General features: G+C 37.9%; 7 protein-coding genes across 12 annotated transcripts; 5 read left to right on the top strand and 2 right to left on the bottom strand.

Moving 5' to 3' along the window:
- The first annotated feature begins 14,746 nt into the window (after positions 1-14,746).
- On the top strand, positions 14,747-18,088 carry cfd (complement factor D (adipsin)). Its single transcript, XM_020919741.2, has 5 exons — positions 14,747-14,851; positions 15,516-15,672; positions 16,283-16,424; positions 16,887-17,177; positions 17,589-18,088. The coding sequence occupies exons 1-5, from the start codon at positions 14,785-14,787 to the stop codon at positions 17,757-17,759; spliced, it is 828 nt and encodes a 275-aa protein (XP_020775400.1). The 5' UTR covers positions 14,747-14,784; the 3' UTR covers positions 17,760-18,088.
- Positions 18,089-20,135: 2,047 nt separating this feature from the next.
- map7a (microtubule-associated protein 7a) lies at positions 20,136-28,811 on the top strand. The gene is made up of 14 exons (XM_055155200.1): positions 20,136-20,241; positions 21,887-21,961; positions 22,468-22,631; positions 22,703-22,799; positions 22,925-23,044; positions 23,654-23,787; positions 23,944-24,080; positions 24,900-25,159; positions 25,610-25,802; positions 26,176-26,344; positions 27,220-27,324; positions 27,698-27,748; positions 28,139-28,352; positions 28,699-28,811. The coding sequence occupies exons 1-14, from the start codon at positions 20,136-20,138 to the stop codon at positions 28,707-28,709; spliced, it is 1,836 nt and encodes a 611-aa protein (XP_055011175.1). The 3' UTR covers positions 28,710-28,811.
- A 285-nt stretch (positions 28,812-29,096) lies between these two features.
- On the bottom strand, positions 29,097-32,439 carry LOC129410741 (uncharacterized). The gene is made up of 11 exons (XM_055159660.1): positions 32,201-32,439; positions 31,966-32,085; positions 31,456-31,575; positions 31,245-31,364; positions 31,016-31,135; positions 30,527-30,735; positions 30,387-30,432; positions 30,180-30,313; positions 29,984-30,115; positions 29,773-29,887; positions 29,097-29,699 (listed from the first exon to the last, which is right to left on the bottom strand). Exons 1-11 carry the CDS (start codon positions 32,364-32,366, stop codon positions 29,533-29,535), a joined length of 1,449 nt encoding a protein of 482 aa, XP_055015635.1. The 5' UTR covers positions 32,367-32,439; the 3' UTR covers positions 29,097-29,532.
- Positions 32,440-32,603: 164 nt separating this feature from the next.
- ahi1 (Abelson helper integration site 1) lies at positions 32,604-41,683 on the top strand. Of its 2 annotated transcripts, XM_055159666.1 has the most exons (26): positions 32,604-32,746; positions 33,018-33,093; positions 33,214-33,329; positions 33,505-34,052; positions 34,259-34,347; positions 34,505-34,694; positions 35,133-35,325; positions 35,408-35,506; positions 35,618-35,803; positions 35,884-36,036; positions 36,154-36,286; positions 36,377-36,500; positions 36,744-37,077; positions 37,166-37,284; positions 37,705-37,835; positions 37,917-38,057; positions 38,466-38,665; positions 38,757-38,802; positions 38,877-38,920; positions 39,224-39,341; positions 39,600-39,658; positions 39,720-39,785; positions 39,899-40,061; positions 40,271-40,356; positions 40,483-40,571; positions 40,941-41,683. In XM_055159666.1, exons 2-26 carry the CDS (start codon positions 33,084-33,086, stop codon positions 41,137-41,139), a joined length of 3,636 nt encoding a protein of 1,211 aa, XP_055015641.1. In that variant the 5' UTR covers positions 32,604-32,746; positions 33,018-33,083; the 3' UTR covers positions 41,140-41,683. The 2 variants fall into 2 exon arrangements, with proteins under 2 accessions (XP_055015641.1, XP_020775318.1); XM_020919659.2 differs by lacking the exon at positions 40,483-40,571 and having other exon boundaries at positions 40,941-41,017.
- An 86-nt stretch (positions 41,684-41,769) lies between these two features.
- Positions 41,770-47,553, bottom strand: slc18b1 (solute carrier family 18 member B1). Of its 3 annotated transcripts, none has more exons than XM_055159675.1 (14): positions 47,143-47,553; positions 46,874-47,033; positions 46,369-46,464; positions 46,216-46,289; positions 45,620-45,767; positions 44,960-45,116; positions 44,532-44,668; positions 44,358-44,459; positions 44,175-44,266; positions 43,851-43,946; positions 43,673-43,747; positions 42,834-42,927; positions 42,498-42,547; positions 41,770-42,385 (listed from the first exon to the last, which is right to left on the bottom strand). In XM_055159675.1, exons 2-14 carry the CDS (start codon positions 46,970-46,972, stop codon positions 42,331-42,333), a joined length of 1,275 nt encoding a protein of 424 aa, XP_055015650.1. In that variant the 5' UTR covers positions 46,973-47,033; positions 47,143-47,553; the 3' UTR covers positions 41,770-42,330. The 3 variants fall into 3 exon arrangements, with proteins under 3 accessions (XP_055015650.1, XP_055015649.1, XP_055015651.1); XM_055159674.1 differs by having other exon boundaries at positions 46,874-47,016; XM_055159676.1 differs by lacking the exon at positions 46,369-46,464 and having other exon boundaries at positions 46,874-47,016.
- A 6,412-nt stretch (positions 47,554-53,965) lies between these two features.
- On the top strand, positions 53,966-60,516 carry LOC129409373 (uncharacterized). Its single transcript, XM_055155192.1, has 4 exons — positions 53,966-54,289; positions 54,361-57,508; positions 57,629-57,754; positions 60,427-60,516. The coding sequence occupies exons 2-4, from the start codon at positions 54,644-54,646 to the stop codon at positions 60,514-60,516; spliced, it is 3,081 nt and encodes a 1,026-aa protein (XP_055011167.1). The 5' UTR covers positions 53,966-54,289; positions 54,361-54,643.
- A 1,685-nt stretch (positions 60,517-62,201) lies between these two features.
- On the top strand, positions 62,202-68,548 carry LOC110155340 (high-affinity choline transporter 1-like). Of its 3 annotated transcripts, none has more exons than XM_055157835.1 (9): positions 62,202-62,745; positions 63,493-63,687; positions 63,780-63,896; positions 64,092-64,247; positions 64,312-64,460; positions 64,708-64,851; positions 64,920-65,073; positions 67,094-67,311; positions 67,383-68,548. In XM_055157835.1, exons 2-9 carry the CDS (start codon positions 63,504-63,506, stop codon positions 67,929-67,931), a joined length of 1,671 nt encoding a protein of 556 aa, XP_055013810.1. In that variant the 5' UTR covers positions 62,202-62,745; positions 63,493-63,503; the 3' UTR covers positions 67,932-68,548. The 3 variants fall into 3 exon arrangements, with proteins under 3 accessions (XP_055013810.1, XP_055013805.1, XP_055013816.1); XM_055157830.1 differs by having other exon boundaries at positions 64,294-64,460; XM_055157841.1 differs by lacking the exon at positions 64,092-64,247.
- The last annotated feature ends 1,247 nt before the right edge of the window (positions 68,549-69,795 follow it).

The following is a 69,795-nucleotide window of genomic DNA, read 5'->3' as shown; positions in this document are numbered from 1 at the left end:
TAAATCTACTTTAATAATATACCCCCTGTGCTGTTTGGGTGGGACAGTCTGGGCTGGGAAAAATACACGGAACAGCAAACAAAAAATGTGAGTTTTTGCTCAACTTTCACTGAAGGTTTTTCTAGAAAAATGACACTGTAATGAGTGATACTTAAAATGATAGACAGCAAAAATGCAGGGGAAATCCACTTCTAATTTAAAGTGGTTTTATGAAAGATGTAAAAAGTTATGAGGTATTTTACACTAAGTAAGATAAAATTGCTTTGAACATAGTTTAAGAAGAAATGTTCATTGAAAGCAGAGGGGTATTTACTTACATTTGATTACTTAAACTGTTTAAGTGTGGTATGGGAATTATAGTTTTATGGGGAATTACATATATTTTACAATAGTAATGATTTCATAACTCGCATTCTCTCATAAAAATGTAACTATTGTTTATGTAAGACCATGTGTATTAAAAAATCAGTGTAGACTTAATTAAAGCCATAGTATGTAACTTTTTTGCCTAAAAATAGACCCAATTAAAATGTACAACTTTTTTTTTCATTATGATGATGATTATGATGTTTGTATTGCATTGAAAAACTGAGGGGAAAATGTCCTTACCCTGAGTGAGCTTTCATCTCCATAAACCTGATTCTTACTTGGCTTGGGCCTTCTCCTATTTGTTTCCATAGAAATGTTGGTCCTTTCATACTATTCTATGGTATGGCATACAGAGTATTTATCTCCATGGAGAATGTTCCAAAGTATGGTTTTAATTTTTTATTTGGATTTTTTATTTAGAGTTCTGGAATAATGCAGTTGACTTTCCACCTCCAGAAAGTGACATAGTAACACTTGAATGCTGCCAGAACAGGACAGGTATGGTCAGCTGTTTTGGGTGTGCAGTTATTTTTTGCAGTTTATTTTTTCTGAAATCATGTCAATGATCTGAGTCAGACATTTGAAAATGTTTTTCATTGTCTAGAAGTATCTTCTTTATCACGGTGTTAATCCCCTATCTCAGTATATGACAGCTTGTGTGGGAAACAGTCCAACCTGGGTTTAGTGTTACACAACAGTGAGATCACACTGACACAGGGAAAGGTGCCCAACTAGAACACCCACCATGACACCACTCCTTCAACCTGCTCACTGCTTTTGCTACAGGCTGCCAATTTAGGTTATAATTCATGGAAATAAAACATTAAAATACGGGTTAACGAGATATGGAAACAGTATGTCAATATGCAAATCACTGCACATTCTTTATGATAGATGCTTACCTATGAGAAAACTGAAAAATAATACTTCAGTTCAGCTCCATGGTGAACATTCCAATAAAGAAATCAAATATTTGACAGCTCTCTTCCAGCTCATCTTCTGTCTCATGTTTTGATTAATAAAAGTTTGATTAATAAAGTGTTATTATGTTAAATGAACGACAATACTTCATCAACAAATCCAGTCTGACTCACTGTACCTCAAAACCCAGATAAGGAACCAGACGCGGCTCTGAAACTTCATTAGGAAGTGTAAAATGAATTGACATTTGTCTGGCTTGTGAACTGGGGAAACCACGCCACCCAAACCCGTGAATGAAACTCCAACCACAGCCAATGCCAGCGGTGTTTAATAATAGGACATGCCTCGCCAACCCACAGAGGAGTGCAACTTATTATTGTCATTTCCAGTGTTGACAGACAGACTCCTCTCAGACCTGTTTACACACAGCAACACTCATTAGCATTTAACAGCCATATTAAAGGCATGTAATTATACGCACTGTTTATTAGATAGGACTTGTATACGCACTCGAAGTTGACACACAACACACAATTTGTAAAAGTAAAAGCACTCAACAATATAAACAATATAAATACTATGTGCAAATGTAGCAGTTGATGGTAAAACACTGCAATGCAATATTAGGCATACACTTGAGAAACAGAGTATGTCAAAAAAGAACTAAACTATTAGCAAATGAACAATTACTGGATTCATGTCCTTGTTAATCTTTTATATAAGAAGAGTATGTATCGACCTTGCACCATCCTATGTAATATACTCTATGTTGATGTAGAAATGTTCTTAGATTTTAAACAGAGGAGATTTGAACAATACTTTGAATATGTCTTATTATTATAAACAGAACTCTAAGGTTTGCCAGGTAAAAGTGCCTTAAACCAAGTAGTCAATGTCTGAACTTGTAACTCAGAACCATTCTTTACTGAATTTTCCAATCAAACACAACAGTGATGATTATTCGTAAATAAATAGATGTCTATGAGGTGTTAAAAAAAAACACAGATTAAAACATTGTTGATGTCAGCAAAATGAATGAACACAGTGAACTCTGCATTTTAATTTCTTGATGTCGATCCAACAGTCAGGAGGGATTTATTATTTTCTCAAAGGGAATTGGCTTAATTCATAATATTAGTGCAAATGACATAGGTGTCTGATCTCGCCAGGGCTCAGAAACTAAGCAAGTCAGGGTCTGGTTGGTGCTTGGATGGGCCAACTCTGGGACTACCAGGGGCCATAATGCAAGGTCTAGAGCACAGGTGTCAAACATGCGGCCCGGGGGCCAGATCCGGCCCTTCAAGACCGTTAATCTGGCCCTTAGCTGATTTTCTACTAAAATATTTTAATTATATATTCTATTAAAATCTTGTTAATTTTCTGTGGTGTTTATCACAGCAGCGTCTCCAGCGTCTCTGTACGTGGCCCCTCCCACCAGAGCAGCACAAATGAAGACTTGTCTCTTTCCAAAAGCTCTTAAAGGACGATCGTTTTGACTGTTGACCGTGACACCCTCATCAGAAAAATGTCCAACATGAGAAAAGTGCAGCCAAGTGCAGGATTTTACAACAAAAATTGACTTATTCCTATTTGCATACAAGTTAATGTTAAAACATTGTGTTGAAATTACACTTTTCTTAAAGTTTCAGGTTGTTCATAATATTATAATATTTTGTAAAAGAAAGAGTTCATCAGTTAAAAAAGATTTCTGTTATAGATTTGTGTTTCTCTGCACAAATATTTGAACTTATTGTTATTTTGGGGTTTATATGACATGAGTTTTCTGATGCGGCCCCTTTGGGATCAAAGTCGGTTGGATACGGCCCCTAAACCAAAATGAGTTTGACACCCCTGGTCTAGAGGAACTGATGTCATATCCATATAGGCAAGACATTTTATCCACTAGTATGAATGTGGTGTGTGTTGGTGGTGGTCGTAGGAGCCAGTGGTGCAGAGAAGATGTGGCTGCAATAGTATGTAATTGTATGAAAATCAGATATAAAACACTTTGTATGCTTTGAAATCCACTATATAAATCCATTGCATTATTAATATGGGCCCAGACAAGCAGAAGTATACAGCAAGGCCAAAAATTCAAGTTAATGCATCTGATATAAAAATGTATTCAACAGATAGCATATGTACTCTAGTTTATGAAACTGTTTACCTTTTTTCTGCACCATTTTTGGTTCTAAAGTTACATTTTAAACATACCATTTATGCAACATGGAACAAAAATTATTTCCCAAATCATGTAAATAAATGGATGTCTTTCATCATATCTTGTGTTATTCAATCTTTTAACTGTTGATGAAGGTACATGATTTTTAAAAAAAAAAAAATATATTTTAAATACATTTTTTTTTTAAAATCATTTTAGATAAAAATTAGCTTGGAAGGACTGGCATATTTTATAGAAATAGTTATCTTTCATTTTGAAGTAATATTAAAGTATTCGGAAGAAAAAAGCTGACAAATTATGCAAAATCATGCACCTTCTACTTGCTTGCACAATTTTCCCTCCGTTACCATGACCTTTCTTAATAAAAAAAAATCTCATTACTCAAAAAGTAAGAGGTTTTTCAACCTAATCTTGTACCATATGGTAGAAAACTATATGAAGCAAATATTCAAACCAGTTTGTTAAGGATATGTAAGTGAGAACCGGTAGTTATCACTGTTTGTATTTATTGCCCAAAAAGTGCTGCATATTTCATTCCCTCCGTTACCGACATGAGTTTTTACATTTTTTGTCAACAACTTGAAAGAATATCACAGATTTAACTTTACCCTATTGGAGTTCTAACTCTTTCCTACATTCTAATACCTTACTTATTTCAATAGTCCCTCTAGTTTCTCAATAAGAGGTATTTGAATGTAAAAAATCTGCCCCTGTTTCCCTCTGTTACCGCTTGACAGGACCCATATTATAATGTTCATTAGTTTCTCTAAGTTACTAGACGTAGCTGGCCTGTCCTTGTCAACAGCAGCTGATTGACAGTTAGTCCTGTAGTCCACCTGAGAGGGAAGTGATGCAACTTTGAGTCCAAAACAATTTTAAAGAGGGGTTCAGGGCCTCTGTGGTTATTGTTCAAAGAGGACGTCCCATTCGCTGACAGACTCCTAAAGTGTCTGAGTTGTGTGCAGTCTCTCAGGCCCTGCCAGCGCACTGAAGTGTGTGCCGTTGTTTTTGGGCGAATAGAGACAAGCTTGGCCTACGTCAGCTGTCTGTGTGTGGCTGCCTAATGAGTCAAGACATAAATTTCACTGTAATGACACTTTAATGTGAACGCTAACTCCGTCCAAAATATGTTAAAGGCGGCTATTGTTTCATTCATAAACATGTCTAGAGGAATTTTACATGTTTTGACAAAGTAACAAAACACTATATCTCTACACTGATTGCAAGTTATTATTAGACTAAAATGAACTGTATACTTTACAAACTAATAATAATAAGTAAGAGGAATTTTAAGGTGTACTGACAGATTTAGTTTATAATTTTATGAAGTTTAAAAATGTTTGCCTTAGAAAAGAATTTACATGGTTTGTTCTGTTGCTGTGTTGAGACAAGACAGAATGATCCTCCCTCTCAGGCCCAATAGTATCCCATGGAATTTACATAAATCATAAAATCCATTTAAAGACTGCCATATCCAATTTCATCTTTCTTTATCTTACTTTGTTTATTACAATGCTAAAATGTTATATGTTATATCAAAAGAAACACAATTACGTATGCACTTAAATATAAATATGTGAAATAAATGTGATTCATTAAAAGATTTTTCTGTTTAAGTGTATTTTCTAATGGTTGAAAAGTTGGGACATTACACATAATGGGACATAATTTAAATAACATAATTTTCACATTTAAAATCTAATGTATTATTGACTCCTACACAGACCTGAAGTCGCCTGCCCCTGTTCTTCCTCCTCCTGAGGACATCATTCAAAAAGCCTCAGAGAAACCAACAGAGGAACGCAGTGCACACAAATCCACATTCAACTCACAAAGACTGTCCTCCCTGACTGCTCCTGTCAAGGAGGAGATCCCAGGACTCAAGGAGATCCCAGGACACGAGCAGATCCCAGGACTTGAGGTCCTCAATACTCAAGATCCTCCCAGAACTCAAGGCCCAGCACCAGAGGGGCTCATGTTCCAATAAAGCCCCCTACACCTCCACATTGAATAGTTTGTGCACCATTTTGGTGTGACACATCATCATGTTTTATACAAAATAAGTTCTTGTGGTGTTTCTTCTCCTGCCTTTTTATCTGGACTATAAATGATGCATAATTACAGTTTACCTTTTCAGTCTACCTTAGCTTCCCATCAGGAGCAACTAGACATCATGAATGTTAATTTAGGTGTTTAATCAAAACTTGTTATTAACTGTAGTTTGAATAATCTCTTATGTATTTTGTGATGTGGATTCATAGCAGTTTATCCAGATTACTCAGTTCCCCAATTATTAAATCAGGGTTTTAAGGTTTTACTGAACAAAATTAATGCATCAATAATTATTTTAACACGAATACTTTAATCAAACAGTCCTTCATATGGACAATAGTTCATTTATTTAAAAAACAAAAAAAAATATATATATATATATATATATATATATATATATATATATATATATATATATATATATATATATATATATATATATATATACAGCAAATACCACCAAATAATACACAAACCACGATTTACACCATGACTCCTGTCTATAACATTTTAGTTTGAGGCTTGATCTGTGTCTGTGTTCAGCCGCTTTTCATTAATTAGACAAATGGTTCTCAGTCTGGGAGTTGAGGCCCTCATGAAGTCTGCAAAATGATTTCAGGGGGTTTCCAAATGATATGGGGAATTTTAAATGAATGCAGTAGTCTCAAAGCTTGACACCCAAATGCAGTGGTGACTGTAGATTGTCATTTTAAAAATTTTAGTGGACTAGAGGAGGTCCCTCGACTAGAAGGACTCCAATACTGTACTCATTCATTGTTTATCATAAATAGCTTGTGCAACATTTTGGTGCAATGGTTTTGTTTTTTGTTTTTGTTTTTGTTTTGTTTTTTCTTCCCACAGCTTTTTCTTTTAAATGTTGGTTTTCTAAATCATTGGTGCATGTTTGAGTCTCACTGACACTATTCAAACTGTTTTGAGCACACCCCATGCTCACAGCACACAGCCCCTCCCTGCTCAGCCCTCCCCTGGCAGAACAGCGAGCGTCATAAACAAAACATGAACTAATTAAACATTTGAATACTCTGTTAATACCTCAAATTTGAGATAGAGCACATAAAAATGATCATGGAAACAGATTTTGCACCATTTATTCACCTTTCTTAAAAGTCAAACGAAAGGATGAGACTGTCAGATTGTTAACCATCACAAATAAGCTCTCTGTAATTTGTCCACGACAAACAGATTTTCTTTTATGGATTTTATAAATTAAAACTTTGAGAGGGTGCAGAGAGACTTTTTTTTTATAGATTTTACATGGGGTCAATCATCTACAACATATATTGATTTGAATTGGAGAAAGGGAGAGGCCAGTGAGATTATTAGTACAAAGGAATTAATTTAGTGGTTACTCAAGATACTTGCCCATATTCATCTAGAATGTACAAACTCTATTAATTGTTTCTTTCCTTTTATTCTCAAATCTCTCTCTCACTTTCTTTTTTATTTATGTATTTATGTATGTATGTATTTATTTATTTTATTAGCAATTATTGTGTTTGTTGCACTTAGTAATGACAATTCAGGGGATATTTCAGAAAACAGCTCAGACAAACAATGAGCAAAATTCCTGAATAAAGTATTTATAAGGCATTAATAAGCACTTGTTATTTGTTATTATTACTGTTAATAAGACAACAAAACAAGTGTGAGCATTAATAAGCTGCTTATTATATTACTATTAACAAACCAAGTGATTCCTGGGTTGTATTCAAGCCCTTAATAAACACGCTTCATTTAATTAGAAAAGAAGACAGGTTCTAAAAACATTCACAAAGGCTTTAACACTATCAAGTTTATGACACCTCATGTAGCACCACCTCAAAAATCTATTTAAATGGGGCCAATGGGAGCCCAGTCATATATTTTTTTTTTTTAAAGATTAAGGAACCTTAACATTACAACCATGACCACCTCTGTAGAGAAACTCGGCATAAGAAATATTATAAAATATTTTAATGATCTCTTCATGTACAGTGCAGTCTGATGCTGTTTCACAACTGTACTTTAAATGGTCTATAAAAATGTGGTTCAATTTACCTGAATAATGAACAGTTTCAAAATGGTGTTTAGCTCGCCTCTCCACAGATATGTTAAAGAAGTGGTAAAATTGCTGACCCCTGAATCCTCATTCGTCTCCAGTCATGGATATGATATATCAGCTGTGTTTATTTGCACCAGAAGAAATGCGACTGCTGCTCTGATGTTTCCATCATCATCATCATCATCATCATCATCATCATCATCCTCATCCTCATCAGATATGACCACTGGTGAATCTCTACTCCAGCCAGAGATTTTAGAAAGATTAATTTTCAGAGGAGAATTTGCTGTTTGTGTGTAAAAGATGGGTACAAATGAAGGGAAATGTCTCCATTTAAAAATACCTGTGTACTTGTAAACCTGGCCTAAGAGGGCAAGCCTTAGATGATGTACAGTTAGATGCCTTTAAGACATAAAACCATTATCCGTTTATTAATGCACAAAGTTCAAAGTAAAACATTTACAGTGGTAATTAATCCAATTTGAGTTATTCAGTACAATACGTATAATATAATTCAAAAATTCCTTTGTGAGCTACTGTAAAGCTACATCTACAGTACACATTTACTCTACATCATATTTGTAGCCTTCTTCAGTAGAACATTAGATTTGTTGTTTGTTTTTTGTGTCATTTCACTCTGCTCTGATTGCTTAACCCACTGCAGTGGCACACAATACTAGCTCAGATCACAATAGCACTGTTGTCTCCTGAGTGCTTTCCATATTCATATAAATCCATTAGCAGTTTGGGTTGAGCTGTTTAGTGCTGAGCCCTCTGGGAAACAGGTGCATTTTACAACTTTACCCAACTGGAGACTGCGTAACATGTCAGATATTTCAATCATTGTTTTATATCAGCTTTTGTGTCCACTCCCCAGCAAGTACAATTTTGTTACTTCAGACCACCCATTGATGCTTTATAAGACCAGAGATGCGATTCTATCACTTGATGGGGGTGCTAGTCTGAATTTCAACACATTTTATTTAGTTTTAGCAGGTGAGAGGAGCTTGATTCTTCCTGCAATGAGACTGACAGTTACTGACAGTCGTGCTCCTCTCTAGCCATAATAGGCCCAAGGCAAAACAACAACACAGACAAAAATGCATAAAAAAGAAGATTCTACCTTGACGACTGTAACTGTGTTGAAACAAATTAGCACAAGCAGCTTTCTGGGATAAAAAATGAAAGGGGTGGCTTGTCTTGTGATTGACAGTTGAGGTACTTTAAATGTAGCAGACTGTTTTTACTGATGTGGCGGTGAAGGTTGTATCGTTAAAGCGGATTTTAAAAATGCATATTCACAGCATTTTAGTCTTAGTCACTTATAGACAATACTGGTGTAGGCTATTTCACTGTTCAGGTCAAAGGTCAAAGTCATTTTTCCCTATTTTTAAATAGGTTAATGCAACATGGGATAAAGAGTGGGGAAGGACATTCAAGAAAAAACCTGAGAATGATGCTGTTTTCCCAATTATTTTGTTTTAATATGCTATTCTCTTCATCTCCCAACTGCTTGATTTTCTGTCAGATGCCCTCCCTGTTAACCCGACTTTCATTAAACATTCATTTCTTTGAGCTTAAGGTGCATTGTGCAACTTTTCTGGTGGAGGGTCTGTCACCTGCTTGTCTCCATGGAGATGTTATTGCCTGGAATATTCCATAGTATGGTACATCTTAGTCCCAGTTTTAAATTTTGTCCCTCTGTGAATTTGAGTTTGACACCCCTGGTCAAGCATTTATTCATTATAGGTGTTTATATTGCTCAAAAGTACATTTCTCTGAATAGGGTTGCCTTTTCCCAGATTTGACCTGTAATGTAGTCTGTAGTTTTTTACATTCCAGTCAAAGCAATAACATCTCTATGAAGACAAGCAAATGACAGACCCTCAGCCAGAAAACTTGCCCCCTGCAGCGGTAGAATTGTCACCCCTTAAAAAAAAAAAACATCTTCTAATTTCTAAATCTCCTGTGCTTGACAAAAACATATAGTCAGATTGAGTCTGGCCCAAAGAGGATCAAAGGTCACAGTTGAGTAGCTCCTAAAGCCCTTGAGTGTCTGTCCCGCTGAGTGACTCCCAATCTGGTGTGAAGATGTGAGGACGGGTCAGTGCCTCGTCTGACCCTCCCTCTGCTCCTGCCTGTCCCACATCTGCATGTGCACTTCAAACACACCTCATTAAAGGAGCACACTCACCATCAGAACACACAGGGCTAAGACATGACAGGGGGAGGACACAGGAGAGGAGGACATGGTTGACAACATAGAAAAGATCACTAAAGAACTACATTTACCCTATACTCCAACTGTACAATAACTAACTTAGAAAATCTTATATTATGTCATTTCAATCACCATTTCATCTTTGCTCTGTTCCTTCTTACCCACCTCTTGTACAATTTTTACTTCTATATACATTTGTATAATTATGTCTTATTAGAATTTATTATTATCATTTATATTTTGGATTTTATTATATTTATTGTGATGTGTGAGCTACTGTGTCCAAATAACTTCCCTTGTGCATCAATAAAGTCTAAGTCTACTTTGAGAGAATATTCCATCTCATCACCAAATGAAACAGTTAAATAAGAGTTAGGCTTAAAAGCATTTCCTGTTGTATCCAAAGAGTTTGGAGGGACACCTTTTTCCTGAGGGCTGTTACTCTCCTCAAATTGCCCTGCCGTTTTGTGCATTACATAATCTCTGTTTTTTGGCATCACAATTTCCACTCAACTTGTTAGAGAAAACAGCTAGCAACAAATACTTACATGTTCAATATTGTAAAAACCTAAAATGCTTTTCTGAATTTGAGTGTTGTTCTGAAACTCCAAAACATCTAGTGGACCCATAGCTTTTCCCATAATTACTCAAAAGCCTGTGTTTTCCAGTCAATCGTCTATTTAATCTTTGATATTTACACAGGGTTTTAGAAGATTTAGCTTTAAGACATTTTAAGGTTCGTAAAAGAGAGGAACACTAGTGTTATTTAACTATTACAGTGGGAATATGGACAGTGGTTTTTGTTCTTGTGGTTCTCATCTGACAATGCCTGGATGAGCAAACATGAAGATGTCTGTGCAGATATAGTGACAAAAGGCAGCTTATGGTCGGAGTCAGGTGGATCAAGGAGCATTGTGGGAAACCTGGAATCTCCCTCTCATTCCCCCCAAGACCACCGTCATCTAAAAGTCCATATTAGCATTAGCGGCTTGAGTCTAGCCTGGGAAATGCGATGTCTGACGCAATGTGAAATATGCAGTCCCATAGACAATAATGTGGAGCTGCACTGCTGCTGAGAACTGTACAGGTAGGGTTTCGCACACTCACAGGCGGATTCAAACTTGTCGTTTTTTTCAGTGAAATTTGGCAGGTCTCACACACTCACGGTTATTCAAATATCTGAGAGACTCTGGCAAACAACGGTGGATTAGACAGGATTCACCAGAGCAGGATGGGAGAGTAGGAGACAGTCACATGTGGGCACCTATAAGAACGGATAGAGTTTGGAAGTAGATTCATAATTCTGGACGTATGGTTGTGTCTTAAACTATTTAACTGAGAAAATAATTATATAAAAATAATAGTGTTTATCCTTTAATTCATCTTCCACCTCACCTCCTGAACTCAAAGGTAATTTCTAATTAACTCACCTAAACCACATTGACATTTTGACAGTTGGAGATGAGACAAATTCTGCATTGTCTTGGGGCCATCAAATATACACTTAGAGCCAAGTTGAGAGGAAATTGAGCTACTTACCAACCACACAAAAAAGCAATATTAACTATAAGACATCGTTCTCATCTTCACACGCATAACACAAAATGAGGTTGAAGTCTGTAATTACCCTTTTGAGAATGCCACTTAATCATGACTTTTTCCCATGTTGCGTTTTCATAATGTCTGTAAGTGTTCACATCTCTGTGTGAGACTGTGGGCGCAGTAATCCAGTGGATCAGGCAGATTACAGTTAAAGAGCACATGTGGATGTGGAGGTCCCAGAGAGGAGCAGCTCTCACAGACCTGTGCTCAGAGGAAACACCAAACATCACACCAGGACTATGGGAGGGGCCCACAGACCACCACTCTGAACATGAACACGATCATCATTATTAGATTGTTTTGTTTTTGGTCATTTGGCGCTGGAAATATGATTATGTCTAGTTTGCCTTACTTACTACTACTTACTACATGAATGGGTCCCAGGGGAGAGGAGAGCACATATATTTTTCTGAGTGCATGTCTGGTTAAACTTGACTTTAAACTCATGCAGTGTTTTGGAGATTCATTTGTTTTACTGATTAAACCCCTTTGACTCTGCGACAATCAGATTTTTTATTTCTTTGTTGTGAGCTGGTTTATGTTTCTTTTAAAGACAAATCACCACTACAATATGTGTAATCAAAGTAAACTTATACTGTGTTACAAGAATACATGAGAACAGTTCAAAAAAGGAGATCAAAGTTTTGTTTTTGTTTTTTTTTATTCTTATGCTTTAAATTAAAAGAAGAGAAACAAAAGAATGCAAAGATATGAGGAAATGAACTGTAACATTAACAGGTTCTGACATGTGGATTTAGTTTACTTTAGTTTAGACAAGGCTTAATCCAGTACTTGTTCACTTGTTAAGAATAGATTATCCATATATTTTAGAGTCTTCAACAAACACTGATAATAAACAGTCTTCCTTGTGTGCACTTGGATTAAATCTTTTGATAACCAGATCACAAAAAACGCATCCATATTTTCTTCTTTTGATGAAATCACTAAATCAAAGATGAATTAAAAGTTAAAGGCATTGAGTGATTGATGGACAGAGCGGCAGCCAGACACACAGAAACTGAGTCATAGTCTGGGAATGAACGGACGATCGAGGGACGAGAGACAGCAGTTCAGACAGGGGAGAGAGAGTGAGGTGGGTGGAGAGAGAGTGGCAGAGGAGCAGTAATTGAGATTCATAATGTGGAAAATGACTGTGATAACTGGTTGGGTGCCAGACCACACACACGCGGAGCACACACCTGGGTGGGCCCGGGACAGGTGAGGTGGAGTCTTGGTCACCGCGGCAACAGCAACTCTAGGATACGGTTCATGCCAAGGTTTACAAGCTCTAAACACCACCTCTGATCACAATGGCGGCTTTGTTGCGCATCACTGTAATAAAGTGGTGTGATTGACATGTGCTATTGGTATGCAAATATGAGATAGACTTGACAGGATTATGACGACAATGGCAGTTTACATTTACTTTAAAAGGATAATAACATTGCTAATACCATTAGGTGATAGAAATTTTAAAGTAAAAAAACAGTAAATTAAAGGGTCTATACTGACCTATTTTCTGATCTATGTTATAATGTTGTTTCTTAATAATAATGAAACATATTTCATTAACACACAAATCCTGCATAGTTAGGCTGTGTTCTTCTCTCAAACGGAAAACACTCCACTCCACTTCCACCTTGTGATGTCATGTTGTAATACAGGAAGTACTCCACCATGTTTTTAAACTCCATACACCTTCACTATTCACCTGCACAAGTTTAATTTGGATAATTTCAGACCTGGAACTGCAGATCTCCACCGAACTAAAGGTAAAAGGAGCTGTTAATGTGAAACAACCTGCTTCATGACATCACAAGGTGGAACATTTTGAACTTTGGGAATGTAGACTAATAATAAAGGATTACACAAACATGTGCAAATGAAATAAAACAGAACTCTGGGTATTTTTAGACATAACAACATTCTAACATGGCTTAAAGCTCAAAAGAATCAATTTTGTGTATTATAGGACCTTTAAGCTTGATTTTTATGCAACTTTCACTTCATATAAGTCCTGCAGAGGGGAGCCATTATCACAGTGTAAATTACATAAGGCCTTAAGTACCCCTGAACAGAGAGCTTTTAGGTATAGGAAATTATTAAAAACAATATTTAATTTTGCGTATTGTAAGGGATATTCTTCTGGTAAGCTCTCAGAAGTTTTGAAAAAGTGTCATTATAAACATTCTGATAATACGGATCATTACTTAAGTACTGCAATTTCTTATACAATCAATCAATCTTATACAAAGTTTAATAATAAAATAAGAATAATGAGAAATTGATCTTTAATTAATTCAACTTTAATGTCAAATTTGGTTATAGAAATGGCTTGAAAATCTGAATTTTCTTGCGTTGCCATTGTAGAGGACCATTAGCCTGATTCATCAGCCGGTTTCACTTCATGGAGACCATCTGACCTCACAGCATTAGGATTCGTTCGCTCGACAGTAGGTGGGTTCTTTTTTTATTTAATCAATTGCTGCTATTTGGTTGTGATGTATGTAATGCATCAAATCCCATAGGAAGAAGGGCAATAACTTTCCTCTTGATAAAATTCATCAAACATTCTCTTTATTTTGGCTTTAAATCCTCAATCTCGGGAATCGTTGCCAACACAGAATGTCTGGCTCTTCATTGATTGGCTGGTGCCCGGACTCGCACTTCTTGGGTTCTTGCAAATCGTCTAGTGTATTCCAATTCCTGACCTAGTCGCTGGAGAGAAATTAAATTGAGTGGAGGCACTAGGTGGTGCCAGCGTGGCTAGAGGGCCATAGGGGGTCCCTGGGATATTTTCATATCCCGTAAATATTTTCCATAAAGGGTAAGGGGAATATCAGGACAACCACACTACTGGAAACTACAATTAACACAGTGAATGTGTATTTATGCATTTATTTCATAACAAAGCCTGTTTTATAATAAGCCATTTTCATACTTGGTGATGTAAAGCAATTTATTTCATGTTTTCACTTCTGCATGTATGTATGTATGCAACGAACACTTACATAAGAATACATTTTTTCATGTTGACGTGTCAGCATGTTTTCTGCTGATGTCTCAGATTAAAACACATGTTTTCCTGTCTTCCTGGGCTTTGGAGATTTGAACATTCGGAGGTTTGAATATTTGTTTTGTTATGTCATAAATGGATATTCAACACAAACAAAGCACTGTCAACAATACAGATAAACACTGAGGAGGCCATAAAAGTGAATGAATTTGACATGGTGAAAAACATGCTTTCTCACAGGCAGAAGTGTGTTTTCCTGTTGTTGCATAAAGAAGAAGAAGAAGGATGCTCCATAACTTCCTCTTTTGAGTGAATGTCCTTAAAAAACACACTTACTACAGTTTTTGGGTTAGTTGGACATGATGGGGTCCAAGGGAGAGATGCTTGCGGTGGCTGCAGTTTGTATCTTTGCTCTCATTTCGCAGAGTAAGTAGAAAATGTTTTATTATAAATAACATGTTGAGAGTATCAAATAATTCCTTCTTATCTCTTCTTCTTGTGATTTATATGTCTTAGTTGTGGACTGTAATGGGAGAAAATGCCTTGTTTTCATGCCTTTTTAAAATTGTTGTACAATAAATCAAATGTAACTAAATCTACAGAAATCTTTTTCACACTTAAAAGTAAACTACAGGTTAGATCAAATAAAAAGTAAAAAGTAAACACAGAATTATAAAAATCTGAAAATGATCACTAATTATTTTATATAAATGGCATCAAAAATGTAAAAAGTTGGTTAGCAGAAAGAAAAATTTGATCTAACGATAACTGGGCAACAAATCATTTGGTAGAGTTTGTTCACTGGTGGTACGAATCTCACTCTTGACATACATAATGGGTTGGGTGGTTAGATCCACTGACCCACAGGCTGGCAGCACAGATGAATACTGTTGTTATGTCCTTGGGCAAGATTCTTAACCTTCTTCGCATCTGCGTACACTGGCGTATGAATGTGTGTGTGAATGGGTGAGTGGTTCCTTAATGTAAAGCGCTTTGACTGCCTTGAAAATGGAAAAGTGTTATATAAAAATCTTTATGTATATATGTTTTTATAGTATTATTCTATTCCCTCCATTACCGTGTTGTGCAGGTGAGGGTATTTTAGGCGGTAATGAAGCGGCTGCTCACTCTCGGCCGTACATGGCGTCGATCCAGCGCTTTGACGGAGAGGCGAGGACTCATGAGTGCGGGGGCTTCCTGGTGGGGAACCAGTGGGTCATGACCGCTGTGCACTGCTTCCCACACGGGTGAGACACATGTAAACAAGTCCAACAGTTGCACAGTATGCCATTAAACAATATATCTTATATTAATTCAATTACACACAAAACTACAGCAAAAACATGCATTACTTCTCTGAGTGGGTCTATTTCTCCACAGAGCTGACCTGTAACTTGGCCTGGTGGTGTAGCCTGCATGTTTCTATAGTTAGTTATAGACATAGTTAATTTAAATGGCACACTGTGCAACATTTCAGGAAATAAACAACATGGACTCAAGCAGGTGGTGAACCCTCTATCAGAAACATTACGCAGTGCACCTTTAATAAAGCACGAAAAGGCAACAAATATTTTACTAAGAATAATTCAGGCTTAATAACTGCTTAATTAACATCCTCACTGCTAATTAAGTGGTTACTAAATTTTTGGTCATGCTTTATTAAGTAAGATGGGGTTATTTTAAAGTTTCAGTTCAATAAAAATGTAACCAAGAATTGTTTACCATATATAGGTGAAGTGAAGAACTCATTTGCAAGAATAATTTGCCACATAACATTTGCTAATAGTTGTTTTAAATGTGATAAATGTGCCAGGGCATATTTTGTATTTTTAGTCTATTTTCGTGTTGTTGTTTCAGTACGGATAACAGAAAGGTGGTGCTGGGAATGCATTCGGTGACTGAGACTGAGGACACACAACAAGTGTTTGAGATTATGGAGCTCCACTCAAACCCAAACTACAGAGCAGAGAATTTTGACAATGACATCGCTCTGATCAAGGTAAGGGCATTTGAGTCTTCTATCTTTGTTTCTGATTTTAAAGGGGTGTTTTGTTCTGGTAATGTAATGAAACAAGAATTGCTGCAGCTTTGAAAAGTTCTAATATAACAGAGCACAGTTTAGATATATTAGTGTATAGTTTTGAACTCAAATGCTTCTTCACCATGTATAGTTTATATCATTATATTATTTCTTTATTTGGTTCATTAAATTGTTCTTAGATATGAAAATATTTACTGAAGTGGAAAAAAGAAGTTGGTTGAATCCTGCACATCAGAATAAACTACTATAAAATAACAAAACAGAACAAGAAAATGAAAATAGGGGGTTAAAAAGTATTTGTTTACCCAGGGCCCAATGCAAAAAAAGAGCCCCCCCCCCCAATTTTCCATTACACCCCTGCTGAAACCAAAATGAACCAAACCTAAACTAGAAAACATAACTTATAATATTTATTTTCAGTTGGATCGTCCGGTCAACATCACCAATGCGGTCCAAGTGGTGAAATTCCTGCGCAGTGGAGGCACTAACCCGACCACAAATGAGCAGGTGGATACGGCGGGGTGGGGAGCCTCTGATAACCTGGGTTCCAGACCAGACAAGCTGAAGGAGGTCACAGTGGAGGTGGTCAACCCAATGCTCTGTCGGCGTAGTGACTACTTTGGGACCAGATACACCAGCAACATGATCTGTGCCCACCATGTGTATGACAAACCAGGGAGCAGGCGCCAGGGGAAGATGGACACCTGCGATGTGAGTGTGCCACTGGTTTAGTCCTGGTTAAATCTTGGTTGAGTTCTGGTTTAATCCTTGTTTAGTTATATCAAATTTAGTCCTTGTTCAGCTGTAAATTGGTTCTGGTTCAGTCTTGGTTTGGTGCTGGTTAAGTCCTATATGTATAGCCTAGGTTTAGTCATAATTTAAGTAGTTCTTCTTTAGACCTGGCTTGGTACTGGTTTAATCCTGATTTAGTACTGGTTCAGTCCTAGTTTAGTCCTGGTGATGACACCCAGTACGCAACTACTGCTTCCTATACTAGCAGTACTTTACACGTACAGGTTTATACTGTAATGGCAACTACAGTAATTTTTAAAAACTGAAATCACCATATATTCTAACTCACTAATAAAAGTAACTGTTTATGTCCTGATTTTTTTCTGTTAGGGTGACTCTGGGGGTCCTCTGCTCTTCAAAGGTGTTGTGGTGGGAATCGTGTCCAATGGAGGGATAAAGTGTGGTCAAATGAGGAAACCAGGCATCTACACCATAGTGTCCCATTACACTGAGTGGCTGGATGGCATTATGGGCCCACAGCCAACCGCCCCGCCACAATAAGAGTCTCTCTGCTGCGATTAAACACACCTGTCCTGTCATAATAATAATAAAGCACACAAAATAATGTTTTACTTTGAATTCAATGTGTCTCACTGTGTCAATATTGAAATCAACAGATCATAGTGGAACTGTAATGCAACCTAGGGTTTTGGAATGTAAGACAGAAGTAATGAATTTTTTTTTTTTTTTAAAGTTACTGTATTGCAAAGTTATTTTTTCTGTTAAATACATTAGAGACTCTGTTCCCCTCTAGTGGATACCTTCTAAACCAGGGGTGTCAAAGTCAAATTCACAGAGGGACAAAATAAAAAACTTTGACTAAGTCTAAATATGTATTGAAATTGATCTCTTCTTTCAAGATATGTAATGTTACATTTTTACTTAAAATTAAAATAAATGTTTAATAATAGTTTTGCTTAAACACTGAATCCAGAACAAGCATAATATAAAATAATAACAACATTTAATAACTACATTTTAAATAAATAATGTCTCTCTGTAGCCGGAGGGCCAGCTCTAATACATATTTGATATGATCTCATGGGCCAAATATAATTGTATTGTTGGCCAAATTTGGCCCCTGGGCCTGAGTTTGACATGTCTGTTCTAAACTATTTTAAAATTAAATGTCTTTATCCTTGTGTAACTACATTATAAATAGGGTTAATAATATAATATAAATTAACTACGTACAAGCAAGTTTACCAAGGCCTGAATAGCAGCATAAGGTAGAACCACACTCATTCTCTGTCGTATGTAACTATATAGAATCATCGCAATGCCGCTGCTAAATAAGAGAATACGTTCCAGTCCAAACTAAGGTTACAGAGATCACACAGCGCCCTCTAGTGTTTTCTGTGGAATAGTACACGGTGCTTCCCAAAATGACACGCGTCTCTTCAGTCAGGTAAGAGCGGTTTGCCGTTTTAGAGATTTCTGTCAAAATTCGTATTGTGATCTGTTAGCTCTTTTACTTTCAGGTAGTAGGGGGCAACAGTAGCCTACGTGTCGACATTGGGGAAAATAGCAATTAAGTGATTTAACTTCTTGGGTTCTTTTTAAAGACAATTTAGTACAGTGTATGTACCTTGTTGACATGTTTGTTGGCTGCTAGCTGCAAGATATCTTCTGCTAACAGCCGAAATATGTCAACAAAGTAAATACACTGTACTATGTTGTCTTTAAAAAAGAACCCAAGAAATTAAAGTACATAAGAAGACAAAATGAACATATTGGCTTAGCAATTATTAAGTGAAATTGGCCCTATTTTCTTGTATATTGCATCAGGAAATGTGTTTACGTGTTGAGTACATGGATCTGTTAAAATAAGTTGAGTAGTATTAAAGTTTACATTTTAGAAGAATCAAAATAAAATTGTATTACCCTCCGAGTTGTTTCACTGGTGAAAAGAAAGATAACAAATGTCTCCATCTTGTGGCCAGTGTTGGTACATGTAGGATGAGAATTAAAGGTGATACCCGCAAATTGAGCAGCAGCCTCACCAAACTAAGATAATGTAAAGACTAGAGATGTAACAATAACCGAAATATCGTGATATCGTATCGTCAGAGTTCTCACAATAATATTGTGGACCATCACAATATATCGAATTACAAGTCTCTTTGCTTAAATTAAGAGTTATGGTGTAGCAATAGCTGAAAAAAGACAGATGGAACTACATAGACCATGATCCTTTGCTCTATTTCAGTGTAGACTACAAGAAGAAATAACAGTTCTAAGTACTTTTAAGTCTTAGTTCTTTGGATTAAGTCTCTAAACAAGGCTATTATTTATTATTGTTATTGTTGTATGATTGGATATTGTTACATCCAGGATCATGAGCCTCCCCACAGTATTGCGACCTTTCCCACAATATCGCAGTAAATGTCATACCATGATTCATACCTTGATGATATCATATCGTGAGACTTGGATATCGTCACACCCCTAGTAAAGACACAATACAATATAGCCACTATACAGTTTTGACTGTTTTGGTTTGTTCGTCTATTGGCTCATTCCTGGTTTAAACAAGCAGTGTTGAAGTGTGTATAAGTCTCCCCATAACAAGAACAACAAATTGATATCAACAATCCAGATAGGCTAGCTTTTTATGTTTTTGTTGTTTGTTTTTCTTATTGTTTTTGTGATTTCTCTTGCTTTGGTTCTGTAATCAGATGGACAGGCTGCTGATGCAAAAAGCAGATCTCCATTTCGAAACCCCCAAGGCTTCTCAAAATAGCATTTCAAACCAGGAGTAGGAGAGAGAGGGGATGAGGAAAGAAGGAGGAGAGAGAGAGAAAAGAGGAGAGGGGAGGGGGAGTTTGGACTGCGAGCATCGGTACGTCTGCCTCATAGCATCATAGCAGCCTTAGCATGGCTGTGCAGAAGAAGCAGAGTGCTGTTCCTCCATCGCAGGGACCACTCTCCACACGCACCATCGAGAGCCAGAGGAAGGCCATTCCCCCCCAGAGAGCCAGAGGTGAGTGGATTTTAATGTTCTGTTAGCCTGATACAAAAATTTGCATTGTTGGAGCTAGAGCATACACAGTGAATCATCTGACTGTGCTGGTGACGTAGGACTTAAATACAGTGTGTACTATAAAGCTGATCACAATAAGATGTGTTCATTTTGTATATGTTTTCAAGGCTACGGTATGACAGTTAGTCTATTACACAACAATAGGTTTCACTGAATTATACCTGGGGATGTGTCAAATGTGGATGTGTATGATGGTCCATATGAATCAGATATAACAAACCTATACTAGGATTAGATTTAGAGTAATAGTGTGTGTTTAAACAAGATTAACTCTAGAACATGATCGTTACAGAACCAGGAACAAGCACTAAAAATAGAAGAGAATTACATCCTTAAACCATGTCTAACCTGAACATAACCACAACATTTTGATCGAGGTAAAGACTTATCACTGACTTCATTTTAGTTGTAAGAGCTAAATCATATTTGCTTTAAACCAGATGTTACGCTTACATTGTTACGTAGGCAATTTGCAAAATGCCCATTGACCTAGAATATGATAGTATTTTAATTGAGTAGCAGTCCATGTATTTTGATGGCATGATTGCACTGTAGGCCTATACCCATATTATATTACTATAAACAAATGTATGAATACATATATTGGCAATTAAGATGTGAAAATTACACATTACGCTTCTATTGCATTTCCCGAACTGTGTTTAACTTGAAAGCAAAAAGCAGGCTTATCTGTAAATGTAGAAGATGCCATTATTTTTGTTTGAATGACTGCAAATTATGAGCATTTGCTAATAATTATGAATTGGATTATATGAATTTGAATCATAATTTTAATTTAAAAGGACCTGAGAAAGCTGCAGATGCTACTGAGGATATAAATAAACAATATCTGCTAATAAAAGTGAATGTTATGGTTTGGACTACTTGAAAAAGAATGGCACTGTAGCCTGGGATTTTATTGCATATGAGCTAACTATATTTGAAAGCCTTAAGGAGTGAGTCCATGTGATTTATAATTACTTATGATGCTAAAGTAGTGCTAGATCATTGGTCAGGTGTTAGCTTGTTCTTTCTGCCTTTTACATGCTGACTCTGTATAATAGCTCTTTCATTTGCAGATTAGCCTAAAGCTATCCCAAAGCTAAAGCTAACCACTGTTTGGATGAAAGATATCAACTGTTTTTGCTTATTCAGTGCATATGTAATATTTGAGCGTACTGTCTATGTGGCCTATATGTTGTTTTCTTTGTAGAAAATGGGGTTTATGTCAGATCAAGTCCACAGAAGGCGCCCTGTCCTGTCCATAAGACTGAGCAACTCACAGTCACTTCACGGTCTATTACAGGTTTGGTAACATAACTGCATTTATAAATGATTACCAAAGAGGTTGTGGGTTAGATTCTTTTGCCAACCAACTCACATTATTGTCATGGATATAACCTCATTTCTATTAGAAGATTTTCCTCAAGCTTTTGAAAAATATGCATGTGAATGTGTCCTATCTTATTATTTTATTTCCTTCACTGAAAAAAGCAGTTTTGATTTTAATTATAGTTGCAAACATATACTATTTTGGTAAAAGTATGTTTTTAAGAATTTCACCTGAAAAATGTTCTATTTCTAGGTCAAAATGGACTAAATGTTGACGAAAGGCTCAAAGCCGCACGGGAAAGACGTGAGGAGCAACAGAAGTTTATAGGTAAATAATGATTAGCGCTTTATTACCAGAAAAAAATTGTTACTACTGTCAAAATATATATTTTTTTAAGAAACACTAGATTACATTATTGATGAGATATGGTCCAGATTTATCTTCATAAGTAGGTTAGTATGTTAATATAAATTCTTCTTACCCTGGTAGAGTACTGGTACTAAAACTTGTTGGCAATATTCTTAGTCAAAAGCCATTTTAGTACTTGGACTTCGACTAATTAAAAGAGAATGCAGTTTTTGTCTTATTTGTTGAAAACCAGGCTCAGGTGTAAAGGGAGAATACTAGTATTTTTTGTGTACTCTTATGCAAATCATTGTAGCATATTATTAAGAGGCATATGGCTGGCTGTGTCTCAAAGGGATACAGGCAAGATATGTTTTCAGTTTAAAATAAATAATACAATATAATATAGGTAACAAGCCCTGTATTACTCAGAGTTGTGGATTTTATTGTACTGAAACTGATGACTACATGTCTTGATTTGTCCCTAGCCTCTCGGGAGCAGAACCGATTGGAGCGAGAGCAGAGAGCCAGACAGTTTTATGAACTACAGCTGCAGGAGCGCAAGAATCGTCTCCTAGAACAGCGCCACCGAGAGGAGAGGAGACGTGCTGCTGTGGAGGAGAAGCGCAAACAGAGGCTACAGGAGGAGAGAGTAAGTGATAATTGCCTCATGACTGGAATGACCAATTTGAAAACCACTGAAGTCTGTTTTCCAAATTTAAGGAGCGATATGAATCTGCAGTTCGCAAAACACTGGAGAAGAGCCAAAGAGCCCAACAAAACAGCCAAAACAGAGGAAGAAAGCCTACCAAATCCAATGGTAAAGTCTTACATGCTCTTCCTATCTCTTATCTCTGAATTTTCCTCATCTTTCCTAATCAGTTACTGTGTGTATCTTCAACTTTTGGACTTGCACTGAAAACTTTACACTAATCAATGCACTAGTTCCACGTCGAAAGCCACTGACGGCTTGGGAGAAAAATCTGGTCACACGTCTGCTCACCCCCACCTGCTCCTATTTGAACCGCAGCAAGAGCGCAGGGTGCCAGGGATCAGGGGAGCAAGGTACTAAGTTAATGAGTTATACTGGTTTTCAAAGAAGTTCTGGTTTAGTCCAGAACAAGTTATGATTTAATACATGGCTATAAATATTTGGACTGATTTACTTGCTTAACTCAATCACATATTAATATTAAGAATATAACAAAATGTACAAGATAAATTTGACCATATCTTAAGTAATGGAATAATGGAATAATGTAATGCTATGTGAATACTGGAGCCTTGCCTTTTCCTTAGATATGATTAATTATGTCTAGATTTATACAATTTTTATTCATCCAGTCCCTTGTTCAGCTATGTCCGAATAAGTCCTGAAATCATGCTCACATTTAGGTTTATTTAATTCACCCTGGTCCATCCCTGTATTGCCTATACCTTGTTACGTGGTTTCATTCCAAAAAGAATTTCATAGAATAAAATAGCATGTCAATGTCAGGGGAATAACAGTACAACTTTAAAGAAATGAAATTTGCTGCATGGATAACTACACTAAACCAAACACGGACAACAAAACTAAACTAACAATTCTTCTCCTCATTTCCATCTTCTTTCACTGACCTCTATTTGCACATTACACATTTTCCTCATAACCATTTAAAACATTGTGTTCAGTTGTCCATGTTTGTCGTCGTGCAGTTTCATATCACTCCATCTCCACCACCTCCACCCCTCACAAACCCCAGCCCAGACCCTCTGCCTCCCCCAGACCCAAGAACCTGCAAACTAGAAGCACCACTGTGGCACAGGTAGGTCCTAAATATCCATATTGTACTATACTATATGTTTTGAAAATGTTTAAAAATCACATATTTAGTAATAGGTAATACCTGTAAATGTATGGCTCTCACTGAAAGAAAAGTCTAATTGAGAAATTGTGTTGACTCCCTTTGCTTTTGTTGTAGATTAAAGCTGCCAACGTGGACAGTGTTAATAAGAAGAGCAGGAGCCATTCATTTAATGCCAAATTTCCTGGGGCCAAACCCAGTCCAAAAACAACCACACAGAAAGAAAGTAGGACAGCGTCTCCTTCACCAGAGTGGTATGTTCAATGTTGTCTCCCTTGTTAATCACAACTATGGCTGTGCAATTAATCAAGATGGAGGTTCAATAATTTCTAATCATAAAGTATATGCTCGGGTCAATCCTCTGTCACTAAAATCATGTGGTTTGAAGCAGAGGTCAGACTTTGGAGAAAGATTTTTATGGCCCTAATTAAAAGTATCTTTAGTTTATGTTTTAATATTGATTTTTTTTCTTTCTTAAGACACAGGGTAGTCATAGTATTTGGTCATATTGCCTATTCTTTCTCCCTGTCTTGAATGCATTGTATTCCTATATTACATAAAATAAAATGGACTGTAGTGAGCTTTTAGCCATGTTACAGTGTTTTTGTGTCATTCATACATCTTTTAGTATCCCTTAATTATTAGTCTGTCACCATCTCCAAAGCTCAAAATGCTCTGTTCCACCTTGTAGTGGTAGTTTTTAAGTTAACAGCTACCTTTTGCCTTTAGTTCAGTAGAGACTGGCAATTCCAGGACTGAACTGATCCAAATGATTCTAGTGAGGGTGTATGAAGTTTTAAAAACACATTAGCGCACTTGCTGTATGACCACATGATGTAGGGTTATATGTATATGTAGGGTTTGTCAAATGTGTGAATGAAACAAAATACAACTCCAGTCTGTTTTTGATGAGGAAATAAAATATGTGTAATATTGGCCCTTTTAAAATTCTACATGAACACTGTGACTGATATCTCCCATGCATATCTCCCATTTGTAGAGAACCATTCATATACAGTAGATTAGTAGTATTATGACAACTGGGTCATTGTCATCTCTTTATGGGTTGACAGCTCTCCCAGGAAATCAATCCGACGACACTCAGCTCCACAGCCGCCTGAGCTCCCGTCTGTCCCGGAGGAGGAGGTGGATACAGGCCTGGACCCCCCCTGCCCTGGTAACACACGGCCAGTCAGGACCATCAGAGCTGTCAGGACGTCCGGTGAAGGTCGCACTGGGAAAATATGTGAAGACTACACACACGAAGCTCCTCTCTCCAGCCTGTCCGCCATATTAGAGACCCAAGAGACCAGCAGAACAGACGGAGATGGAAGTAAGGGAAACGGACTAAAGATGGGTACATTTACATAGCCAGTAAAACTCAGATAACTAGAATAATCAGATAACCCGATATTGACATCTCATGTTTGGTGTCAGTTAATCAGTTGACTTAACTGTTGTATTTGGAAGCATAATACATTTTAAAATATGCTACATTAAATTGCCTTTTTTGCAGAAATGTTTTTTTTTTTAAACCTGCACAGGTGTGAACATTCAAAAAGAAATCAGCTTACTCACATCAGATTTAACTGTTTACATGATATTTCAATAATCCAATAATTTCAGAAATCAGATAATGATTACATTTTTGGTATGCATGGATTAAATAGTTTCAAAATATTAAGATCTTGATGACTTGATGTCCTTCAACAAAATACCTGTTGTTGAAAGGCTCTGCACAAATATATGGCAGCAGATATTTTACTGTACATCTCTTTTACAGGTCCCTCCCAGTTCGGACACTGGACACAGCCCCTGTGTCCAGTTCGACAGCTCCCCGAGATCGGGTCCAAGCACTCAGCCGGGACCTCAGACCCAGAGGAGGCGGCTCGAGTCCTGTCTGAGAAGAGGAGAGAGGCCCGACTGCAAAGAGAACAACAGGAACAGGAGAAACTGCAAAGGGAGGAGGAGGAACGGTCAGATAATATGTCCCACTATGTGCATGGGTGCTCCAGTTTTATACAAATGAAACTGCTTGATACTTCATACCAATTTACCAATACCAACTGATAACACAATGAGGATTTTAAAAATTATTTCATATAGTAAAAACTGATTCTTATTGGAAAATAGTAGTAGAGTACCATAGCTTTTTTATCACATGGTTTTAGACTAATTCTAAATGATCAATGACCATTGTAAAACTATTCTGGAAAGGTCCAACTTTGTCCTATTTATATTTATTGATACCTGCTCCAAAAATACAGTTAAAATCATGAGTTATAATTAGCAGAAGTGAAACAAGCATTTTGGGTGAAATAGTAAAATGTTTTGTTTTTTTTTGTGCAGGAGAAATCGTGAGGAGCTGGAGCGCAGGAGAGCAGAGGAGCGAGCGCGTCAGCAGGCAGAAGCCCAGCGTCTGATTGAGGAGAAGAGGAGGAGAGAGGAAGAGGAGCAGAGGAGAGCAGAGGAGGAGAGGGCTCAGGCGCAGAGAGAGGCACAGCTGCTACTGAAACAGGTCATACAGACACATATGGCACTACTGGACAACATAGTGTCTACATTATAGTTTGTGTCATACATAAAACAGGGGTCATATAAACACCGCATCAGGACAGTGCTTTTCATTTCTCTTTTTATCACTACATTTCTTATCAGAGTGTCACAGTGTGCAGTGATCACATATTGATTTGGAAATTTGGGAATTTAGAAATTTTACACTCAGTGCCTTTCCTGATACCTTTCTTTGGGATAGGGAAGTAATTCCAACACTAACTACATAGAATCAGTTTTGTGATTGTGACAAATCTCATACTAAATGAATACTGTTGTTGTGTTTAAAATGTTTTACAATCATAAAGTGCAGTGTGTAACCTTTTTGTTGGAAGATCCAGTATCTGCTTAACGACAGAGAGATGTTATTGCTTTGACTGATGTATTCCACAGAACAGGATTAAATTCATGAATCTCCATGGAGAAAGACCAGTGATGTCACCAGGCCAAGTTATAGGTCAGAGCAACCTTGCTCAGAGCAAAAATACATGTTTTTCACTGCTCCAAAAATAAAATAAAAGTGAAACATTCCAGAAACAGAAATAACATCTTAATGGGACTAGCTCCCACCTGAAAGTTACATAGTGCCTCTTTAAAGTATTATGAGCACACAATAGATGATCTCTGTTTCTTTTGTAGATGTTTTGCAGTGGACTAATAGGGTCCCCACCTTTATAAATAACATATTTACAATCTCTTATAATTCATTTTTGAATGAACTTCTCATCACAAGCCAAAATATCCTATGCTATTTCTATGAGACCAAAAACACAGAGCTAATGACTGGAGGGAAGTCGAATGTTGTTGTTGTTAATCCTTTATGTTTGGTGTGTCTCACAGCGAGAAGAGGAACAGGCCAGAGAGAGAGCCAACGCTGAGAAACTGAAACAGGAGAGGGAACTGCTGGCACAGAAAGAGGAGGTGGAGCGGCAGGCAAGGAAGAAGGTAAGATGTCTAACACTGCTCAAGCAAAATATTATGATCACCTGCCCATTATACAGCACTCACAGGTGTAAATTTTGCTAGAATAATTTGTCAAATTTATTCTTCATTTTTATAACAACTTTTGTTTTTGACCATATATTAACTACATTATACATGTACCATATCACAGAACACCACAGACCAAAACCCCATAAGAGTTGCAACTGTGGAAGTGTTTTAATTGATTTGCAGGATTAAAGTTCACTTGGTTTCCTTCTCACTAAAGGAGGTAAACTGTTTTTGTGACAGATTTTTACAACTTATTGTCCAGAAGTGAAAATCGTGGTGTTTTTGACAATGGCATGTTGCCTAAATTCTGTGTTTTGGTTCATAGAGACTGGAGGAGATCATGAGGAGAACCAGGAGGACTGATTCTCCAGATACGGTAAAACTTAATGTTTTCAATTTTAGAAAGGACAGTTAATTGCCGCAGGGGTCTTATGATCAACCGAAAACACTGGCTACATTTTCTCAAATGTTAAAAGTTTCTGTTTGTCTTTGACTAAATGGAGAACTAATGTTATTATGCCTAATTAGTTTTTTCATTACAGTTCCAGGTTTTTCATTTTTCCTATCATTTGATCAAAATACAGAGGAACAAAGTGAGTCATATTTCTTTAGCTGTTACTACATGAAAACCTGAATGGCCAAAGTCAGAGGACTTTCATCATTTATCCATTATCCATATGAATGACATTCTGTTGACAAACGAATGGGACATAAAGTGTTAAAGGCAAGATTGTATTTGTTTATACTGTAACAATTTCTTTTCCAGAAGCCAGTAGCAGTGAGGATCTCCACTCAGCCAAAGGAGAACACTCAGCCTGTGAGCAGCAGCACCATCGAGGAGGCTGTGAAAGTCGTGACCAAACCCTCTACTCTGGGTCTCCACGGCGACGATGAGGGGCTTCCGGTTGTAGCCTTTAAGGAACGGAGATCTCTGCGAACTCTCACTGGATTGGACGAGATACAGAGCCAGCAGAGAGCAGGTCAGGAGCAGATGTCTGCATTCTATGCAATATTAATACATTGGGTTTCAGAATAGACCACACCAAACCACCTAGCTAGCAGTGGTTTATCGTACTAGTAGATGTTCAAAATCTGTTGATGTACAAGGAGGACTCAACAAGAAAGAATTTTTGAAATCCAGTTTCCTGAAAAGTTCTAGATAAATTAAATGTATTGATTATAAAAATTATTATTTCTCACCATTTTCATGATTACCAATGTGGAGTTCAATTTCCATTTAAATGTTATGTCTTTTTAAATCTGGCTCAGTACATCAAAAACATGATCTATTTCAGCTTGTATTTACTCTTTCTGTTTTTCTTTCAGAAGTCATCTGAGCAGCTGCAGGGCTAAGTGCTGCTGTCTATCTGAATCCCTGCAGTGGAGCTATGGATGCTGCCTCCAGGCCTCTTCAGGAGCATGTCATGTCCCTGCTATGCCTTTAACTCAGAACACAGCATCTGACTCCTTCTCTATCCTTCCCATCTCACCAGGTTTTGGCTTAACAAAACCATAAGAGTAGATTGCAGTGGGTATTTGCAAAAGCTCTGTAATGGTGTTTCCTTTATAATCACTGAAATGAATAGCTACTGTAACAATCACAAAATGTCAGCCATATGTGTTTTGCTGATTCCTTATATTGTATTTCTTGCTGATTAAGCACTTTTCCTTCCCAGTGTTGTGGAATAAGAAAAGCTTTTGCTGCTATCTGCACTAGACATTTTAGAATTGCTTCATATTTAAATTGTATCTTTTTACATAACTTAAGCAAGTGCTATTTCAAAGCTGCTATGGAGTAGTTCCCAAAGGCTTAGTTTCAGTTGTGCTAGAGGTAACATAGACCAGTCAAGTTCAAAGCATTTATTGCACTGTAGGTTTGATATGAAGTCATTTAACAAAGCAAAAAGCAGGGTTTGACAATTTATTTAATGAATAAGTCATTGTGTAACCAAATGTGCTTAGCTTATTTTTATTTACTTGCTATAACAAAAGTATAGTTCCATTATAACTATATGGTTTAGCAAGTCTGTTAAATGTAAATTAAATATTAAATAAAAGCATTACATTATAAGTTATGCCTGTTGCTTAAAATGTCTCAAATGTGTCTGTCTGATCTTTTTTTTGAAATTTATGATTCATTATGTAGTGTACAAACCTTCATTAATAAAATTTAGTCAATAGGGGAAGCTTTCCTGTCTGTTTAAATTTACTTAAAATAGCAGCACATTTGCAGGATAACACAGGATTTCTTGTTGGCTCAGATAAATTCACCAGCCTTGCAATATGCTCCGATGCAACTTGTGCGACCACATGAGATCTTAAAGTACCTAATAGTAAGATAAATAAGATCAGGTCAAATTGTGTTATTGGAGCTATTTTAAACCATATCTGTTTACTTACCAATGTTAAGAAGCTGCTGTAAACACGAAGTCACTTGGAGCAAAGCCTCATCTGACATACTTTGGTTTTCAAGTGCTGTCAAGAGTCCTGATACGCACATAGTGTTTGTGATAGCCTACATAAATACAATATGTTACTTACATTACATAATTTCCCGGTCAATATTTAAGTGACTATGATATATACAGCTACCAGTTCTGGTCTGTTCTACCTGTGGGCCAATGTCAGAGTTGGACAAATGAGAGATGATACTGGAGCAGCATATCACTAGTGTGGGACAGGGGTTTTGACAATAAAAAAGTTGGCCAATGACATCCAGGACTCCTTCACCCACTAAGACATCCTATGAGAAAATATGTGCCATTACCTTCTGTTTTCTGGACTAATCCAGAAGTTTTTATACGTACTTTATTTGGTGCATGTGAAGACATCGTGCACAGCAGTGTTAAGGCTGGTTCAATGTAAATTAGACTGGAAGTTCTCAACAATGTTTTCAATGGCAAAACACAGTCTAGTTCCATCAACTGGGCCTGGATCTGCACTGGAAAATAAATGTTGATTTACATATCATATTTTTTTCTGTTAACATAACAAGTACATGTTATCATATTTACCATTGTGGGCAAGAAGTTGGAGACACTGACATGCTTTTGCTGCATTCTGAAAAGAGAACAATAAAAACATTTTTTTCTTACAGTGGAAATAAGATTGGAAGAATTAAAAAATATATATAAAATAATATCTCTATTCATACCTTTGTCACTGTAGAAGACATTAGATTTACTAGAGATCGAATTAAAAAGCAGCCACATGCATTTAACAGTGTTAGCTGGAGCTTCTGTACAGAGGCAATATTATACAGAGCTGTACAGCTGAGAAACTGAAGCTTTGAGTTTGAGGACTGCAGCAGAAGGACCAGGACTGGGAGAGCCCCACACTGACACAAGAGTTTAGTTGAAGATTCTGAAATAATAAAGCACAAGTGTAGTTAGAAGTGATCACTGGTCATTCATTGTTTTAGATGACATTTTTTGGTGCATTAACACTTCACACAATCACCACATCAAAACTGGGATTAAACTGGCTAAACCCTGAAGTAACTAAACTGGGCCCAAACCAGAACGAACATATTCTTAGTATGAATTTAGTCAGTAATTATAATTTAGTAATTCAGACATGGCATTGTTGTAGCTTTAAATGTAAATATAAAATGTCAGTGTTGCATCTAGAGCAGTGAACTTACCTGACTGTGTTAGTTGTAACAGGGCCCAAGCTGCATCCTGCTGAACTTGTGGATCATATGATTTTGCTAAAGCCAACAGTGGGATGATGCCATCATGCATTATAGTATCTGCCTTTGACTCTGCAGCACATAACATAACTGAACAATTGTCACGTCATTCATTGTTATTCATTGTCATTCATTTTCATTCATTCCCTGTTTTGCAAACCCATGCATTTTCATTACACACCTGAGGAGGAGAGGATAATTATGCATGCACAGGATGTACACTGGGCTACAGCATCACCAGATTTGAACATCTCTATCAATGGCTCCAAAATCTTCATATCAACCACTGTGTCAATATAAACTGTAAACACAATAGAAGTAAAGCCCATTTTATCTATTAAGAGAAAAAAAAATTGTATAATAGAAACAAAAAGCACACAAAACATTCTTACTGGTGTCTTTTAGTAAAAAGTTGATTAGGGAAATGGCTGTGGTCTTCTGCACTTTCAGGTCAGGCGAGTATAGTAAAGTGAGGACAGGTCCCAAGTAAGGATCAGGTAAAGGGGATATCACTGAAATTCAGTTACAGTTATGAATAAAACGTGTTAAACATAAATGACTTCATCTTTTCTAACAAATTTGTAGGAATAACAAATAGATACTACTACTACTACTACACAACCTAGGCTCCTACCAGTTCAGTACATTTATCTTTTGTCTGTTTGAACAAGAGCACAAACACCGTTGGCAATTTGCATAGAACTGGTCACACCTGAAAGTATAGGATTTATCAAACCAGAAGACTGTTGTCATTCACTAAAGTTCTGTGTCACCCTTTTATTCAGTTTGCTAATTTTCATTGTCCAGTTGAAAAGAGTGAAAAGATGTTTGAAATCCTTTATAGGGAATACAAGATCTAGCGTAGATATATTATTTGTAATGACAATCCATTTTTTACTCACAGTGTTTACTAAGATTTAAAAAATACTCTGCTGCAGTCTGTTGCATCTTGGGGTTTTCTGAGGCTGCAAGTCTTCTTAGTGTTTCAAGGTTTTGGTCATTACATAGTTCATTTTTATTTTCTAAAAAAATAAAAACAAAATAAATAAATAAAATTTGCATAAGATCATTTTAAAATGTAAGATTACAAAATTGATCTGTGTTCCTCATTAGAAATAAAATTAGGGCATAACAAACCATTCAACTGTAGCACCGTAGGATCCTCGGGATTTTCAAAACAAGTAGAACACTGTAAAATGTTTCTGCAGAACACAAATAATCTTTGTCCAGCGCTTACAAAAACACTTTTGACATTAGCAGCACATTCACAGAACAAGCAGCAATCACATAATCCTGAAGTCATATCTGCGTCTTCTCTCAGACGGGAGAGCACTTCTGACCTGTCCTTTCATTGAAAACAGACACCTGGAGTGGAGTAAAGGGTGAGGCGTGTGGTGAGCAGAGATGGTATTGAGTACACGTTGGTCATGTTAAGGATATTATACGGACTCGGCTGTGATTGGTGGAAAGGTTTTGTTTTTCCGTAATACGTCAGAAACATGGCATTCAGACTCCGCCTCTTTCGTGGTTCCCATGGTTACTGAGGCAGCGTTGCTGAAGTTGTAGCGGGTCCCGGGTCCCAATCACTGCACGCGATAACAACAAGCAACACGCAGTCGTCTGTGTTTCAACAAAACAGATTTGTTTACAACAAGTTGCGTCTTTATAAACACCCAAGAAATGGTAAGATACCTTTTGTCTTGTCTGCCAGGGCTAGTGCCTTTGTTGCTAGGGGGTTGTTAGCTTAGCATGCTAACTGCTAACCTTAGCGTGCAACATTTGTGCAACCTTGACAGCTCTGCTCCATTCAATCTGAAAATACAGTTTTGGAGTTGAAATGAACGCGGTAGTTCTGGGGTAATTACGTGTTTTAAAATGTTCATGGTGTGTTGTTTGTACACCCACGAGAAATCCTTTGCAAGCAGTAAACAATAAGCAGATTTTCTAATTTTAGAAGTAACGCTACTCCCTCTGGCTTGCAACTACGTTACTGAGATCAGAAAAGTCATGGTACTTAAGGATGCCAACGGGTAAGACTCATTTAACTAATAACCTAATTACTAATCATGCTAAAAGCTTTACATGTGAGTTGTTTATTTTTATTTGTGTGTAAAACATAACTTTTTTTTTTTTTTTCGCTCATCATGTAGGTGAGAATGACGAACGGGCAAACACCCGAGAACGATTCAATGAAGTCTTCAAGAAATACACAGAGGGAGACAAACTGAAAAAGAAGAAAAAAGACAAAGTACAAGATGACATTGCCGTATGTTTTAACTTTTTATGTGTACATAGAATAATGAAGCAAGTGTTTGATTTGTAAAATATTGTTTTATGCATATCTGCTGTTATGCTTCAAATATACAGTCTATGTCATAGTTATAGTTGACATATGTAGTTGACTATATTATAATGTTGTACGTTTTGCTGTGGTATTTCAGCTTCAAACTCTAAAGAAAAACCTCAACCTTGAAAAGCAAACAGACCAAGATAACACTATCCTCCAAAACACATACGACCCTGAACAGGGCAGCCCTCGCTTCACAAAAAACAAACGCAGAGAGAAGGAATCATCAGAGAAGGTCAATAACAGCTTAAACGAAGAGGAGACTCAGGGTTTGAAAGTCAAGAAGAAAAGCAAAAAAGAAAAGAGAAGACTGCCTCCTCTTCCTTCAGCAGATGACAACATCAAAGAGGTTTCCAAATTTGAGATAATTTCAGAAACTGATAATGTGTCTGCACTTAAAGAGCCAAAGCGAAAAAGTAAAAAGGGGAGAGCCAAAGGCGACAATCAGGACATAGAAGGAAGACACTTGGAGGATGCAGAGGACAAACTTTTGCTTGATTACCAGCAGCAGATTGCACAGGAGGAGGCACAGACAAAAGCAGGAGAGGAAACTACCGTCTCTCAGAATGCAACACTCAATAATGATGTTGGAAAGAAGAAAAAGAAGAAATTAAAATCTGCCCCACCAGACTTTGATGTGGGGTAAGTCTATTAGTGTGTTTTCTAACTCATTATTCTTTGATTATATTATGAAAATGTCAATTAATCTCTAGTCCTAATGTTATTTATTCATGAAATTTTATAGCACAGTATATTTGCTGTATATACGTGTCATCCTAATCAACTGGGATTAATTTCTCACGTCCATAAACCTAAAAAAAAGTTTGATAATAGTATTCTTTCATCAGGGGCCAAGAGGAGCATGCAGACCCAAACTCTGATACTGAAAATGAAGTAGAGTCTAAAGGAAAAAAGAAAAAGAAGAAGAAGAAACATGGTACTATGGATTTAAAGCTGTACTATGTAACTTTTCTGGAGAAGGATTTTGCCACCTGCTTGTCTCCATGATGTGGCTTTGTCGAAAATGCGTTTTTGTATTGGCTGTCATGTGCAGAGTCAATAACATTTCATTTTGTTGTATTTCTTCCATGTAGTTGCAGAGGAAGTGAATGAAATTGAAGCCACAGAAGAACGACAGAGACCAGCATTTGATGACAGTCTTGTTCTGGGGGTCTACGTTCACCGCACAGACCGCCTTAAAACAGACCTGCTCGTCTCACACCCCATGGTCAAGGTCCATGTAGTGGATGAAATCACAGGCCAGTACGTGAAGAAGGAGGACTGGTAAGATGAATCAGTATGACCTATTATATTTCTTCATGTGACGTTAAAGCTGCACTATGAAACCTTTTGGTTGGAGGTCTGCCATCTATTTCTGTGGAGATATTATTAAATGTTCTGAAATGTTCTACTGTATAGCATTAAAGTTATTTACCTCTTGCATCTCTCACTTTTTTTGCTTAAAATACAGTGAAAAACTCTTATTGTGAGTGGGGTCGCCTCTCCACAGATGTGCTTGCTCCTTCTTGTCCCCATGAAAATTATAAATTTTAATGCCATACAGTGGAACACTCCAGGTAGAGCAGTTTCATTTGTGGAGGCTCCACCTAAAAGATACCTAATACACTATATACCTTCTCATGGGTTACAGTACCTAATAATACCTTTAATAGTGTTGAGTATTGAGTGAGAGTATTGTTGGACTTTTCTATTGTTTTATAGTCATCGCCAAGTGTCCTCCTTTTATGAAAGTGAGAGTGTAGATCATATCCTGCCCATCATGACTCAACCATTCGACTTTAAGAAAAACAAAACTGTCATCCCCGAGTGGCAGGAACAAATCATCTTCAATGAACGCTTTGGTTGGTTTGTGGAAAACCAGGAGGAGACCCCCAGAGTCTTACTTTTCTTTGAAGTGAGTAGCATTACATTAACAACAATATTTTAGTATGAAGAATTTAGTAAAAAGACTTTAATTGTTTTTTTTGCTTTTTTAGATCTTGGAAATTATGAGCATGGAAGAAGCAGCAAGAGCCAATGTCGACGGCCACAAACATGAGCTGGGATTTAAAAAGATAGCATGGGCATTCCTTAAGGTATCTGGATGTGAAGTTTATACGTTATATACATCACATAACAAGGAATGTAGACCAAATCAGTTTATATTTTGTATCAATTGTGTTCTTATATTTGTATGTTTTTTATAGCTTGTAGGAACAAATGGTGTCTTGAACATTGACAGTAAGCTCCGCCTCCAACTTTTCTGCCCTCCAGTCCGAGCCAGAAGGCAACCAAAAACTATTGAGGTGGTTGAGTGGTGGAAAAAGTACCCTAGACACAAATATCCATCCACACTTTATATTACAGTGAAAGGGATTAAACTTCCAGAGCATGTAAATTGGTTTATTTATTTTTCTTGGAGAGATCTTTAAAATCTACAGTTTTCCACATTTCCACTATTTTTGTATTCTAGGTGGACCCAACTATGCGTTCAATGATGGCATTACAAGAGGAGAGGGGCAGCACTACTTACAGTGAGCTCCAGAATGAAGTGACAAGGAAAAGCATTTCTCAGGCTCTGGACGACAAACCGCCAATCTTCAAGTGGAGTCGGCTCCCCGGCCAGGTGTGTAACGAGATCAAGAGGGATTTATTTTACATTTTATTGTTTTACAGGCCGTTGGATTGGTAAATCTAAATAATTCTGGTCATGTTTTACTATGTAGTGTTTTGGTCTTAATAGGTTTGTAGGATTCCTAATAAGTCCATGTTAGCATTTCGTGGTGGTCAGATGGGCTGCTTCACTGTGCTCTTCTCTAATGCGGGGACCATAATGGCAGCTGCGTGTGCTGACAGAGATGCTTTCCCTGTTGTGGGTCAGTGACTGTTTTAATAATATAATAAATGTAAATGTACAGTATTGTAGAAATGTTTTGGTCACTTTTTGGTCTTTTTTTTTTTTCCAGTGTATGAGATCCCTTCTGGTAGAGTTTTGGCTGCCTTCAATGGACACCTTAAAATAGTCTATGATCTCTGCTGGTCCAGAGATGACAAAAGACTTTTGTCTGCTTCTTCTGATGGAACTGTCAGGTCAGAATATGTCCATTTTATTTTATTATATTTGTTGTATCCTGGCCAAACAGCAGTATTTATCAGATTGAATTAATAGAATTGCAGAGGGACTAATTTCTAAATAAGTATTAATTGTGTTAATTATTATATTCAGGCAAGATTGTTTGTTCTTTAATATCTTGTTCTTGAACCTGGTTAATTTCATCCACTTGGGGGAGTAAGTGTTCTTTCTAATTGCAAAGTTTTGTTCATTTTTGACAGAGAGTGGGACATTGAAAGACTGTCAGTAAATGCCCGGAAGGTGCTCCCTCACCCCTCATTTGTGTACAGTGCTCAGTATCACCCATCCGCCCAGAGCCTAGTGGTCACTGGAGGGTATGACAGTCTCATCCGTGTCTGGAGACTGGACGTACAAGATGTGAATGGGCAACTACTGCACGAGTTTGAAGGACAATCAAGCTTCATCAACAACATTTGTTTTGACTCAGAGGGAGGGAGAATGTTTTCTGCAGATAATGCTGGTACAATAATTGTTTGGCAAAGTTTGGTGAAAGACAGTTATCGTCAGCCCTGTCAGCACTGGTGCATAGAAAGGGTAAGGAACACATTCAGATTGACTATATACAGTGTATTGGTTTTTGAACAATTATTATTTGTTTGTTTACCCTTTTTGTTGTTTACAGAAAATTGAAGAGGCAGATCTCCGAGGTGTTCCTATCAACAAGCTGCAGCTCCATCCAAATGGGCGCTGTCTGCTGATCCATGCCAAAGACAGTGTCCTGAGAATGATTGATTTGAGAATGTAATTACAATAATCTTCTCTCTAAAATACATATTAACTGTGTTCTTAACTCAAAATTATATCATAATATACACTGTGTCACAAAAACAATTATACAGAGCTATCATAAAATAATAGGGGCTGATTCCCTGTATTAACATAGAAAAATAATACATTATAAATAAATATGTGTGTGTAAAGTGTGACATGTAGGAAAATATACAAAATTTTATCCAAGTGCGCAAAGACTTTTATGATCAGTTATTGAATTTGAATGTTGTGTCAAAAACAGTCAATTTCAAAGTGTTGCATTAAGAATCCACATAGTACCTTTTATGATCCTTAAGAACTTAACACCCCTAGGGGTCAGTAATGTCAATGTGTTTTTATCAGATGTAGAAAATGTGAAAAAAAATGAAACACTTGATTTTGCCTTCTCAGTTTGGCTGTAAAGAAATACACAGGTGCCACAAACTACAAAGAGAGGATCTATAGCACTTTCACACCATGTGGTAACTTCATTTTCTCTGGAAGTGAAGATGGCATGGCGTATGTCTGGAACACGGACACTGGTGCGCACAGAAGTTTTTGTATCTTTTCTTGGATGGACCTGTCTTGTTACTTATTTATTTAGTCTGCTTTTCTTATTACAGGAGACCAGGTGGCAGTGTACTCAGAGCTCTGTTACCCCTCTCCACTCCATGGGGTGTCCTTCCATCCTCATGAAAACATGGTGGCCTTCTGCACCTTCGGACAGAGCCAGCCCATCCATGTGTATATTTACGACCGCAAAGGTTCATCCCATTTCATGTATTAGTCAGTTGTCAATCAGTCTTATTCACCATATTATAATGCATTTAACTGCCATTTATTTAATTTGCAATTCATTTGCAAATTCATTTGCAATTTTAATTTATTTGCCATTTCAGAAATTTATACTACTGCAGCAACCAGTCATTGGCTTTACAAATCTAGATCTATTTGTATTTTCTGTCTGCAATAAAAACATCATTACTTTTGTTATATAGAGACCGTTTGAAAAAAAAAAACACTCACAAATGTAAGCATGGCATGTTCCAGGCTTACTGTCTCCTGCTTTACTGAAAAAAAAACAACCTCACCACTTGCCAACCATATTCCAGACTGACAAAAATGTTCACACTACTTACTTTACATTATGGTCTATGCTTGTTTTATCTCAGTTTCTCAGCTAGAGGTGCACAATATAAAGGGACTGAGCCGAGCGACTTCCGTAGATCCAAGGACTGTGAGGAACACCCCGGACTCTGTACTGCACCCGGACACGCCCATCTCGTCCTCCGCAGCTCTGGACCAGTTTGCCCAATCCACCAGACTGGCCCTGCGAATGCAAACTGTTAAAGAGCAACTGGACTCAGTGCTAGTCAGTTTCCATCACTTTATACAGTTTCACATATTTGACAATAACTTCATACATTTTTTTTTTTTTATCTAACCCCTATAACATCTTTTAGGAAACACATCAGAGGTCCTCAAATTCTGGATTACTTTTTGAACAAGGTAAAATTATTCAGCCTGGTACAAGAACAAACTCGTCTCAATCTATATAGTCAAATTTGTACTGTTTCTTACAGACAGAAAAGGCCTTGGATGGGGCTTGACGACTGACACTGGCATGGTGAGTGCTTTTGTTTATCTAGTCATGCGTTTCATCACTCAAAGTGGTGACAAAGAAGGTTGCAACAGTCCTATTTTTTATGTATACTTCACTTTATTTTTTTCTATTATTGGTTACTGGGTAGCACACCAACAAAAAAACCTAAATACTACTGATTTGCTTTAAAATACTGTATACATATATCTTAAATGCGTTTTTGCAATAACTATAATGAAAGACTATTTGACTTATCTTGTACGACTTATAACTTTTTTTCAGATTCAAGTCTATACAATTAAAAGTACACATTCTTTCTTTGCCTAGATGGGATTAAAGAGCCCGTTGCCTCCTCCCTCTCTCATGTCTCCTCACTCTAAGCTGCAGCTCTCAGGGGTCCTGACCGAGCAGCTTATCCCACAGGCCGCTCTGAGCACACACAACCGTGAGTATCTGAAACGGTTAATAACACGGTCCCCTTTAACCTAATATACTCAACTTGCAGAAGCCACATATTTCTGTGTATTAGTCCAGCACACTTCCTTTAAGTACAGTGTGGGTAGTAGTAATCCCGAAGCATGTATACTGTACAGAGGGACCCAGACGGACCACTTACTGTTATCACTTGTGTCCGTAAGTTTAAAAGTGGTTGGTTAATCAGGAACACATTTGGAAAACATGTGCATTTTCTGCCTTTTTTCAGGTGGCTTTACTCCAGTGGGCCAACGTCTGAGAGGAGCGGCTTCATTCAGACTTCCAAGGGTAAGCATGATGTTATTTATGTACTTTTTGGGAAAATATAATTTCTATTCCCTATTTCCAGACACTGCGTGATAGTGTGTCTTCAGCTATTCTTGGAACTACAGATGCTTCCCAAGTTGAACAAGTGGTAAGTCCCACCCATTGTAAGTAACTTAACACCTTGAAACTAAACACCATTTATCATGTTACCTCTGTCTTCTCAGTTTAAATACATTATATGGTTTATTTCTCTTTTTTTAGGTTATTGCTCTCTACGACTACAAAGCCAGTCGATCGGATGAGCTCACAATCCACAGAGGGGACGTGATCCAGGTGCTTTATAAGGACAATGAGAACTGGTGGTTTGGACAACTTTCCAATCGGCAGCAGGGGTACTTCTTGGCTTCATATGTGATGGACGAGAGTAAGTTCAGTGTATACAGAAGACACAGAAACCTTAAACTTGTAATGCTCTTTTAAACTTTTGATACTTTCAAGTATCTCTGAGAATATGAGTATTCTTGTGAGCTCATCCAAAACATACCCAGAGTTGTGTTTTGTTCCATTGTTTGCATTATTAGGCTCTCATTGTTCCTAAAGCAACCTAAATTTAATGTTTGTGAAATGTCATAGGGGACTACAACGAAGATGCATCAAAGAGAGTAGAGACTCAAGCTGCATTGTCTGAAGGAACCGCGGATCGCTCCACACCCACAAGAGTAAGAAATCTACATTTAATTTACATCTATATTGCTGGTTACTCCTCTTCTGTCATTTCTCTGGGTTATATAACTGGGTACTATAACTTGGTGATGGTGGACTGTTTCTTGCTTCACCACTTTAAGGTGTCAGCTGCCATTAGCTCTTCTGGGGAGCTTAGGTTTCTCTCTGAACCAACTCTTTCGGACACAGAGCCGGAGCTGATCAGCACAAAGTAAGTGACACTGTCTATACAAATATACAAATTTAAACACTTAAATGTCTCTAACTAAACTTGGACTAGACCACAACTAAACCAGTACTAGAACTTGTTCAAATCACCAAACCACGGCCAGTGTGAACGCATCCTGAAAACTGCATAAATCTTCTAAGAAAACCAGTAGATCGTTGTTAGAACAAACTAAACAACAAAAGTTGCTAAAGGAACAATAATCAGTAAATAACTCAATACCCCAACATGATAAATATGAAGCAAGATTATGTAAGATGAGTCTAAAATACATTTAGGACACCAGACCTTGCAAAGTAGAAAACAATGTTTTTGGGACATACGAACTACTATGGTTTGTTTTCTTTTTGACAGAAGTAAAAGAAAGAAGAAGTTGAAAAAGCCTGGCTTGTTGTCCATGTCTTCATCTCGGGGGACACTTTCAGAGGCAGATGTGGCAGGTCCCAGCACCAGGACCATCCAGACTTTAGACAAACCAGTCCGGACTTCAGGAAGACCACTGCCAAAGAGACCCGGTGGAAAGACCAATGGTGCCTTTGAACCTGATCCCTGAACTCAAAGGGACATTTTCATATTTAAAAAAAAGTAATTATTTGCAAAACAGTGCTATTTTGTATTAATTTGTTTACACTTTTAAACATAATGCATCTAGTTTCTTTTGTATTTTTGTAAACTAGAAAATTTTACTTTGTGTATATTTTGTCATTCTTAAAACTGAAGTAAGAATAATCTTTATAGCGTTTTTAGATTTTTCTTTGTCAATATATGGATATATATAAAATCCAGCAGTTCCTTATTGTGGCTTTGAATTGCATTTGATGCACTTCTTAGTTGGTTAAAATCCCATAACATGATGTTAAAAACTGCGCTCAAGCTTAGTGTGTGAGCCAGGTAGCCACAAAAGCCACAAAAGCTGCATCCACATAAATTATGGAAACATTTGCATTCTTTAAATATGATCTGATCACTCTAAAAACTGGTACACACATCATATTGATAATATGCCATATAAATATGCCTTACAATACAGTCCCACTATACTAATACATTTCATACTATGTCCATACATATTGTGTTACCAACACTTAAAACATGGGAGTAAGATTTTGATTACAAACCATAAAAGGATTATTTAATGATTTACAAACAAATGCATTCTGTCTAATATATAAACTAAAAGTCATTATGTGTATACTTGTTTTATTTATTAGGACCTCCTCAATCATGAAATATATTCAATACACAAATAGAGTTAAATAACTTAAAATAAAACAACCAGTCAAAGTAGTCATGTGACACTGCTGCTTTAACAAAAGGCACCATTGTGAAAGATTCTCATTCATTCCTCCAAATTTCCCTCTCTCCAAAGTTCCCACGAATGAACGATCAGACACATAAATCATATTTAATATAATCTCTGATATTAGGCAGTACTTGTGGATATGTCTAGAAGTCTAAGAAGTACAAAAACTACAGAGAAAATTGCCGCTCTTCACATTTTCATAGACTGACACTAAACAGAGTAGCTGCTCAAATTCAGTTGATCAGAAATTTGGACTAAACTTAACCAATCTATGAAGATATTTCAAGATCCAAGGCACATGTGAAAATTTTAAAGAAATACCAGTGTCCGTCCAGTAGAGAGCAGTTATGCCTGTAACTACCAAATGATGATGGTAAACTAATCATCACCATCAGCAGTACCAAATACTTTCTATGACTTCATGTCTTAATATTTTGATCTTCATGTATTCAGAAGTGGAGTGGTTTCTTCTTCTGTTGTTTGTTCAGACATTTGGCTTAATGAAAACAAAGAGGGAAAGTGTTACACAAATCTTTAAGACGCAATAACAAATGAGAGAGTAAATGCACTCATTATTAAATGAGTAATGTAAGTGAGTTCATTTTTACCTTTGCGGTCGTGGTTTGTGAAAGATGTAGTGTAAACTCAGTAGAAATGCCTAGGACACAAGAACAAAGGGTTCTTATCTACAAATCTTTATTTTTGCTGCATAAAATATCACATTGCATATTTGTAACACTATCTCTATAACTATATCACTACACCTACTGCTTTGAAGCGTTATTGTTTTAACATACTGTGCACTGATTACTACTGCTAGTACTACACACCACTAAGATTAACCGGGACTGGCAAAGGCTAAAAGATTGGACTAAAGACTACTAGAGTCAGATTCTAATGCTCATATACAAAATTCAACACTGGTTCTATGATAAAGTACTTACAGCTAAAAAGCCCAGTCCTCCTTGTATCACTGCTGCCCACTCAAAGCTTAGGTTCTGTGTGATAAGACCACCGACGATGGGTCCATAAAACATGCTGAAAATGGTAAACGTAAATATCTTTTCTAAGACATACAAGTTCCAATTATTTTGAGCATTTGGAGCAAGACATTATTTTAAAAACATAAATGACATGATAAGAATTTTATATGAACTGAATTGACAAACATTTTCTAAACATATACCACATGAATCGCGATATTCTTGCTTTGTAAATAGGTTTTTCAAAATAAGTGAGAGCAGACATTTTGTGTGCTATTAAAAAGGCATTTGAGGTTTTTATAAAATTTTTCTTTAATTGTTGCTTATTAACTTATATTTCAAAGTTGCATGTCTGGTGGCGCACTGTATTGTGCTCAGGACTCGGGTAAAACCAACCTCCACTAGCTGAAAATACCGCTATCTCGAGAAAGTGCAATGGAAAGGCCAATCAAATCTGGGTTTCGAAACACAAACTCAGACTGAGTCGGCTGGACATTAAACTTTCTCGGGCATCCATATTTTCCCTAACTGTTGCAATGGAACGCATTTAAAATGGATGTCAGGAGAACTAACTCGAATTTATTTACTGACATTTAATAGAATAAAGCATAAACCATGACCTTACCCCACTTACCCCACACTATTTTTATTATATAATTGCAGTGTTGTGTTCATTTTAAGTCTATTTTCTAGTGTTAATTTATTTTGATTTTTGAGTGCTTACTTATGTTCTCTTGGTGTGACTGTTTCAACACTGGACTTTCTCCATTACGGGAGAAATAAAGGGTCTCTTATCTTACCCAAAGGACCAAACTGCTCCAAACAAGCCAGACACCATCCCCAGTGTGCTAAGGCCTTCCTCAAATCCTTGGTCACTTGAAGAACAGACACAGTGTTACTTTGAGGCCTATTGTGTGTCTGCCTGGAGCTCATCCCCCAAGCAGTGAATGTAGCAGGAGAACATGTGAAGGCACTCACTACACACATGTGATGATCTCCGGGAACGTGGGGAGAGCAGTCATGCCCAGAGAAAACCCAATTACACCCAGCATGACAACCAGCAGCCACAGTGGCCTAACACATGCAAAACAGGGAGGAGAGCAACATCTTAATTGTATTATAACCATGGCATGACCCACTCAGGAAACATATAGCAGCTATGTTCTGGAGCCAAGACTGCTTTTTCACTTGTATGTTATAATTTTTTGTTTGTTTTTTTTTAAATTGTTTTTAAAAAATTTAAATGTTTTAAATTGTTAAACATCCTCAAAACTACTACATAAATCAAAATTTGACTCCCACCCAGAAATATTCAAAAATGGAGCAGGACCAAGCAGACAGAAACCAAGTGCAGTGGCGAACCCCCCAGTCACCATGAACCAACTCCTGGTGGCCTATAATACAGGAATGGACAATAATAAAAAAATAATAGACTTGAAAACATAATTAACATAACATGTTTATGAATGTACTGTTAATACTCACAGGATATCTATCAGTGAAATAACCCATTAGTGGAGATGCCAGGCAGTAAGGTAAAGACAAGCCAAGCATAATGAGGCCAACGTAGCCTGGGGAGAGATTGAACTGGGAATACAATGGCATGAGCGGTTATTTATTTGTTTATGTTGTCATATAAGTAAATGTGTAGAAAAGTACCTTTTCAATGGCAAAAAGAGACAATGTTGCATCCAGGAAACCTAAGCCTGCACTTAATGTGAATATGACATAGCTGATAAGTAGTATTTTTACATTGGTCAGAAGACGGAAAAAAGAGTCTTTGGACGGATCTGCATCTGTAAAGGAAAAAAAAAAGAAATGAAGATGAAATGTATAAAAAAACAACAACAATGAATTGCAAACTACGATTAAAAAAAATAAAACAGCACTTGGTAAATGTAGATTGCTTTTCAAATGCTGAGTATAATTTTAGTACCAAGAAATAGATTGGTATTTCAAGATAAATTACCCCTTTATTCTAACAATAATACATACGATACTCACAACAAATCCTTAAATAAAATTGTGTATCATTCAGACAGAACCCCAGAAACATTCAAAGGATGGTAGATTGTCAAATTGCTTACCAATAGTGGGTAAGACGTAAATGTTGAAAGGGACCATAATTAAGAGGAAACAGCCGAGAAGCATGAATGGGACCTCATATCCAAAAGATTGATAAAACCATCCCCCGACTGGTGGTCCCAGGATCAGCCCAAGGCCAGTGAAAATCTCCAGACTACCCTGAAAGATCAAAGACAAGATTCAATTCAATTTGGAAATAATATTAAAATTAATTTGACATGCTTCTGGTGGCAAGTAGGTCATCTGATTTATTGGAGAATCTTGCAATCACTGTTATCAAAAAGGCACACATTTAATTTGTTTTTATAGACAAGAATCAACCAGTGAAGAGGATATAAACACAGAAAAACAACATTTAATCAAACATAGAGTAGCGCAGCAAGGAACTCCATCATTGCACTCTACCGTAACGGTAAAGTGTCTTTGCATTTAGATGGGCATTTGCCATATAAAATCTGACAATTTTTTTTTTTTCTTTTTTTAAAAAGACAAAAAAATCTATGTGGAATTTATTTTATCAAATTATTTACTATACCAAGACATGTATGACTATTGTCAATGGTAGTCATAGGCAACACAAAATAACAGCTTTTGCCGCCTGTTTTCTCGTGATTTAAACGTCAAAACAACATACCAACCAGACAAGGGGTGTCTACACTCACCAAAACAGTTGCCACATTGTTGGGGAAGATTTTTGCCGTCATCGCAAAAGAAGAGGTCATGGCTGCAGCAAAGCCCAAAGCGTCTATGGAGCGCACTATAAAACACAGGGCAATAAAAGGAGGGCCTGCAGGTACACGGTCCAGTAATCTGAAAGAGAAACAAGACAAATGCTGAAATCTCAATTTTTTTCAAAAAACTAATCTGAAGCACAATGTGATAATGTGTAATACAGTGGATTATTCAAATCAAGGACCAAGTCACAGAGTTTGAATATTTGGACAGAGGATTAAGATTAGTGTAATAATACCCTTTCAAAAGTTAAAACATATTTAATTCCAGTAATATTCATGGTTACATGCTGTGCTACATTGGGTAAAATGCTGTATGTGTAAACTGTGCATTATAAATTATTACTACACCATTTGTATTTCTTTTTTTCCTTCTGCAGTCCTAAAACTCTCCTCAAGGATGCTTTTCAGTAAACCCTAATTTATCTTCTTGAATAATAATTTGTTTGGAATTTTATTTTTAACATGGTTTATGTAATTTTAAATGCATTTTAGGTTTTTACTATCACAAGTTTCTTATCCCTTACCCAAATATTATGGTGCATCCCGATGACACAAATAGCCCTGCAATTAGCATAAACTTTGCACCTATTTGGACGATCTGAAACAGACATTTAACAAGCATATTAAAGACTTAAAAACAATACTGTGGAATATTTGTAAATACATTTTGAACTTACATATTTTCCTAAAATTAATGAACCAATTAAATTACACACAGCATAGCAGCCAAATATGAGGCCAATGTCAGTTTGACTTGCACCTTTTTTAACAGCCTGGAAAGAAGCCAAAAGAAACATTGTCAAGTTTATGTATAGTCTTGCTGTACTGTTCCTAAACTTGAAGAGGGTGAGTGTAACTGTTTGCAAACATAATTAAAATATAATCAGTACTGGTAAAGAAAAATGAATTCTATCACAATATAGTGTTAGTATGCTTTGTATTAAGCTCATAGCATATCAAACCAACCTCATATCTGTAGCTGATCTTATATTTACACATGATGACTCACCTGACACCCTTTGCCTACAAGCACAAGAGGAAAGTCTGCATTTGCCAGTATAACCTCGTCAATTTAAGTATTGTATGTAGACAATAAATCATTGCACCATGAACTTTGGACTATTTGTCCTACCAGTAGTTTAAGTATTATTTTTATTTCATAGGCTAATCAGACATGCATACCTCGTTTGGGAAAAAAGGACCTAAAATGGAGTAACATATCATTGAGCTAAAATTCACTGATGCTATAGAAATGAGGGTGAGGATCTGCTGTCTTGTCATCCTCTGGGGTGGTTCTGTGGATTCATTCTGGGCATTACTGACATCTGGAACAGACAACAAACTATTTAAAAAGTTATTGATACATGTTTTAAGTCATTCAAAGTGATTAAGCACGCTGTAACTGAGAATGAAACGCGTTAAATAGTTGGTTACACTGTTATATCACTTACCTCTCTGTTCACATTCATTTTCCGTGGCCATGATTACGTTCCAGTCCTTATTACCCGGCAAATGTAGCAGAAAAACAAATTAGCCACATAACTACGCTCTGAAAAACTTCTGTAGACTCTTCCAATGGCAGTAATCCGCTGTAGTTTCCACAGTGTAAAGCCTCCCCTCACGTTAGTAGTCATGTTATGGTCAGTTATGCCGTGGGTAATAAACAGCACGCTTTCCTCTCGACCTTCAGCGTAAAATCCTCCACCAAATAATTCAGTAATTAAATAGCGTTCATGTTGGTATAGTTAGCCGAATTTTATATTTAGAACACGACAAGAGCCTTATTTATTTACATTCTTATTACTGCTTTTAGTTAAAAATTGTACTTAAAAAAAAAAAAAAAAAAAGGCATGGCCCATGGCATGGCCCCAAGCCATAAGCGCACGGCCCACTTCCGGTAATAAACATGTCACATGACGTGAACGGTCATGGGAATAAATAATAAATAATCAAACATATTATTTACTTTTATGGTAGGTTATGTTTTCTGTACGGAGCTTTTGTGAATGTTACAGGTTTTATGTAGATCAGGCATGTCCAATCTATGGCCTGGGGGCCAAATGCGGCCCTCAGACAAATTTTTCTTGGCCCTCAGACGTCTAGGTAAATTGGCCCAAATTACCTTGCATTAATTATTATAATTTTTTTTTCTGCAAGTTTTTTGAAAATCTACCTTGATAAAGCCAATATTGAATATTTGTGTGTGATTTTAAGGATCTTAGCCTGAATAAAGACTGACGGCTCATTCTAACGTGTTAAACCTGCACATATTTCAATTATTCACTGTACTGAACATCAGTCTACGGCCCTCGATCGGCCCTCTGCTTTGTCTGTGTTTAGATATGTGGCCCTTGATGAAAAAAGTTTGGACACCCCTGATGTAGATACATTTGTCATGAACAAGAATAAAAACATATAGGCCTAATGAAATATATAAATTAATTAAAACAATTAAAACAATTCAGTCAAACCATCTTGGATAATGGTTAGTGTTACATTTGTGTTCTCATATTATTTTATACTAACTTTATTATGCACTTTATTTTGTACTGTGAATGCTTTTATTTTTTTTCACTTCCTGTCGAGTTCAGTTCCACTGTCTTGTTGGATAAAAACGCGGGATCTTGCTGCTGTTATTTTTATGTCGCAAATGTTAACATAAAAGACACAAAGAAGACAAAACTTATCTTTGCCTGATTCAAGCATGTCCAAAGAGCAAAATAATCTAACAAACGCAACAGTTAGTTTGTATTTTTCTCTCCATGATGAGAAAACTTTAGGATAGAACATATACATTTAATTTAATTGTTTTTGTCAATTCCTGTCCGTTTTGACTCAGTCATCAAAGAGTAATGTAAATGTATGGTTTGGAGTTATTAGTGCAATTTTGTGGTTGCACATTAGTGAAAAGCACTGCTCCAGTTCCTGTAAAGAGTGTGAATTAATAATGATTTATTAATTATTTTTTACTATTACTGCATAAAAGGTATTGAAGAAATATTAGCCTATGTTTCACTTTCTCAGCCACATCCCAGTTTCCATCCTCGTTTCTTTTTAAATGTTTGCAATTTCAACACAAGTTGAAGTCAGCTGTTCATGCCCGGCAGCTCTGGCACCACGGTAAGAGCAGCGGGATGATCTTTATTGAATATAGTCTTATTTTGGACAGTGTATTTCAGTCTTATGGTAGTAGTCAGCACTGGTGTATGAAGTTTTTTACAGAGGCAAAAATGTATTCAAGTAAAAGCCAAGTATCAAGTATCTCATGAGAAAATCAACTTGAATAAAAGTATTACAGTACGTCTACCTGTTTAAAAATGTATTTTAAGAGTAAAAAGCAGAAGTATTTTGCTGAGATTTTTTTGAACAATTTAAGGACGAAATGTGGTGATGTTAAGTGATTTAAGTGATTTCTTATTTTTTCTAGCTGCTTTTGTGTATTTGATTTGCTCAAAGTTAGGACAGAAACTTAAATTGTGCTAAAAATAAAAAAATAAATAAAAGTCTTCGCCGGTCTCAAACCATAAAGAATAGTGTTTACTTTTCAGTCCAGTTGTAAAATGTAGTGGAGTGAGTACAGATATACGCTCTCAATTGTAGTGAAGTAAAAGTAAAAAGTATGCACTGTAAAATTTACAATGTACAGATAGGCTACCTAATATGTGTACTTAAGTATTGTACTTTTACTGTTAGAGCCATAATTTAATTTATTAAATAGTTATTTTATATTTTGCCATAAATTCATATTTTATTATACCTTAAAAACAATTATTAAAATATTATTCTTAAAATTATAGAAATGTTAAAATGATTTCTTTTCAGTCCCAATTTAAGTTACTTCAGTCAATTTGTCTTTTGGTTTATAGCGTAAGAGAGTGGGTCCACGTAAGAGGGTGTGTCCTAGGTAGGTAAATTAGGTCAAATAATCAGGTCAAATAGGGAGACAGGTGTGTGGGGAGAATGGCATTGTGGAGGGTGACCGACACGGTCTTTGACCGCACCGCACCGCACCGCACTGAACTGCATACGCTGAAAATCTGCAAATAAAAGAAATCAAACGAACTACGGACTGTTATGATCAGTAGCTATAATGGCGTGTGCCACACGGGGGCGCCGCAGTGTTATCTGTATGTGTTGTTAACAGAAGTGGTGTAGCACTTGTACATGAGAGTTCACCGTTATTACGGGGTATTAAAAAGAAGGAATTATTGAACAGAAAACACGCCTCGTTCTTCAGCAATAACATGAACATGACATGGTACCAGGAGTAAACCGAGTAAGCTGAGCAACCACCGGAGAAGCCGACATGGATTTAAAACCGCCAGAGAACTTGAAATTGACGGGCAATGTCGACGAAAATTGGCGTGTCTTCAAGCAGCAGTTTCAGCTGTATGTGACTGCAATGGGGCTGGAAACAAAACCGGACGCGAGGAAGGTAGCGCTTTTGCTAACTTTGGCCCGGCCACAGGCCATTGAAGTTTACAATACGTTCGTGTTTGAGACGGCTGAAGATACTGAGAGGTTGGAGGTCGTACTTGCAAAGTTTGAAGCACATTGCAGTCCAAAGAAAAACGAAACATATGAAAGATATATGTTCAGATCTCGTGTACAGCTTCAGAATGAGCCATTCGACGGTTTTCTGACCGCGCTGCGTTTAAAGGCGCAGTCTTGCGGCTTCGGGACATTGAAAGACTCGCTGGTCAGAGACCAAATCGTTTTTGGCGTTGAAGACAAAAAGTTAAGAGAGAGGCTTCTGCGCGAAACGGATTTGACTCTAGAAGCAGCCATAAAGATATGCCGAGCGAACGAAGTGTCACACAAGCACATTAAAACGTTCAGTGAGATCTCCACCACAACACCTATGAGCGACGGAGCGGCAGTCGGCGCAGTGTCGTTTCAGAGGGGACGTCGCCAACAACAGACCCGTCCTGCACAGCGGACCGAGGACGGCGCGTTCTTTTGCAAGCGTTGCGCAACACAGCACAAGCCAAAGCAATGCCCAGCTTTTGGGAAAATATGCTCCAACTGCCATGGGAGGAATCATTTTGCCAAACAATGTTTCTCCAAAAAGAAAGAGGGAAAGAAAGGCAGAAATGTGAATATCGTGGATGACAGTCCTGACACAGATTTAAGTGACACGTTCTTTGTTGGCCTCGTGAACTGTGCAAATGATCAGGAAAAGGTTAACCGTGGTACCAATGAGGACAAATGGTTAGCTCCTCTGCAGGTAAATGGGACTATTGTTACTATGAGACTGGACACTGGTGCAAAAGCTAATCTCATTAGCATGTCTGACATTAGAGAGATGCAGATAAAGCCACAAATATACAAGAAAAGGGCAGGTCTGAAAGATTACAATGGGCAGCCAATAGAGTGTTTAGGCACTTGCAAACTGAAGGTAACTGTAAAAGGTAAAGTACACAATATAAACTTTTCTGTTGTGAATGAAAAATTTGAGTCGTTGCTGGGTGATACATCCTGTGAAGAGTTGGGGCTGGTCAAAAGAGTGTACTGTATTGAGAAACATGTTAAATCCGATACTGACTCAATAGTAAAGCAGTTTACAGATGTTTTCAAAGGTTTTGGTACACTGCCCTTTACATATATAAAATACAGCTAAAAGAAGGGGCACAGCCAGTTGTACACGCACCTCGAAGGGTCCCAGCCCCACTGCGTGATTCTCTCAAAAAAGAACTAGACCGAATGACCAATCTGGGTGTAATTAAAAAGGTTCAGGAGCCCACAGATTGGGTCAACTCTATGGTGGTCACAAAGAAAAAGAATGGAGAGCTAAGAACATGTATGGATCCAAAAGATCTGAACGAGAACATCAAGAGAGAGTATTATCAGATACCTACACGTGAGGAAATAATAAGTGAAATGGCAGGAGCTAGCTATTTCACAAAGCTTGATGCATCACAAGGGTTTTGGCAGTTAAGACTTGATGAGACAAGCACAAAGTACTGTACCTTTAATACACCCTTTGGGAGGTATTGTTTTCTTAGACTGCCATTTGGAATAAAGTCAGCACCAGAAATATTCCACAGAGCAATGGAACAGATCATTGAGGGCTTAGAGGGAGTTCGAGTCTACATAGATGACATAATTGTATGGGGCTCAACTCTCCAGGAGCACAATCAAAGACTATACAAAGTGATGGAACGCATTCAAAAACATGGCCTAAAACTCAACAGAGCCAAGTGTGAATTTGCAGTGCAGGAGATTCTTTTTCTGGGAGACAAACTCACAGCCAAAGGTGTTAAACCAGATCAAGACAAAATAAAAGCGATACGGAACATGCCAAGACCAACAGACAAGACAGGCGTTTTGCGCATTATGGGAATGGTCAACTTCATAGGCAAATTCATTCCTAATCTCACAGCAAAGACATCCTGCATCCGTGAGCTCTTGCACAATGACTGTGACTTTAAGTGGTCTACCAGACATGAGCAAGAATGGCAAAGACTTAAACAGACTCTTACTACAGCACCAGTCTTAGCCTACTATGACCACACCAAAAAGCTCAAAGTATCAACTGACGCATCCAAAGATGGAATTGGAGCGGTACTTTTGCAAGCTGAGGATCAACACTGGAAACCAGTAGCCTATGCGTCAAGGGCCATGACAAAAGCAGAGAGCAAGTACGCTCAAATTGAAAAGGAGTGTTTGGGTTTGGCCTACGGACTGGAACGGTTTCACAGCTACGTTTATGGACTACCATCTTTCACGGTGGAAACAGATCACCGCCCTTTGGTCTCCATCATTAAGAAAAACCTAAATGAAATGTCACCGAGGATCCAGCGTTTAATGATGAAAATGCAAAGATATGATTTTGAACTGATCTATACACCTGGGAAACACCTGGTGCTTGCAGACGCCCTGTCCAGAGCACCTGCTGAAAACAGTGTGAGTACCACAGATGAGGACATTGAAAGCCACATTAACTTTGTGTCAAGTGCACTGCCTATATCTGACGCAAAGTCACGACAAATAGCTGAAGCAACATCACAGGACACAGAACTGCAGCGTGTCATTCAGAACATGGACGAAGGATGGCCTGCTGGTTCTTGTCCCCACTTCTACCATGTCCGAGGAGAATTGAGCTTTGTTGATGGACTCTTACTAAAGAAAGAACGGATAGTTATCCCACAAGTCTTGAGGCCAGATGTTTTGAACAGGATACATGAAGGACATCTTGGCATTGAAAAATGTAAAAGGAGGGCGAGAGAGTCAGTGTACTGGCCTGGATTAAACAAAGACATTGAGACTCTGGTGAGTAAATGTGAAACTTGCCAAAAACACAGGAGCAGGCAGAGCAAAGAGCCAATGGTGATACCGGAACAGCACACACATCACCTTGGCACAAAGTTGGAATGGACCTGTTCCACCTTAAAGGCAAAGACTATCTTGTAGTCATAGACTATTTCTCCAACTTTCCTGAAATGGCACTACTTACAAATACATCATCAGCATGCGTGATCACTCACACCAAGTCGATATTTGCCAGACATGGCATCCCGCAAATCGTAGTGAGTGATAATGGCCCATGTTTCAGCAGCAGGGAATGGCAGAAGTTTGCAGAGCAGTACGAGTTCCGCCATGTCACCTCAAGTCCACATTATGCACAGTCAAATGGACAAGCTGAGAAAGGTGTCCACATTCTGAAACAGCTGCTCAAGAAAGCAGCGGATAGTAACTCTGACCCTTACCTGGCACTTCTCAGTTATCGTGCATCTCCACTTGAGTGCGGACTGTCACCTGCAGAACTATTAATGAACAGAAAATTGCGCACAATGCTTCCTAGCTACACAAGGGTTATTTCACAAAGGAAACATGCAAAACTGAACAACAAACTCAAACAGAAAAAGAAACAAAAGGCATTTTATGACATTTCATCCAAATCACTCTCTTCTCTTGCGAGGAACGACACAGTCAGGATCGAGGATGCTGATGGCTGGAACTCAAGAGGAATTGTGTTACAGGAGGTGGCTCCACGATCATTCACAGTGAGAACTGAGGATGGACAGGTGCTTCGGCGTAATCGCCGCAGTCTCCTTAAGACTCCACCAACAGCCAGTGAGCCCAGTGATGCTCCCCCAGATCCACCTTCTGCACCTCCTATGAACTGTAATGCGAACTCTATACCAGATAAACAAGAACTGAGAAGGTCGACACGGGAAGTAAAGAAACCAGACCGACTGAACTTATAAGGTTGAAAAGAAATGTTTAAAAAAAAAAAAAAAAAAAGGTGTTTGTTCTAAGGTACTTTCATTTTATTTGAGCATTGTTGCTCCATACATTTTGCTAATGGTTCATTATTAGCTATTTGGTAACGTTTAAAAAAAAAAAAGTATTTTGTCATTTTAATACTACTGTGTATTGTTCATCTTCAAAGAAAGGGGGATGTTATGATCAGTAGCTATAATGGCGTGTGCCACACGGGGGCGCCGCAGTGTTATCTGTATGTGTTGTTAACAGAAGTAGTGTAGCACTTGTACATGAGAGTTCACCGTTATTACGGGGTATTAAAAAGAAGGAATTATTGAACACAAAACACGCCTCGTTCTTCAGCAATAACATGAACATGACACGGACTACGTGAGTTTTTGTACATTTCGTGTGAGTCAAGAAGCGGACGCCCTAAGGATGGCTATTTACATGTGTTACAGCTCATGTTAAACTAGAAGCCATAACAAAGTCAAAGACCTCGGCTACGCTGGAATCCGAGCCTGCGCTGGATGGAGTCAAGACGCTGCGACGCGGACACAAGTTTGGAATTATGAATGAATCAAAGACGCCGCGCCGCTGGATGCGTAAAGACACAAGGCTTGCGTGCCGTGAGTAAACTCAAGCGCTACCGTGCGCTCTGGAAAAGTGAACAAATACGCACGAAGTAATCAAATGTGTGGATTGTAAAGGAAATTAATTAAAACTGGAACGAATTTGTGAAAAATGGATGAAATTGTGGAACAAGGAAATGAGGAGGAAAATGCTCAAAACGACATTGTGCAGAACAACGAAACTGAAAATGACCTCAAAAGGCTCAGCGCCAGTCGGAGAGGAAAGCTGGGTGCATGTACAAGACGAATGAATGAAATTAAAGCTCTCATGTCAAATCCTCAAAATATGGACTATGTTGCAAATGTTTTTGAACAATTCAAAGTGTCATTAAATGAGTTTAAAACATGTCATGGAGCAGTGCAAAAACTTTTACCTCTAGAAATACAGGAAAATGAGACGATTGACTGGTATGAACCTAAAATGGAAATATTCAATACATTTATGATGGATGTGGAAGCTTGGATTATGGTTCCAGACCCACAGGTCTTGGTGGAGCCAAAAGACAGTATATCAAATGTGTCAACAAAAAGCACAAAATCAAGTAAATCTCAAAACTCTGGTGCCTCAAAAGAACGTCTGAGATTGGTCTCTGAAAAAGCTGCTATGGAGGCTCGTATGGCTGTATTAACAGAGAAACATGCAATGGAAATTGAAAAGGCCAGAATAACTGCTAAACTGGAGGAAATGGAGCTCGCAGCAAATATAGCTGCATCTGATGCCAGGTTAAGTGTTCTGGACAGCTATGTTCAAAGTCCTGAAAATGCAATGTCACACAAAGCACTAAGTAAAATCAAACATGATCAAAATATCACCAGTATCAAAGAATACAATGCATCTATGGGTATTTCTGAAACTTCATCTGCTAAATATCCTGATATAGGTACAATACCCAAGACTCCTCTTCAACGTTTTGTAAATGAACCAGCCAACGTTGGAACATCATCCAAAGAATATAAATCTAATGCTACACCAGTACATGTCAGAGTTCCTCCATCTGAATGTGAAAGTGGTTCTGAAAGTAGCACAAGCACAGACAAATCTTCCCTATCTAAAGAGCTGCTTTCTGTTATTCAAAAACAAAATGACATCACAAGTCTTCTAATGTCACAGCAGCAACAGTCCTCACTCCCCTCTAGACAAATACAAGTGTTTGATGGCAATCCATTACAATTTCAGACATTTGTGAGAGCGTTTAAATATGGCATTGAGAGTAAAACAAATAATGATGATGACAGACTTTATTATTTGGAACAATATACAAGTGGCCAAGCCAGAGAGCTTGTAAGGAGCTGTTTTCACATGGATGCAAATGTGGGCTATAAAGAAGCACAGAAACTTTTAAAAACACATTTTGGTGATGAAATCAAAATAGCAAATGCATACATCGAAAAGGCTCTTAACTGGAACAGTATTAAAACTGATGATGGCAATGCTCTGCATGCATATGCACTTTATCTGAGAGGATGCTGCAATACAATGGGACAGTTAAAAGCAATGCAAGAATTAAATCTACCATCAAATTTAAAACTGATTCTGTCCAAATTGCCATATAAACTCAAAGAAAAGTGGAGAACAGTGGCATATGAACTCTTAGAGACAAATAAAAAACGAGCAGATTTTCCTGATCTTGTGGCATTTATTGAAAGACAGGCCAGTATCTTGCAGGACCCTCTGTTTGGTGAAATTCAAGATGTCTCAAAGAAAACCTATTCAAAAGCTACAGTGGCAGTAGACTCTAAGCCTCAACTGCGCCCTCAGAAAAACAAAAGCAGCAGTTTTGTCATGTCAATAAATAACTGTAAAACACTTTGTTGTATTTGTGGGAAATCAAATCATTCTTTGGATCAATGTGAAAAACTAAAATCACAGACACATGAAGGAAAGGTACAGCTGCTTAAAAATAATGGTATCTGCTTTGGTTGTTTAAACAAGGGTCATCTGAGTAAATTATGTAAAAGAAGAATGACGTGTGAGATCTGTCAAGGTAGACATCCCAGTGTGCTACATATACACAACGCGATGGACAGTCAAAATCTGCAACAAAAACAATCAGTCAGTGGCACATTATTCTCAATGGAAAGAAAAACAAGTTCTGATACTGGGGCTGGAAGCAACTACAAATTATCAATAGTACCTGTCCAACTAAAAGCAGCAAAAGGAGACAAGACAATATTAACATATGCTTTTCTTGACCCTGGAAGCACAGCTACATTTTGTACCGAAAATATTATGAGACAGCTAAACATCAATGGAAAAAAGACACAGGTTTTATTGCAAACAATGGGACAAAGAAAGCCAGTGAACAGTTATGAAATAAATGGTTTACAGGTTGGAGATATGAGTGGCAATAACTTCATTGAAATGGAAAAGACATATACCCAGACAAGCATTCCTGTAACAAAAGCAAACATATTCACACAAACTGACATTAACAAATGGCCTTACCTGAAAGACATTGAAATTAAAGAAATTGATGCGGATGTGGAAATCCTGATAGGAGTAGATGTGCCAAAGGCTATGGAACCGTGGCAGATTATAAACAGCCAAGGTAATGGACCCTATGCTGTAAAAACTTTACTTGGATGGGTGGTGAATGGGCCACTCAATTCTGCAGCTGTGGACAAACATGGTAGACCTGTGACATCAGTAAACCGCATTTCAGTTGAAAACCTGGAGTCTATTCTAATGCAACAGTACAGCCATGACTTTCCTGAAAAAGAATATGAAGAAAAGCCCCAAATGTCAGTGGAAGACACACAGTTTATGAATATGATGTCACAACAGGCAACATTGAAAGACAATCACTACTACTTACCTTTGCCACTTCGCAACAAAGACACTGTGATGCCGAATAACTATCACATTGCTGAACAAAGAGCTCAATATCTGGCCAGAAAGTTCAAACACAATGACAGTTTTGCAGAGGAGTACAAAACATTTATGGAAGACATCATAACAAAAGGATATGCAGAAAAGGTACCATTAAAAGATCTGCACATAAAAAATGGCAAGGTGTGGTATATACCCCACCATGGTGTCTATCATAAGCGCAAAAAGACACTCAGAGTTGTTTTTGACTGTACTTCCTCGTTCCAGGGTATATCCCTCAATAAAGAGCTGCTTCAAGGACCTGATTTGACCAACTCACTGCTCGGAGTGTTGCTCAGATTCCGCAAGGAACAAGTTGCTTTAATGGCAGATATTGAAGGAATGTTTCACCAGGTAAGAGTGAATGAAAAGGACTCAAATCTGTTGCGATTTCTGTGGTGGCCAAATGGAGATGTGAGCCAGCCACTGGAGCAGTACAGGATGAAAGTGCATTTATTTGGTGCCATTTCTTCACCAAGCTGCGCCAATTTTGCACTGAAAAAGACAGCAGAGGACAATAAACACAGTTTCACAGCTGCAGCGGTCGAAACAATAAAATCAAACTTCTATGTAGATGACTGTCTCAAATCTGTTCCCACAGTAAAAACGGCTATTCAACTAGTCAAAGAACTGAGTATACTGTGTGCAAAAGGAGGTTTCAAACTCACTAAATGGGTCAGTAATAGTCGTGCTGTTTTATCTACTATTTCAGAAGAAAACAAGGCAAAACAAATAAAAGAACTTGATTTAGACAGAGACAAACTACCTGTTGAAAGAGCTCTAGGCATGACATGGAATATAGAAAATGATACATTTGGATTCCAGATTTCAGTCAAAACTAAGTCACTTACCAGAAGAGCTGTTCTGTCCACTGTAAGCTCTGTCTATGACCCCTTGGGCCTGGTAGCTCCATTTGTGCTAAAAGCAAAACTTATCCTGCAAAATCTCTGTCAAATTAAGTGCGGATGGGATACAATTATTCCCAGTGAATTGTGTCAGTGTTATGAAAAGTGGTTATCTGAATTGGAACAACTAAAACATTTTCAAATAAACAGATGTCTAAAACCAGAGAACTTTGGTAAAACAACAACAGCTCAGTTGCATCACTTCTCTGATGCAAGCGAGCAGGGGTACGGCACAGCCAGCTGAGACTAACAAACAGCTCAGGACACGTCCACGTGGTTTTAATAATGGGCAAATCAAGAGTAACACCCCTAAAGAAAATGACTATCCCCAGACTGGAGCTCACTGCTGCCACTCTTGCTGTTCGTGTTGATCGCATGTTGAAATCAGAGCTGAAAATGGATTTACAGGAATCTGTTTATTGGACAGACAGTCAGTCTGTATTGAAATGCATTCGAAACCAGTCACGAAGATTTCAAACCTTTGTTGCAAATCGAGTTGCAGTAATCCAAGCACTGTCTTCAATGGACCAATGGAGATATGTTGATTCTAGGCACAATCCTGCAGATGATGCCTCTCGTGGGTTGAATATTGAGACATTCTTGAAATCTAAAAGATGGATTAATGGACCTGATTTCTTGACATATGATGAAACACAATGGCCAAGGCAATGCAATATGCTGTATCAAATGACGACCCTGAGATTAAGAAAGATGCTTTTGTGAACACTGTCAACATTGTACAAAAGAGTCCCACCAGCAAACTAATGGAATATTTTTCAGATTGGAATAAACTAAAAAGAAGTGTTGCATGGATACTGAAGGTCAAGGGACTGCTTCTGAGAAAGACAAAAGTAAAGAAAGATGAAAAACTGTGTGAAAATGAGAAGTTGACAGTGAAAGATGTAAAAAATGCTGAACAATGTATTCTTGCCTATGAACAAAAACAATACTATAGACAAGAAATCGACCTCATTAATCAGGGAAAGTACTGCCAAAAGAACAGTCCACTCTATAAAATGGACCCCAAGCTAGATCAAGATGGCCTACTAAGAGTTGGTGGCAGAATTAACAAACTATCCATGCCCACAGAGATAAAAAATCCCATTATTGTGCCCAAAAAGTCCCACATCTCTAAACTGATACTCAGAAACATACATGAGCAAACTGGTCACACTGGCCGAAACCACATGCTGTCAAAATTCCATCAAAAGTACTGGATGTCTTCTGCTAATGCTGCTGCACGAAACATCATAAAATACTGCGTTTATTGCCGGCGAATGCAGTCTGCGGCTGGAGAGCAGAAGATGGCAGATCTTCCTCAAGACAGAGTGCTGCCAGACATGCCACCATTCAGCACAGTAGGCATGGACTATTTCGGACCATTTGAAACCAAACGCGGCCGAACTACTGTAAAGAGATGGGGTGTGATCTTTACCTGTTTAAAGACTCGAGCAGTTCATTTGGAAGTAGCCAATAGTCTAGACACCAGCTCATGCATAAATGCCATCAGAAGATTCATATGTCGCAGAGGAACAGTGTTGAGCATCAGATCGGATCAAGGCACAAACTTGGTTGGAGCAGATAAAGAACTTAAAAGATCACTGGAAGAATTAAATCATGACAAAATCAGTGAAACACTCCTGAATAAAGGCATAGACTGGACATTCAATCCTGCAGCAGGAGCTCATCATGGTGGAGTATGGGAGAGACTTATCCGCATTCTGAAAAGGATATTGTGCTCTATTACAAAGGAACAAGTTATAGATGATGAGGCTCTGCAAACGATGCTCTGTGAAGTGGAAGCAATAATGAATGACAGGCCCATCACAACAGTTACAAATGATAAAAATGATGTGGAACCGCTCACACCAAACCATCTCCTTCTGCTTAAATCAAAACCTGTAATGCCCCCAGGACTATTCACTAAAGAAGACATTTACTCCAGGAGAAGATGGAGGCAAGTCCAATATTTGGCAGATCTCTTTTGGAAAAGATGGATTAGAGAATATCTCCCATTCATGCAACAAAGAGTCAAATGGAACAAAGTGAAAAGAAATTTACAACCGGGCGATGTTGTTGTCATTGCTGACCACACTGCTCCCAGGAACTCATGGATCCTAGGAAGAGTCCTGCAAACACAACCTGGAAGTAAAGGATTGGTACGAAGTGCCCTCATTAAAACTAAGACTGGTATCCTCCAACGACCTGTGACCAAACTCCACTTAATATTAGAAAATGAAGATTAAATGGATGGACTTTGAAACTGCCTCAAAACCAAATTTTACTGACCTGACCTTACTTGACTACCCCCCCATCCAGATATTAAAAATATTTAATAAAATGTGAAACATTTTAAATAGAATGTAAAATTATTACTTTTTAATAATATTGTAATTGCTAGACCAGCAATTAGGGGCTGGAGATGTTAGAGCCATAATTTAATTTATTAAATAGTTATTTTATATTTTGCCATAAATTCATATTTTATTATACCTTAAAAACAATTATTAAAATATTATTCTTAAAATTATAGAAATGTTAAAATGATTTCTTTTCAGTCCCAATTTAAGTTACTTCAGTCAATTTGTCTTTTGGTTTATAGCGTAAGAGAGTGGGTCCACGTAAGAGGGTGTGTCCTAGGTAGGTAAATTAGGTCAAATAATCAGGTCAAATAGGGAGACAGGTGTGTGGGGAGAATGGCATTGTGGAGGGTGACCGACACGGTCTTTGACCGCACCGCACCGCACCGCACTGAACTGCATACGCTGAAAATCTGCAAATAAAAGAAATCAAACGAACTACGGACTACGTGAGTTTTTGTACATTTACTTTTGTACTTTGTCACCTTCCACAGCTGAGCTCACAAATACCTCTGTAAACACAGCTCAGTCTTTCCTCTTTTCCTTTTCTCCTCTTAAGTCTTGAACTTTGCTGGATGAACTTTGCTTGCCGCTTATGGCTCTGGTGCCTGCAACAGAAAGGGAGGGCGGGGGATGGGGGCACGTGGTTACTCTAAGAGGCTCACATGTTCAAATAAATCTCAAATAAAGATGCCGTATTGAAGGGTAATGAAATATGAAGGTAGCTCTATCTAGTGGTAATAAGCATATTTGCTAGTACTTGCAATTAGCCCGTAGGATTATTTCCGTATTAATTCTAGTCTCAGTGGACATTCCCGTGGGGTCACGTGGTCTCACCATGCATAGATATTTTTAAATAAGATTACAGTACAAATAGTGAGGAAAAAGTAATTAAACCACCCCGGTCCTCCTTCAAAGATGTGATTGTTGTCAGTTGAAAGGACATGTGTTTGGGTAGCAGTAACTAATACATTTTTCATCCCTTGTAGTCGTTTCACTGATTTATTTATCCAAACTGTCACACAGTTTTATTGGAATTGTCCTCATTTTGCTGATGTTTTATTGTTTGAGTTTGTGCACTGTCACTTGTGATTTTTGATATTCTTCTGTTGTTCTTGAACTGTGGGTTGGAACACTGGAATGTCCCCACTGTGGAAGAAATACAGCTCAAAACTCACTTTTTCTTCATAGCCTATAACCCCCACAAATGACTTCTCCTCACAGCTTGTCTGCGTAACCTGTCACCCAGGTAGGGTCCACAGCAAAAGACAGAATCAATTATCAGCTGTCAGCTGAATTGAGCATAATTATACTGATATAACACAGTCACAGTTCATGCTCAGTCTTGTTCAACAGACTCAGACACAAACTCTAAACAAGTAGTAGTGTAAGGTTCATTGCGGTTTCGGTGTAGTTATCATCTCCCTTCAGGCAGATTTAAAGCAGCACCAGTGTGTATTGTTTGAAGAAGACTTAATTTGTAAACTATTTGTTACAAAATTTGGCTACAGCATTAGCCTATTGTCTCTTTGTGGCGGGGCTCTATCAAAAACTTAGGCAAGATCGAGATTCTGAGTGCAGGTGGTTTATTGTGCCAGTGTCCAAAGTGCAAAAATCCCAAAAACAGTGCAGAATATTTACAGTGAGCAAAACAATCCAAAAAGTATTTACGTTGAAGAAACAGGGTCGAGTTCTGCGTTAACTGTCCCCTTTAAGAATCTGTACAGCACACCGACGTTACCTGCTCTGTACCCGGTGGCAGACTGATTAACAGCCAGGAACGGCTCCCCTTTATACTCCCCTGACTCCTCCCACTGAGCAATATATCAAAATCACTCTAAAGACAAACAATTTAACCATAAACCTACCTTGTCTATGCTACGTTGAGCACACAGTAATAATGTACATTACATGTCAAAAATAATAGCTGAAAAACGTAAAGAAAATCGTATTACATAATGCGCGTCACATGGTCAGCACCACGGCGCGAACAGCGCCTATTTCAACTACCAGGAAATAGGGGCTCGGTTTGGCAGAGGCGCGCCGCGTCGAAGGAGAGAGAGACGGCGTCATCGGACAGGTACGAGACAAGTATGAAATAAATTACTCTAACGCGCTCAAGTGTGCACCCTTGGCGAATTAGTAACGGAGGAAAGAGGGGAGAAGGCGATAACAGTGAATACGGCGCGAATGAATGAAACAGCGGGGAAAACGGGGAATGAACTCGTGTGTGCGGGATGACTCAGCGTGTGTGCGCGGGCACGCCAGTGCAGACCGCGGTTACGTGTAGGGGGGGAAAACGCCACCTAAAATCATAGACGGACTGGCTCCGTCACACTCTTGGTCATTGACTCCAGATGGTAAGTAGTCAAGAATTCTGAACTTACCTTTAAAAAAAAAAAACATAAATAAAATGTGATTCTTTAGTATAAAAAGCCTGTTTTAAGGGGTGTAAACATAAAACTGTAGAAAAAATGTGGTTCCCCTATTTCTGCATTGGTTCATGTTTGTAGTCCAAATATCTGCTGTACTAGTCATGTTTTTTGTCTGGAGTAACATGACTTCCGAATAAACAGATTATTATTAAAAATATATATTCTGATACGTATATTGCCTTTAAGACACTTGAAAGATACATTATATGTTAAATGCAAAAGCAGATAAAGTTTTGAGAATTGAGCATATGGCCAAGACCTTGCAAAATGTCCTATGAGCTCCTACACACTGTACTGTTGGTTAACAATAAACTAGACAGAACAGAAAGAAGGAGGGACTAGCTCACCATGCAATGTGAGCACTTTCTTATACCATTTGTCTCTCTGTTTAGTTTGAAGCATCATGGCAGTGAACATACCTGGAGTTATAGCCATTGTGGTCTTCTATCTGCTGGTTTTGGGGACTGGGATCTGGGCCTCCTTTAAGTCCAAAACGGAGCAGAAGAAAAGTGGAGCCAAAGAAGTGGAGATGGTTGTCCTGGGAAACCGCAAAATTAACTTAGCTGTTGGGATTTTTACCATGACAGGTATGTTGCTGTGCATTATTATTAGATGTATTTGATGGTCATGTCTAAGATCTTAAGAGGACTCAAAATTCTAAAACTGTCTTGTCTTACAGCCACATGGGTTGGAGGAGGATTTGTAGTGGGCACCACAGAAATGGCCTACACTCCTTCAATGGGACTAAGCTTCACCATGTTGATGTTGATGGCATACTTTGCAACTTTTGTCATTTGTAAGTGAACGTATGAGGAACTCACTCCAAGGAAATCTTATGGACAAATATGCGTGTGCCCTTTTGATCTTTGCAGACTTCTACACTGCTAATGCAAAATGCTTGAGGTTTAACCAAGATTTACACTAGTGTTCATTAGTGTCTTTTGTAGTTTTTTTTTTTTTTTATGTTTGTTTAGTTTTTATTGTTTTTTAGGTGGGTTTATATTTGCAAAGCCGATGAGAGATAGCAAATATGTGACAATGTTGGACCCATTCCAGAGGAAGTATGGGAGGGTCCTGACTGCAGCGCTAACTGTGGTGTCTGTGTGCCTGGACCTTCTCATGTTGGCCGGAATACTCATCTGCCTCGGTAAAACACAGAACCCCTCCAAAATATTTGAGAGAAAAACTTTAAGACGTGTATTTGTTCCTAGGTTCAACATTGAGTGTGGTCCTGGACGTGTCTTACAGTGTGTGTATCTGGATGTCTGCTGCTGTGGCCATCACCTACACTCTGCTGGGAGGGCTCTACTCTGTGGCCTACACTGACATTATACAGCTCATCCTGGTCTTTGGCAGCTTGGTAAGATTATGTTTTAAAGCTCTGTCTTAAAATTACAATATTCTACCAAACTCTTAATCAGATTAGTCATTAACTCCTTCAGTAGTGTAATATTATCTCATCGTTTTGACCCAAGGGCAACATTTGATACACGTAAACATAGCACAAACAAGATGCAATGTCTAAGAAAAAAAACCAAATGAACATGTACTCTACCTATGTCAGTCTTTATATGTTTAGTTTGAAGTGCTGTTGTCTGTTTTTGCAGTGGCTGTGTGTCCCCTTCGTCCTCATGAACCCATCTACTCTGGACATTAGTCAGACTTTGCTCAACAACACCCTACATGCTCCGTGGGTCGGTCAAACAGATCTGAAAACCATCGGAATAAAACTGGATGACTTCTTATATTTGGTGAACCTTCTTTCCCGCACTTCTACACTAATGTTAGATTTACATTAAACCAGAGTTTGACTTGCTAGGCATTGGGAAGTCTGGGATACCAGTGTGTTCACCAGCGGACGCTGTCAGCTTCCTCAACTCACACAGCCACGGTCACCTGCTGCTTCGCTTCTGTTCTCACCGTGATAATGGGGATCCCCTCACTTCTGATTGGAGCTGCAGCCTCCTCAACAGGTATTCCCCACAAATGATTTAGGGTTGGATATGCAGTACCAAGGAAAGTTTTCAATGGCAGAAGTTAATTGGGAGAATGAAGTGAATTCTGTTGGAAAAACCTAATGAGATTTTTCATTACACCAGTACAGAAGAAATACCAAGGAATAGGTCATGCTGTTGGAGATGTGGTAATGATATTGCTATCCATTTCCATATTTTTTGAGAATGTGGAGTCATCCAAGAATAAAAAGTATTTGGTCCCACCTCTGCCAAAAAAAGATTGTGGGCGGAGTCTTCAAAAAATTAACATATAAAGGGTTAAAAGAACAACCAAATAGACCTGGACAGTGTGAGCATCTGACTCACGTAACGAGCCTGTATCTACTGTCTGTGCTGCAAAATTTTTCATTGCGACTTTTCCACTCTGAATTTTGACAGTTGAATTTGAGGACTTGAATATTAAAAGTCATTTTGGATACTGGTCAGAGATTCATCAACATCTCCAAAATGTTTTTTCATTTGTTTTCCCCCTGTCATTTGAACCGTTGTATCTTGGCTTTAACAACACAAACAAGAGATTACTCTATATTCTATTGGCAGCAAGTAAAAAGGCAGTAACTACGAAGTGGCTTTAACAGTGACCAACAATTGAGAACTAGACTCATATTGTGCAGGAAATCTACATGATGGAAAAGGGTTCATTTTCATTCAAAGTGCAACTGGACTTATTTTACAAGATGTGGTCTAAATGGACAGAGTAGGTAAAGCCGGTGAAATCAGACTTTATATAAACTACTTCATTTCATCTCATATTTGTTTCGTTAATTTGTGAAAGAGGTTCCCTGGCTCCCCAGTCTGTTCTGAGTTTGTATAAGTTTTTAAAAATTGCAAAAGCAGGAACCTGTGACTTCATTCTACATATTGCAATGTGTAATCTGCTTTTTCAACAGTTAATTTGAGGATATGCAGTACCAGTCAGTTTGGACACCTTCTCTCATTCAGTGTTGTTTTTTTGATGTGTACTACTTTCTACATTTTAGATACATATGGAAGACATCAAATATATGAAGCAAGATATATGTAATTATATGACAAAGAAAAACAGTGTAATAATTCAACAGTTTTTAATATATATATTTCAGATTTCTCAAAGTAGCAACCCTTTGCTTGACAATGCTGCAAACCTTTGGCCTTCTCTCAGTGATCTTAGAATGAAGTCGCCTAAAATGTTTTTCACTTCAGTGCGTGCCGTGTCTGTAGGGAGGCTGGTGCCACCTAGTGCCTCCGCTTAATTTCATTTCTCTCCAGCAACTAGGTCAGGAATCAGTATACACTAGACAGTTTGCAAGAACCCCGGAAGTGCGAGTTCAGGCACCAGCCAATCAGTGAATACATTCTGTGTTGGCAACGATTCCCAAGACTGAGGATTTAAAGCCAGAACAAAGAGAATGTTTGGTGAATTTTATCAAGGGGAAAGACGTTATTGTCCTTCTTCCTACGGGACTTGGGAAAAGCTTAATATACCAGTTAGCCCCGTTAGCGGTGCATTACACATGTCACGACCAAATGGCAGCGACTGGTTAAATTAAAAAACTTACCCGGCTGAATTCTAACGTTGCGAGGTCAGACGGTTTTTATGAAGTGAAATCGACTGAAGAATCAGGCTAACCCTTTGCTTGACACTGCTGCAAACCTTTGGTCTTCTCTCAGTGATCTTAGAATGAAGTCGTCTGAAATGTTTTTCACTTCAATGTGTTCCGTGTCTGGGTGAAGGAATGGTAATTGTCCAAATCAGTGACCAAAACAAAATCTGAAACAAATTTGGGGTTATTTTGAGATTTTTGTTTAGTACATTCCATATGTATCCATTCATATATTTGATGCCCTCAGTAAAAACTTACAGTGTAAATAATCATGAAAAGAAAGAAAGAATGAAAGTTTGTCCAAGGTTTTGACTGTTAGTGTACATAAACTTCAATGTGATATTAAGGCTGTGCAAAAGATAGAGAAATTAGCAATAATTTGTACCTTGCTTCAGACTGGAACCAGACGTCTTATGGCACTCCGTCTCCATTTGAACGAGGAGAAAAAGCTCAAGTCCTGCCCATCGCTCTGCAGCACCTCACCCCGTCCTACATCTCGATCATTGGGATTGGCTGTGTGGCTGCTGCCGCCATGTCCTCTGCAGACTCTGTGATGCTGTCTGCTGCCTCTGTCTTCACAGTCAACATTTACAAAAGCATCATCAGACCTCAGGTAAAAGAAAAGATTGGAACTGTAATCTTCAGTTTTTAAAAACATAAAAGCTGTTATCCTTTCTTCTCCAGGCATCTGATAGAGAGTTCCAGTGGGTGATCCGTGTGTCTGTGACTGTAGCGGGTGTCGCTGGTACTCTTCTCACCAACCTTAAAAACAGTGTTATATTAATTATTTTGATTGGCGCAGAGGTGGCATACCTTGTTGTTTTCCCTCAGTTAGTTTGTGTTCTGTTTTTTAATTTGTCAAATCCATATGGAGCAATAATAGGCTTCTTTGCTGGAGTTTGTTTAAGACTTCTTTGTGGGGACCCAACCACAGGCTTGCCTGTGATACTACATTTCCCAGGATGCACTCTGGAGGATGGTGTCTATGTGCAGCACGCTCCAGTTAAAACCATCTGCATGCTGTGTGCCCTGGTGGCCATCTTGTTGTTCTCCTACCTGGCGTCTGTACTTTTCAACAGAGGCCTTCTTCCTGAGAGTTGGGACGTGTTTCAAATCAAACTGCAAAATGTCCCTCCTCCATCTAATCTACTAGAGGTTGCTCAAGAGCCCACTTTGAAGTCTTTGGAGGTGGATAAGGAAGTGAATGAGCCAATGATGAGTAGTTCCTGTTGACACAAGATACAAATAAAAATTCTTATAGAAACTCAACAATATGACTATCATTTGCCACTTTTACCCATTATTGGGCCATGAGAGTGATCATCAATGTTAGAGCTTTTTTCAGCTCAAATATGGAAAAGTCCTGATAGCGGCTCTGTCACTGGTTTCAGTTTGTATTGAGATACTCTCTGTCAGTTTAATAATCATCTGCCTGGGTAAAACAGTTGAGCGAACACATTTTTAGTTCTATATGGTGTAATGTGTTTTTTGCTTTTGTGTTAAACAGGTTCAACTGCCAGTGTGGTCCTGGGTGTGTCTTACAGTGTTTGTATCTGGGTGTATGTATCTAGGGCTCTACTCTGCAGCCTACACAGATGTCATCAGTGTTGGGAAGGTTACTTTTAAAATGTATTCCTCTACAGATTACAGAGTACATATACCAAAATGTTTGTAATCCATTAAATTACTTAAGGTGAGTAACGTAATCTAAATACTTTGGATTACTTGATATTGTCATGCTTTTTAAAACTGCGTGAATGTAGCAACCACATCCTGAAAATTCTTGTTTGTTCTCTTCAAATTGTCTGTTGACACCAAGTTTCCATGAATAAGCAACTGTTTGCTGTAAAGTAGCAAAGTCTTGGAAATATTAACATACGATGTGTTGTCTGCTTAAAGACAATAAAAGTCGTTACTTACCACATTACAAATATTATTGATAGAAAAATGCTTTCTATATGAGATCACTGGTTTTAGTCCTGGTTTTAGACCTGGTTTAGACATGGTTTTAGTTCTGGTTTTAGTCCTGGTTTAGACCTGGTTTTAGTCCTGGTTTAGACATGGTTTTAGTTCTGGTTTTAGTCCTGGTTTAGTCCTGGTTTAGACCTGGTTTTAGTTCTGGTTTTAGTCCTGGTTTTAGTCCTGGTTTAGACCTGGTTTTAGTCCTGGTTTAGTCCTGGTTTAGACCTGGTTTTAGTCCTGGTTTAGACCTGGTTTAGACCTGGTTTTAGTTCTGGCTTTAGTCCTGGTTTTAGTCCTGGTTTAGACCTGGTTTTAGTCCTGGTTTAGTCTTGGTTTAGACCTGGTTTTAGTCCTGGTTTAGACCTGGTTTTAGTTCTGGCTTTAGTCCTGGTTTTAGTCCTGGTTTTAGACCTGGATTAGTCCTGGTTTAGTCCTGGACTGGGTTAGTCCCAGTTTTAGTCCTGGTGTTAGTTCTGGTTTAGAGGCGCACAGGAGGAAGCGCGGTCTACGCAGCGTATGCGAGCAAACGCAGTCCACACACGGCGCACGGGAGAACAGCGGTGTCCGCGCAGTAGCTCTGGAAGGAGATGTGGTCTGCGCGTTCTCAGGTTGATGACGATGATGAAGGTGGGTGTGTCTGTGTGTGCGTCCCCTCATATAGTGGAGCAGATTAGGTCTCCAAACCACAAGAATCGTTCAGTTAGTGGTACAAGCACCAAATTTCTCTTATATTTAGCTAACATCATTCTCTTTTAGAAAAACCTGTTAGCCACCTGAAATATTCAATATGGTGGCCATTTTTCAAGATGGCCGACCAAACAACTGATTTCACACAAGTATGAGCTAAAAGACAATAAGTCATCATGTTCTTAATCAAAATTAATGGAATAAATCACAAATTTGCAAATATATACATCTACACTAATGCAATGTCAGATATTCAACAAATTTTACACCAAAATATATTTAATTTTGCACAAAATTAATTACATTTTCTCGCAATTTGAAACCAAAAGTATCCCAATAACCATTTGGGAAGTAGAAATAAAAACACGAGCAAAATTAAAATAAAATGCAACATACTGACATAGGTTAATTTCAGAAATAGAGCCATTAAAATTCATAGTTGCTGTAT

This window comes from Boleophthalmus pectinirostris, unplaced genomic scaffold (genome assembly GCF_026225935.1).
Source record: "Boleophthalmus pectinirostris isolate CB_2022bp ecotype Guang Dong unplaced genomic scaffold, ASM2622593v1 HiC_scaffold_10, whole genome shotgun sequence".
Classification (NCBI taxonomy): domain Eukaryota; kingdom Metazoa; phylum Chordata; class Actinopteri; order Gobiiformes; family Gobiidae; genus Boleophthalmus; species Boleophthalmus pectinirostris.
Note: the sequence above shows the minus strand (reverse complement) of the source record. Positions and strands in the feature narration are given on the sequence as shown.

Coding starts and splice junctions, on each gene's coding strand:
- cfd (XM_020919741.2), top strand. CDS start 14,785: ATGATGGGGTCCAAGGGAGAGATGCTTGCGGTGGCTGCAGTTTGTATC. Junction 16,425..16,886: donor ATGACATCGCTCTGATCAAG/GTAAGGGCATTT, acceptor ATTTATTTTCAG/TTGGATCGTCCGGTCAACAT. Junction 17,178..17,588: donor GGAAGATGGACACCTGCGAT/GTGAGTGTGCCA, acceptor TTTTTCTGTTAG/GGTGACTCTGGGGGTCCTCT.
- map7a (XM_055155200.1), top strand. CDS start 20,136: ATGGCTGTGCAGAAGAAGCAGAGTGCTGTTCCTCCATCGCAGGGACCA. Junction 22,800..22,924: donor AAAGCCTACCAAATCCAATG/GTAAAGTCTTAC, acceptor TCAATGCACTAG/TTCCACGTCGAAAGCCACTG. Junction 27,325..27,697: donor AGCGGCAGGCAAGGAAGAAG/GTAAGATGTCTA, acceptor TTTGGTTCATAG/AGACTGGAGGAGATCATGAG.
- LOC129410741 (XM_055159660.1), bottom strand. CDS start 32,366: ATGACTTCAGGATTATGTGATTGCTGCTTGTTCTGTGAATGTGCTGCT. Junction 31,365..31,455: donor CTTTTTACTAAAAGACACCA/GTAAGAATGTTT, acceptor TTGTGTTTACAG/TTTATATTGACACAGTGGTT. Junction 29,700..29,772: donor ACAGCAGCTTCTTAACATTG/GTAAGTAAACAG, acceptor TCTTACTATTAG/GTACTTTAAGATCTCATGTG.
- ahi1 (XM_055159666.1), top strand. Junction 35,326..35,407: donor GAGTCTTACTTTTCTTTGAA/GTGAGTAGCATT, acceptor TTGCTTTTTTAG/ATCTTGGAAATTATGAGCAT. Junction 37,836..37,916: donor TGTCTGGAACACGGACACTG/GTGCGCACAGAA, acceptor TTCTTATTACAG/GAGACCAGGTGGCAGTGTAC.
- slc18b1 (XM_055159674.1), bottom strand. CDS start 47,173: ATGGCCACGGAAAATGAATGTGAACAGAGAG. Junction 47,017..47,142: donor AAATGAATGTGAACAGAGAG/GTAAGTGATATA, acceptor TGTCTGTTCCAG/ATGTCAGTAATGCCCAGAAT. Junction 44,267..44,357: donor ATTTCACTGATAGATATCCT/GTGAGTATTAAC, acceptor CCTGTATTATAG/GCCACCAGGAGTTGGTTCAT.
- LOC129409373 (XM_055155192.1), top strand. CDS start 54,644: ATGGATGAAATTGTGGAACAAGGAAATGAGGAGGAAAATGCTCAAAAC. Junction 57,509..57,628: donor CAAAAGGATATGCAGAAAAG/GTACCATTAAAA, acceptor TCCTCGTTCCAG/GGTATATCCCTCAATAAAGA. Junction 57,755..60,426: donor TTGAAGGAATGTTTCACCAG/GTAAGAGTGAAT, acceptor CATGGATCCTAG/GAAGAGTCCTGCAAACACAA.
- LOC110155340 (XM_055157830.1), top strand. CDS start 63,504: ATGGCAGTGAACATACCTGGAGTTATAGCCATTGTGGTCTTCTATCTG. Junction 64,461..64,707: donor TCCTGGTCTTTGGCAGCTTG/GTAAGATTATGT, acceptor CTGTTTTTGCAG/TGGCTGTGTGTCCCCTTCGT. Junction 65,074..67,093: donor AGCTGCAGCCTCCTCAACAG/GTATTCCCCACA, acceptor ACCTTGCTTCAG/ACTGGAACCAGACGTCTTAT.